The sequence below is a fragment of the Centroberyx affinis genome, unplaced genomic scaffold (assembly GCF_046629955.1).
Source record: "Centroberyx affinis isolate AG114_WGS23_722 - 3 ecotype Tasmania unplaced genomic scaffold, CSIRO-AGI_Caff_v1 ptg003101l_1, whole genome shotgun sequence".
Classification (NCBI taxonomy): Eukaryota; Metazoa; Chordata; class Actinopteri; order Beryciformes; family Berycidae; genus Centroberyx; species Centroberyx affinis.
Genome location: NW_027281172.1, coordinates 13,323 through 85,411, shown reverse-complemented (window position 1 = coordinate 85,411; position 72,089 = coordinate 13,323). Strand labels below are relative to the sequence as shown.

The window sequence follows — 72,089 nt, the reverse complement described above, 5'->3', positions numbered from 1 at the left end:
ACTGAATGGGAGGTACAGAGTCCGAGAATGATTTAGAAATATATTTAATTGTGGTGCATGCATGTAAACACAGTCGGAATCATAACATTAAAGGGATGGAAAACATTAAAAAAATTAGCAAAATACTCAAATGACACTGGAACCGTCTTTTAATGGTTCAGGAGATATGAAGCACTCTCCATGGCTAGGCCTTAGGGCTGTGCTGACATTGTGCTGACACACTCACACAACACTGAGCTAGCTGGGAAATCTGTTTGCGGTTAGATAAACAAACATTCCATCTGCTTTCATCAAAAATGCCTGTTTGACACAAGCAGAGTTAAAATAAAGACAATGCCAAACTTATTTCAGTTGGTGGGGACTGTTTTCTTTTTAGTGCACATGTACAAACATACATATTTTTTTGGCAACTATTTTAACAAATATTTGATTAATTTAATGCACCGAATTACCAAAAGATCCTTGTCTGGAGGCAAAAGTGGGTTGACTTTCAGAAGATAACGGGGTTCACAGCAGGACCTTAGGAAGTCACCAGCATACGTCATGAAGTACCGTGGCTGTGGCAGGTTCCTGCTGGTAGCACAGGTGCTCACATGCACACACACCTAAACACACTCTCTCCCACTCAGACACACACACACACACAAACACAGTGTGTGCATACTCTTAGGTATTCAAACATACCCGGATACACTGCAGGTGCCTGCATACCTCCTCCCACCCCCCACTTCCCATTCAAGGCATTTATACGCATATAGAAACACGCACATACAAACACACACACACACACACACGCACATAGAGTGCAGGTGCTCACGCTGCCCCACCAGCTGTCCCTTGGGATCCTGCTACAAGGTCTGATGGCCAAGACGGAGAGGACAAAAGAACAGAGAGACTACAGGAAAGAGGAGCGTGCAGACGCCAACACTGACAGGTGTGTGTGTGTGTGTGTGTGTGTGTGTGTCCACCCATGGCTCACTTCCAGCAAGCTGCACTGCCCTTAACCCAAATAAAGTCCAGTCATCTTTGTTTAACCTTGACTGCTGCTGCTGTGTGTATACGTGCATGTGTGTGTATGTCTGTACGTGCATACATTTGTGCGGGTGTGTGTGTGTATGTGTATGTGTGTGTGAGTGGGTGTGTGTGTGACAATATCATGCCCTTTGTGGCCTCTGTCAAAGTGTGAGCGTAACATACGGGCTCACTTAAAGCAGCACTTAACAGTGTGCACGATCATCAAAAAACAGGCCCTGGGAAAAGAGAAAACGCCAACTCCTTTTGAATTCTGAATGCAAGACTCCTCCATCTTAGAATGGAATGTGGCATTTAAGGTCAGCGGAGTTGGTTCTTGTGACTTTGGGTTACGTCACTGTCATGTTATGTCAGGGGCATGACACATCATAAAAAGTTGTTCCCTCTCGCTCCTACAAGGGACTGACAATCAGTTATGTAACCAAGGTTACGGGGTCAGAGCAGCGAACACAGAGCGGCCACACCCTGCCTGGCTGTTTGCATTCCATAGTAGGCAGCGCTGTCAATACTTGACAGGCTGGAGACGAACATCCATGCTGGCCTGGCTCCAGGGGCCTGGTCCAAACATGTCTAGTGTGACCTCTCCTTTCCCTGCAGGAACATACAAGGGGCCTAGAGAAAATGAAAAGAACCATATGCCTAGATAGTAATGAGTTAAACATCTAGTATAGTATAGTGTAGTTTAGCCTAGTAGAGTTACGTGAGTTTAGTTTGTGACTTTGTTACTATTAAACCATACAACAGCAAAACATATTCTAGATTAGGGCTGCAACTAACAATTATTTTCATTGTCGATTAATCTGTCGATTATTTTCTCGATTAATCGATTAGTTGTTTGGTCTATAAAATGTCAGAAAATGGTGAAAAATGTCGATCAGTGTTCCCCAAAGCCCAAGATGACGTCCTCAAATGTCTTGTTTTGTCCACAACCCAAAGATATTCAGTTTACTGTCATAGAGGAGTAAAGAAACCAGAAAATATTCACATTTAAGAAGCTGGAATCAGAGAATTTTGACTTATTTTTCTTAAAAAATTACTCAAACCGATTAATCGATTATCAAAATGGTTGGCGATTAATTTAATAGTTGACAACTAATCGGTTAATCGATTAATCGTTGCAGCTCTATTCTAGATGAGTAAGAACCAGATAGCAGCACACACAACATGCCATGTCCCAAGATGTGTTCTTGACCGATGAAATACTACTATTATATTATACTATACTATAGTAATACTAATACTAAGCCCTCATAGATTTGGATATACATTTTGTGTTGGTTTGGGCATGCACTTTGAGCAATGTAACACAACATAAAATAATGTAACATTGTCACTCAAACTGTATATCCAAGAATAGATAGAAATTGAAACATCATTTAGGTTAAATTAACAGGTATTTCAAAATACGCTCTGCATTCTTGTTAACCACTGCATGGATTAGAGAATACAGTATCCAATACATGTAGAGTACAGTAGTGCAGCTTGCTTAGCAGCATGTTTGGCTTGTTGTTAGTCACATGGGATGAGGGCTACGAGGCTGACAAGTGCTACAAGGTCATACTGTGACTCAGATGATGAGTATAGGCCCTATGAGCGGAGACTCTGGTGTTGGAGGGGCCAACGAATAACCCATGCACACACACATACACACACACACACACACACACACACACACACACACATACACACATTGTCCCTTGGTATTAGTTATGGATGGCCCCTACAAGTTTTAAAGGTAAAATACAGACTTTATTTGACTGCTAAATTTGCAAATCTACATGTGTATATCATCATATGTGCTTGAAGAGTTTGATTTTTAGGTTGAATTTAATTTTTGGGGGGCTTATTTGACCCATCAAATCTGAAAGCAGAGGTCTGTTTTACACCTGTGTTTATAGACATAAATAAATAAATATTATTATATCTTTTCCAGCCACATAATTCATATAGAACTAACATTCAGCAGTCAGATCCAGTCCTTGTATCAAAGCACAGTAAGCAAATTTCCGAGTGACAAAACATGTTCAATCCAATGACTCACTATGTCAACAAAGTTAGCCAATAGTGTTTCAACAGGGGACACTGATACTGCAGTGACAAATTTGGCCTTTGTAGAGAGGAAGACATATGCATTAGAGTGTACACACACACACACACACACACACACTCACACACACACACACACACACACACACACACACACACACAGGGCAGTCTCGGGTCAGGGAGTTCTAAGTGCGATCTCCTCTGACACACACTGTACCAAAACTCTCACACTCCAGTTAACACAGATACAGTGCGCACATGCACACACACACACACACACACACACACACACACACACACACACACACACACACAAACGCACACAGAGGAGTGCCTAGAGTGTCTATACATGATTAAAAGGCTGAAAGTGGGGCAGTCACACAGCTCTAGCTGTGTGAAATTACTGCAGTTCCTTTCAACCCACCTCAAACACACACACACATATCCAACCAGCCCTCTGTCCAGTACTCACGCACGTGTTACACACACACAGACACACACACACACACACACACACACACACACACAGCAGTGGTTCAATAATTGAAGTGATTCCCCCGGTGAAGCAGCAGGGGAGAGGAGAGCACAGTAGCCAACCAGTTATTGGAGCTGGCCAGACAAGAGATGAGAAGATGTAAGAAAATATCAGCCCCTCCCTTCCATTCATTCCCCCCCTCGGTGGACGTTTTTCTAGAGCTTTGTACTAGTCAGGACGGTAGATGTGATTCTTTTTAACAGCATTTTTTAACACCCCAAATGTTCAACATTTACTTTGTTACTTTGGGACTCAGGCTCATGAAAGCTTACTTGTACTCTCAGCATGTGGGGGCCCACAAGAAGCAAAGCCCTTGACCCACAGTTTAAGAAACTCTGCACTGCAGTGTGATCACATGAATATGTCATATCCCACTGTAAGCTATATTTGTTTTTGCATTAAAGTAGTTAGGTACTTGTTTATGGAATCTGCTTAGATTGCATGTTATTGCATATTACAAAAACTGATTACGCAAAGCTATTCAGCTGAACTAAAATCCAAGGAACTTAATTTGTAGGGGAAGAAAAATAGCCTGGGAAATTGAATGGGGTAATGAAAGTCAAATCAGTGGCCATGGTGCTTGTTTTGCTGTTAATCCACGATTGTAAAGTGCTGCCTATTGAGATATTGTTTGGTAATAGCCTAGTTATGACGTTATTTAAAAAACTATGCAGCAGTACTTACTACACTATTGTTTTCTATATAAGATCTGATTTTTTAAATCAATTAACCATTTTTCCCCCAAAGTAATTAAGTAATAAAACTGTGCTGCTTAGAAAGCTGCATGATGAGACCAGTTCATTGACCATCAGCTGTCAATGGATCATCTGGACTTTTGGTTTCTGAACTCTGAACTCTTCACAGAAAGCCACTTCTACAATCTTCCTAGACACTAAAAATAGCTCTCAGAGAATTTGGATGACAGTTTGCTTTCACAATATGCTGAACAGCAAACATAAGTTAACTGAACCTATTCATCAGTTAACCCCTGGTAGGGGTTCATACAGTTTTGAACTCCAACCAGACTAAAGCAAATGCTCATCACTGAAACGATTTCCATCACAGATCCAACATACTGGATGCAGAACTAACCTAAAGCGCCACCTGCACTATATGGAGTTGTGCAATGACAGGTATTTTCTGCATCAGTGTTGCCTTAACGATGTGTTTGAACCCAAACAAGGCTGTGGGCTTGTTTCTGGAGGCCTCCTGCACAACAATTGTATTAGTGTGTCTTAATGAGCCTGGGTCCCACTGTGTGACTAAATTTACTCAATTTATTTGTGTCCTGGGTTGAAAAGGTTTTAAAAGAACCATTGATGTAAAGCATAACGACACAGGCTGTAGTCAAAACCAAAGTAGAGAATTAAAATGGTGCTTTAATTAATTAAACTATATCTCATGATTTTTTATTTGGGAAAAAAACGAGCATTTTAAAAAGTTTACACCTACCCTTATAAAATTACTGCTGGCATGAGAGTTAAGCAGTTGGTTACTACTAAGGTTATCAGTCATCTTAAGACCTTCGCTCATAGTTTTATAATATATAGACCAATAGCATTTTGGTATAAAACCCTTCAATTAGCCACTCTAAAAGTTTGGACAGATGCTAACATATCTTAGCCAGATACAGTTCATATTGAGTCACACACAAATGTTAAGGATCAGGCTGAAAATTTTCCATGACTCACAGCATCCTGATCTGGAAGATTTGGCTTGGATGACTTCTTCAATGTTCAATTATAGGGATGCACAGATACTCTGATATAGTGTCGATACTGGGTTAAATAGGCTTTCGAATGATTTCCCCAGTACTAAAAATCCAACTCCATGAGGCACATGTACAGAAACCACAGGAAAACCCTGGATTTTGTGCATTTTTCTCACATAGAGGGATGTTAGATCTCTCTAATGGAGAAAATTGCCTTACAATGTAGTCATTTGTGTGCATATACCCCAAACTGATGGTTTAAATCTATAATTTTCAGCTGAAAGCAATGGATCTGATTGGTACTCAGAAAAAGTGACATTGGTGCTTTCCTATGAATGACAAATCTTTCAGTGTGCACCCAGCCTAAGGTTATTCTCACAGAAAAACTAGAGAGACAGTCTAAATTGAGGCACATCTGGTCAAAACCTTATTGTGTCTAGTTGGGCTTACAAACAGACACAAACATACTACTTTTACGAGTCTTAATGAAACCCTGCCTCAGTTTTAAAAGATTAGAAGTAAACAACAACAATATAAACCCCACAAATCCCTTCTCCAAAGCTGGAACGAAGGGGATTGAGCAATGTTACTATTGGTGGACCCTAATCATGTGTTGCGCTTGGCAAACGCACTTAGGACGGAGAAAACCCTTTGCAAGAAGTTCAAATAGAAACCTGCAAATCCAGCAGCTTCTTAGCAGCCTTGTGCAAGGTTTCCGAGAATTAGATCATAGGGTGTTTGTGGGAGAGGGGACCTGAGTCTGCATGTTGTGATTTGGGGATTGAAAGAGGACTTTTGCAATGTGAATCTTTGTACTTGCGGATTTGTCCAGTTTTCGATTGATCATTCTGTTGAAAATGGGCGCTTCTGTTTCGACATCGTGAACAGATAAACGGAGAAAGCAATTGTTCAATCACTTCCAAGAGGAGCTTGTATCAACGGTAGATAAGCTTTGGGTCATGTTGATAAAGTCTAGACTTGAACAAAAATATGTTGCAGGTCAACAGATAGGAAGTGAGACATACTCCTACTCATACTCTCTCTCTCTCTCTCTCTCTCACACACACACACACACACACACAGACACACACACAGGGCGTTCATCCACCTCTAGTCTAGACTTTGAAAAACACAACTAATGCAGATGGCATAATTGCAGAAGGCAAATAAAGAGTATGTATCTTTAAGGACTCAAGTTGGTAGCGGTGGCGTCGTGCTGGTGGGTGTGACTAGTCTAGTCGGCAGTGGGAAAACGGCATTTTCAGCGAGGCAGCTCCTTTAAGCCCCTTTGAGTCACACAGTCCTCTTCCAAATCCTTCGCCACTGGAAGTGATTTATCAGTAGAGATCCAAAGCGACATGGCAGCAGGAGAGGATAGCCATCCTGTACTCCTGTTCACTATCAACCTAGAGATAACTAAACAGTTCAAGGTTATGCTGCTATCAAACTAAACATATTTTTTAATTATTTGAAGACATTTCTGTTAAGTTATTTTTATTTAATAATTGGTTCATGTTAAAATGTTAAAATCTACAAAACTATTTTGTGTTTTGACAGAGATTAAACTTGGTCAGTTTTGAAGTAAAGCACAAGGGTTAATCTTTAACATTGCCTGCTGTTGTTTACCTCAGTATTTTTTTTATGATGGTATCGCTTTGGTATCGAATATCGTGATACTAAACCTGGTATCTGTATTGAAGCCCAGATTTGGTATCGTGACAACAGCAGCATGCACTTATACTGCAAACACCCTTTGGCCACACATCCCTCTGTGTGTGTGTGTGTGTGTGTGTGTGTGTGTGTGTGTGTGTGGTGTGGCCAGCTGTCAGCCACAGGGACAGTAAAACAGCTTTTGGGGCAATACAGTAGGTGTGGGATTTGAATGGTGTAGTTTGCTTGTTAGCGAAGCAATAGTACAAGAACGATTTCCCTTTTGGAATGTCTGTCTGCTACATTAGTGATGGCAGTTATGACAGCGGTATTTTGTTTTGTTTGTAGTCCTGAAACAACAACACTCTTGCATGCTCAAACTCACAGTGACCTCCACCCCCGCCCCCTACATCCACACACACACACACACACACACACAGATGCTCTTCTTCCACCCCACACGTCAACCCACTCACTCTAAGTGCAAATGGTATCCATGAAGTGCCTCTTAAAAGGGTTACACTACCTCTGTACTCTTCACCCCTCCCTCCATGTTAGTCTACAGTTAGGTACTGCGTCCTGTCAGGTTGCCAAAGCACTCAGCTCCCCATCTCGCGTAGCCGCGCTAGAGGTGGTGTGGGGGCAAACCGCTATCCGAGCTAATGGCACGTCATGTAGCATTAAACCAAGCTGACTGGGCGCTCGCCTCAAAAACCCAAGCACCGGACTGAAAGAGGAGGGGAAAAAAGCAGCTTTTCACTCCAAACACTGGCAGTTGTTGGGTTTTGAGGGTAATTGATGGTGAGACGTTTGATGGGGAGGCGGGGAGTGCAGCTGCTGTTTTTTTTTTTTGTAGGTTAGCGGTTAGCGCTGCACATCTGCGAGGCAGGCGTAGTACGAGGCCATTCAGAATCTGTCATGAAGTGTCTTTTGCGATCTTCAAGTGCTGTTGGAAATATCGTAATTACGCGTTGAGCACATGAATGACCGGACAAAGTGGTAAATATGACCTGGAAAGTACATTTATGGGGCGTTTCATCAGGGGAAAATAGTGGAGAACATAGAAGCCATATCAACAACTGATAAAAGTCAAGTCAAGGTTATTTGTATAGCCCTTAATCACTGTTACAGTCTCAATGGGCTTCACAACGCCCCACAATAATACATGAACATGACAGCCTCCAACCTTAGACCCTAAACTGAGAACAAGGTAAAACTCCCATGAAAACCTATTTAGGAAAAAAATAAAAGAAACCTTGGGTAGGGCTACTCAGAGAGGGAACCCTTGTCAGGACGGTCAGGCATGCAACCGGACAAAGATTAAATGTTGATGTGAAGCATAAACAAAAATACACAGAAAACACAGTAAGGTAACACCTGGATCTGGCGCAGGGCATCAGCGGCATCTGGGTCACCATAGTCATAAGAGTCTGGGACCACAAGGACGACAACACCGCCCAGTCGCAGCCACAGCCAGAAACAGATAACACACACAACAGACAAAATCATTTGTTCACTCCTTCCACAGAATCAACACAAATGAACAGGCACACACAGACCAGGACAACAGGACAAGCAAACTACAGTAAATCCCCTCAGCAGAAACCTGAGTTAACGCTAGCTAAATGGTCTAACCTTACTCTAAGAAGAAGAAACTGAGTCACTCCCAGTAATTGTGCAAAGCAATCTTGCAATCATATACGGTGCAATCTGCTAAATAAATCTGCTAAATAGGACAGTGCTAGCCCATGTAATATTTAGTTAGCAGAAGTACCTCGAAGTCACATCAGCAATTAACAGTTCATGCCAATTTTTACGGAAAAGTACACACGGTAAATAATTTAGGTGGAATTTTATTCTGTTGATGTTTTTTGTTGATACTGATTTTCTTTTACTACACCAGACAGTTTGTCTTTCCATGATGTTCGTAGCACAAAGAGACCACCATTGTTCAGTATGGAACAAAGCACCCATTTGAAGGGGAGTGGAGGGTGGGCATTCTGTGGTAAAATGGGTCAAGGTCCATACCATGTACTGGTGATAACGTCAGTTGAATCCATTTGAAGACTTCTATTTCAAAACAATATATATCATTTTCTAAAGAAAAAACTTTAAAAAAAAAATAATAATGGTGATTATCTTATTTATGAGGCTCATATAAGGTTCATACATTTATTCACAATGTTGTGAGTTTGAATCACACTCCCAGCCTATACTGTATACCATTTTGTCTGTCTTTCCTAATCTTTCCTGCCGCACTGTATACAACCATATAAACCAGAAACGCTATAAAAGTAATCTTTGAAAAATTCTACCTACCATTCCTCCTGGGTGAGACAAAGGCTCAGCAGAAATCTATCTATCATAACCTCTTGATTCCAAACCACGTCCACTATGGGCTTACTGTTCATCGGGGAAGTTCTTGAGAGTTGGAAGATGTTTAAAAGTTCCCGTAAGAGCCACTAGGGTTATGAAATGTCCAATAAAAACTTAATCCTGCAAGTTATTCCCGTCTGATGATGCCTAGTAATTCCCCATTAGGTCATCTTCATTCTTCTACCACAGGTATTTTCCCTGGGCAAGCCCCTGTGGATGGGTGTGTACGCTAACATAAGCACAGCTGCACCAACTGTTTGTGTGTGTGTCTGTGTGTGTGTCTGTGTGTGTGAGCACATGCTTGTCCATGCAAGTATCCCCTATGAATATTATATACAGTACATTGTGTATTCGAGTGCCTGTCTGTAGGTACTTCTGCAAAAGTTTTCAGTGTTTAAAATTCAAGTGTGTGTGTACGTGTGAGAGAGCATGGATGCATGTCTCTCTTGTCTGTCTGCTGTTTGTGCATGAGGTTTAAGCTTCAGGAATATGTGAATGTGAGTGTGTGTGTGTGTGTGTGTGTGTGTGTATGTGTGTGCGTGCATTGAACAATGTACAAATCCAGGACAGGCGAGACAGAAAGCCTTTTTGTTCCCTCTCCCAGCGTAGCAGATGACAGTGGGTGATGGTGTTAGAGGAGGGGACCTGGCCGGGCTACAGTGAAACCTCACATTAACCTCATTTATCTGTGTCACAGCTCATCACCTGGCCCTGCCACACACACACTCTCCAACAAACACACAGGCAAAGACACAGGCTCACGCTGAGACATGCATGAACGCACGCACGCACACACACTAACATGCCTAGGCAAAGGCACGCACAGGTACACACAGGCATGCACACAGGGAAACACACACACACAAGCAAAGGCACACATGCACACTGAGACACAGGGACACATAACACAGTCATACAGGCCAGTAGAGCATTCATACTCCTCACTACAAGGAATCATTGAACAGCATTTCCTCTCCACAGAGGGAGTTTATAACTCATGTAGCTGTGGGAACGTGTGTGGAATAGCATTACAGTACTCTTACCGTTTCTAAGGAATTCCCTTAAAGTTTTGACTCAACATGTCCATTTCACCCCAGCTACCCTGTATGGTCAAAATGATGCAGACACCAGAATGTTTCATGTTCAATTGTGATGATGTCTGGTTTTTGAGAAGGCCTTGGCATATACTGTAGCATAACAGCATTAACATGGTCTTCAATCTGTTGTGTGACCACTGATGTCTTGTGGACAGCAGCCCTGTCATCCTCAGACATGACTCAAATCAAATAGATAATAATGGGCTGAAATTGATCGCTCATCACAATCGTTATGCTGGAATGGAACAGAATAGAATACAATAGAATGAGATTTACTCCCTCTGTGGTGACTGGACCTAAAGTATGTCAGCATGTAAACCCCACCATAAAACAAACAGAACCCTTCAGTGTTGCACTGATGGTGACATTTCTTTTACTTAAGCCCTGTGGCTACTGCAAGCTTTTAAGAGTGAAAGAACAAGACAATATTGAATTTTCTTTATTTCATCATGCATTTACAGTGCATGATAAAATGCACAATACTATGCACAAAGGAGTCCCATCAGGTACTGCCATATTTGTCTTGCGCTGTGGTTTTGTCACCATAACCATAGCAGGAGCGATGCCATAGCATTTTGGAAAACGTCTGTGTAATTGATTGCTTCTATTCTCCTTGCCTCTCTTCAGCAACTAGGCATACATTCATCTCCACAGTCCTACCACTTCCAAGGGGTGTGGAGGGGTGGGGGGGCGCTCGTCAAACAGTAGCAGCAGGCCGCAAGAGAAACTTGCTGTGAAAATCTAGTCTAAATGCTGCTAGACAGAAAGCAAAAGGGAGAGAATGGGAGGGTGGGGCGGGGGATGAAGGAGGGGGAGAGAGAGAGTGAAGGAGAGAGTGAGAAAGAGAGGCACTCTCCAAAGAGGTCCTCATACTGTAATTGGTGACGGTCTCGGGGGGCACATGGGGAGGCAGGGAACATCCTTTTAGCTGGCTCACTTGGTCTTATCTCTGTCAGCAGTGTTTTAGCACACCTCCCTGGCTGTCATAGCCAAACATCCCTGTTCCAATGTCAAGAGCTTACCACGTAGCTAAAAGAAGGGCCAGAAATACAGCCAGTCAGTCAGGCAGCCAGCGAGCCAGTCGTGTATCCAGTAAGCTCGACAGATAGCTAGCCCGCAGCCAAGCATCCAGCCAAATGTCCGGCCAGATGAGGCCGAGCCACAGCCAGCCAGTCAGCCAGCCAGTCATTCAGTGAAACTGATAGTCTGCCAGCCAGTCAACCAGCCAGTTCTGGCCAAGCCGCAACCACTAGCCAGCCTGCCAGACAGACAGACAGAGAAAGCCAGCTCTCCAGCCATGCATCCAGCAACTTGCTCTATTCAAACCACACCACAGCCTCGTAGGAAAGGAAATGGTTTCAGACTTACGGATACTGTTTTAAATACTGCCTGTGGTTTAGTCCTATGGGCTCGTCTCAACCTGTCCCAGAGTGCCCCCCCCCCCTGCCTCCTTTTCAACTCACATAGGTTTGGAAGCTTACATGAACACAGAGGGATGACCCAAGAGTACTTTGCTTTAACATTCCCAACCGATGCATTTACAGAAAAAAGAAAGAAGTGAGTGGAGGAGAATGTAATGGAGTCATGGACGGACTTTTGAGAGGCTACCCATTGATCCAGCCTGTAGGATTCAATTGCACATAACACACCATGAGCAAATTCATCAAACAAGAGTAAAAAATTTTTTTTAAAAGTACTGTTTCTCCAGAACTTCACTGTCTTTCTATGAACTTACTGAACTTTCTATGTCCACTGGCCATCTATGAAATAAAGCTGCTCTTAAGTTGTTTTGGGGAAATGCTGTACTGAATCTACCCATGTTGCCATGCGCTGAGTCTTGACATCAGATCATAAAGAGTAAATAATAGCAGCGGAAAGCAAGCTTGTGCCAAGAACAACAGTGGCGAAGGGTGGGTTTCGGTATTCCATGGATTGTTTCTATCACTGGCCATTTTCCTGTTATTGAATTCCTCTCTCTCGATGCATATCCTCCTGGCTCAGACTTAAGTCATTGTTGATACCCACACACCCTTCAGTTGTCACACACCCGCCTTGCAGCAGGGGTTCTGGTCTGGGGACTTTGCTAACCACCCGACAGTTGAGGTGGCAGGCAGGTTATAGATGGCCCGGTCCTAGACCTTATCTATGAGGCCACAGCAACAAATACTGTCTTCGACTGACCAGGTTAACATTTCTGACTCCTAAGGCTGGATGCATGCAGGATTTTGAACACTGATGCTAATGCTAAATACCAATTAATGGTTTGTGTGATAAAGATAGACCATTTGCAACAGGGTAACAAAGCATTTCTTTGCTTTGCCAACTCAAAGTCAGCATTCAAACAGAGTGACAAGATACTCTGACAGCTAATATCTTTCCACTATCAGCGTCACATAAAGTTTGTATCAATCACCATCACAGCATCTCAATTTCTCTGAGCATTTAGCATAGTCTTTAGGCACAGACATTACCTGTGGATATGAACTGATGCCAATGTTAGGGTGATGCAAAAATATATGCAGATATCAGCACATAATATCAGTGCCCCAATATATGTGCATGACCCAAATTCCTATCATTCTTCTCCCCTCTCTCTTCCTCATCGCTCTCTATCTGGCTGTGTCCCAGGTTGTCAGCTTATCCTTGTCCCAGGCCTGGAGCTCTAGGGGGAAGAGAGGAGTATGCATTAGCTGTCTGACTGCCAGTCAGTGTCAACTCCTCCCTGTAATCCTCTACTGCCTCTGATAAGGATAAGGCACAGCTAGGCTATGGTGAGAGGAGAGGAGAGGAGAGGAGGAGGAGAGGAGAGGAGAGGAGAGGAGAGGAGAGGAGAGGAGAGGAGAGGAGAGATAAAACCAAGACAGAATGGAAGTGGACAAGAGTGGAGAACAACTGTGGAGGAGAGGCACATGAGACAACAAGAAGTTTAGAGGTAGAGAGATGAAGAGGAAAATTATGAAGAGAGGGGAGATGGAGAATTCCCATTTCAGTAACAAAGCCAAATTTCAATCCCACACAAAAGTGCAAGCAAGCCAGAGCAGAAAGAGCTTAGAGCCATTGTTCTATTATGCACTACATAATACCATTAAACATAGGAAAAATAACTCAAACCACTTTGATGTCCTTCCCCCACTGTCACGCTTAACTCAGAATATTATCAAATATAAATCAAGGCAGAGAGATCACAAGAGGAGAATACTGAATTACTATTGCATGATAACTTATATAAAGTATCAGATCCGATGCATAGCTCAGGCACAGAAAAGGTCTTTCTAGAAAGAGTTTGAGTCTTGAGTTCAGATTCACTCAGGAGCTAAGTCCAGTTTAGTCTTTTACAGCAGTATCCAGGCATATAGACAACTGTATATCATGTCAGCTTTGCTGGCAGCCATTACAGATCCAAAGCCAACACAAGGCTGAACTAAGTCCCAAAGCCAGCTTCCCTTTTTCACATGGTTATTGAGCCATGCAGCGGCTTATCGATCCAACAGTGTAACACAAGTTTGTAGAATGGCTTTAGTCCTCCCTCTCTCTATGTGTCTCTCTCATTCAAACACTGGGACTACCTTGGCCATTCAGAATATCAATATTGATTAGGTGCCACTTCAAAATAAACACAGCAAGAGACACACATGCATGGACACAGGATCACAAGGACACAGGATTGCGAGTTTCCGCATGCACCATCATGTGTGCCACCATCACACACACGAACACACACATATAAAGACACACAGACATCCACAAGAACTCTAAATGATCAGCAGAGATTCCCCTCTGAATGTTTTGTTGAATGTTTTAATTGAATTATACACAATTCAGTGAATGGGACCCATTCAATTTCAGATTCAGTGAGCACTACGGTATTTCAAGTGGCTACTATGGCAACTCTATTGAAATCTAGGCTTGACAGCAAGAGCATTTGTTTCAGTGTGTCCCATAAAGACATCAATGCTGGACCAAGAAGTGCACGTCTGTGCACTAAGCTTTGAAAGGCATGCACACACACACACATTCTCACACATATACACACACACACTGGAATGTTCTTTCAAAAAAACACTGATCACAATTAAAAACAGTGTGTGTATGTGTGTGTGTGTGTGTGTGTGTGTGTGTGTGTGCGCCCATGTGTACATGCGTGTGCATGTGCGTGCACGTGCAATCATGAATAGAGGCAGATGAAAGGGAAAGCTGAAAAGGTCTGAGCGCACTGCATGGTTCGACCAGACAACTCAATCGCTTGATCTGTTCCCCTGACCCCCACCCTTTCCTTTTCCAAAATCATTTTTCTCACACACACTCTTTTCTTCCCTCATCTTCCCTCATTGGCCTTTTTATCTTTTCATCCATTTTTCCAAACCTCTCCTTCATTCCCACACTTGCCACTGCTGCGTTTCTCCTTCTTCTTTCCTTCTTGCTTTCACATATACTGTATTCCTCACTCATTCCTTACGCTCCCATCTCCCTCATCTCCCTTATCCTTTCTATTTTAGAAGCCGGTCTGGCTTCCAGTGAGAGATGACAGTATTTCCTGTCTTCACTCAGCAGTTACACCACAGCAGGGCCACCACATAAAGATTACAGCCACTAGTGCTAAAGAATATATGACATTAAATATTATAATTATAAAGTATGCATCAAATTCTAAGAATCAACACTTTTTCGTAGTTTGGTATGAGTAAATATAATTTATACTTTTTCCATCTCTACTTGCACTGCTGCATGGCAATAAAAGGAACTTGACTTTAACCATGTGGAAATGTGATGATATGATGAAAACCAAACCACCACCCCCAAACCACAGTCGCAACAAACGTTTATGGTGGATACACGAGAGGATGAGTGTCCCAGCAGGTCCTGTGTGGCTGTCCCCCGACCGAGCGGTGAGCACTCTGTGAGCAGAGAGTGACTTCAGCAATGTAAGAAATCTGCCCCTTTGATTCCTAATTGATGGATGTGCTGCCTTTACTTTTCTATGGGGATCTTTTATGGACTTTGACCAAGCAGCTCTTCTTTTATCTGATCCCACTGAGACGGTGAGGAATACACCCAGTGAGAGACTCAAACTTAGACAGCGGAGCAGGGTGAGATTAGATGGCATGTGTGTGCATTTATTTCTCTCTTTCTCTGTGAGGGAGAGCAATTATGTGCGTGTGTGTACATTTACATTACGTATTATAACAAGTGTCGGTGTGTGTCGTCTGTCCTTGCACACATGCTTGCACATGTGTGTGCATGTCTGCATAAGAGCTTGCCATGTTCAGCCTATCAAAATTCTCCTCCTGTAAGCAAAGGTTGAAACTAAATAGTGTGGTCCCCACCCATTTCTGTACACACACACACCTGTTTCTCCTATTGGTCAATTCATTGGCCCCTCCTACCTGTCAATCACGCTGCCTGTACTTGCATGTAGGGGGTATGGCCCAATTTATGACACTTGTTCACTCAGCCGTAAAAGCCCCACCCAGTCATTACCTGGAAATCTCTCTCTCTCTCTCTCTCTCTCTCTCTCTCTCTCTCTCTCTCTCTCTGACACTTCCTCTTTTCCCCTATATAAGCGTCAAATTCCAGAGACAGAGAAAGCGTGTGCATGCAGATGTGTGTATCCATGTGTGCGTGTGTCCGTGTGCACATATGGCTCTGACAAATGAGCCAGGCTCAGTTAAATGGCTTGTGATTAGGACACATTGGCTCCTAATTGCCTCTCATTACCATTTGAAAGTGAGTGGCGGCTGGAATCAAAGGCTATGGTGGCGGTGGTTGTGTGTGTGTGTGTGTGTGTGTGTGTGTGTGTGTGTGTGTGTGTGTGTGTGTGTGCGTGTGTGCGTGTGTGCACAGCAGGCTTGATTCACAGTGCCATAACCACACTAACACACCACCGGTTGGTAGGCAACAGCATTATTATTGTACTATATATACAGTATATAGTATTACTATCACTGGCATTGTCGCTTTCTGACCAACTAAAGGACATGGAGGAGAAAATCTTCTCCTTCTTCTTCTTCTTAAATTTGGCTTAGTATTTTGCATCATGTTTTGTGCATCTGTGGATATATAGGCCATTCACAGATAACATTGAAACATGAAAGATTACTTCAGCTCAACTATTTGAAACAGATCATTACATTGAGATATTACAATATTCACAAAAATATTTCATTCTTTTGCTCAGCTCATGCAAAACACATACCCATTTAACTAATCATTAATCTGTTTGGCCAAGTGACTGACATGTAAATGGGGATTGGAGAAGAAAGAGCAGTGTTGTCTGTAGACTTAGCATGGTTTGACTTATGGCCAGCACATCTCAAATATGATTTCTGTTATTGTAGATCAGATCACTTCATTCGCAATCTAAACATGGACAGTCCAGATGAAATCTCACTTCCGCTGTTTAGACAAAAATGAAAATATCAGCTCTGTTCCAACTCTGGTTTGAGGGGGCAGTGCAGCCTACATCCAGTCTCAAGTTGACTAGCAGCTTGAGACTATCAGGTTCATAGTGAGAAAGAACAGCATGATCCCCAGCCAGTCAGCAGCGCTTGATGACTGTGGCAAACAGCCAATGCAAACTTCAGCCTAACTACAACCCCATCACCCACTGACGAGTGCACAGAAAACAATGCATGTCTCTACTCTAGGATATGTGAACATGTTACTGTCATGTCAACTTTCTGTTGAAGTGCCCCAGAAAACATAGTAGCGTATTTATATGACAAAAAGAGTGTGAAGAAAGGTCGACTTGCCCTATGACCCTAAATTACAATCAATTCAATATTCCTACAGGGACTTGTGTCTGTGGTAGCCTACTCAGTAGTGGGTTTATAGTGACCATAACATACTTGGTATTAGGTTTTTTTTTAATCATAATACCATTTTCTATCTCGTATGTGTTCACTACGATTCCTATCATATGTAACTACAGGGACTTTGCTGTGGTATTTGTATAGTATGCCTCTATAGGGTTACTATAGGCTAGTTTTTTCGTAGCCTAGAAGCATAGGGCATAGTTTCAGACATGCTTGTGGCATAATCAACAAGTAAAGCTGGCCGACTTACTTTGTGCAAATTGCATATTGCAATAATTACGACGCACGACGCTTCCAGAAAAGAAAATATCCTATCAGATAGCAGGGACGCTTAAAAATATGAATACACAGCTGATGGGGAGAATGAAGTCCTTCAACTTCAATAGGAACATTTGCCCATGCAATGGGTCAACACTTTGAGACATATAAGGATACAATATAAAATTCATGTTGTGAGTCGAAGCATACCACTTAGGACGCATAGCCTACTCTAAGTGCAACTCCGAGGTGTAAACAGAGTAAAAATAGCCTGCTATCACAGGCTTCCCTACAGTCCCGTTATATAATGGTCCAAGCTAGGATGAATGACATCACGGGTAGTCCAGCAATCACAAACCCTATGTCCTTTACAACCCGCTGGCAATGAAAACCCACTGTGTAGTAACATATTAGGTACACCAAATACCTACAATTAACCGCCGAAACATGCAGAAGAGTTGTAACTGCGTTTTAGCCAATATTGGACAAATTATGTGGACTGTGGTTAGTTGTTCTCCGTGTCTCTTTTCGTGTAGAGAAACACTTCCGCGATTGTGAAACGTAGATAAAAAATTGCAATGCCTTGCCTTTGACAGTCCGTGTCAATATGAAAAGAGTTCAAAAGAAGAGCTATACAGTTCGAAGCAGGGCGATTTCGAAGTAAACGGCACTGTTATGCGCTAAGAAACAGTCTGCGAAGAGCAAATGTTTGAGCCGAGGTCGGAGTGGCGCAGTTACTGGAAGTACCGCGCCTGCCCGACACAAGCTCGCCCAGCGGACGCGCTCCTCGCTCGGTCTGAATCCGGCCAAACCTCCGCTACCTTCTGTCCCACTTAAACACTACTTTGCATTTACGGTCCGAAATGACAAGTATATGCACCCAAACCCCGGACGCCCCAGTACGCTTTGGCCACTTAAAAAATAGGTCAGAGGGCGAAGTAAACATTTTCAAAGGCTTTGGAGTAAACCAGAGCGTCTGCGCCACCCTGCCTAGTTCTCCCAGCCATTTTCTCTACAACAGCTCCAAAAGGAGAAAAGTGGGATGGTAACAGCAATGACAGCTTGGTGAAATGAGCACTGAAGGAATAGTTTTATGTGACTTACTGTAGGGTGTAATGGGCTGCTGAGTGTGTGTCTCTCCTTGTTGCCAGGGCTCCCCTGCTCTGCTCCGGCGCTGACGGTGGAAGCGTCTCCCCTCCTAATGATGTCTGCAGCGCACAGCTAATAGCTCTCTGCCCCCACCTTCGGAAAGAGAGCTAGAGAGAGAGAGAGAGAGAGAGAGAGAGAGTGTGTGTGTGTGTGTGTGTGTGTGTGTGTGTGTGTGTGCAGTACAAATATGGAACAGTTTGCAGGCTACTCATGCAAAAATGTGTGTGTGTGTGTGTGTGTGTGTGTGTGTGTGTGTGTGTGTATGTGCAGTACAAATATGGAACAGTTTGTAGGCTACTCATGCAAAAAAACGAGAGGGCTAGGAGCAAAGTAAACAACTACAGAATTACAAGATCAAGTTCACCGACAGTACCGGAGCGTGAGAATGTACAGTAGAGCTACATATCCCATTATTAGTTCAAGTTGGCTATATTCAGAACAGCATAGGCTTGGTCCAACACATTCCTTACAGCAAGTTCCAGAAGTCTGCATGAGAGTGTGTGTGTGTGTGTGTGTGTGTGTGTGTGGGTGGGTGTGCGTGTGTCTGTGTGTATCAGAGAGAGAGACAGAGACAGAGAGGTGTGTGAGAGACAGACAGAAAAACTGTCTTTGTTCAATATAATAGGCCAACCCAGCCAGTTCTTAATGCCCTAATCCAGGCTTGTTGTTGAATTTGGTTTCAGTGTTTCAGATTGGTGAAGAGTTTTACTTGTGAATAGAAAATAAGATTTGGAACTTTCTTAACCCATCCTAACTCAAAAAAGTGGCATAACAAACCTCATACACCTTTAAAATACTTAAAAGAAATTAACATTTAACTGTTGCATATTGTTAGTCCCATGAGCTCATGTCCCACAAGTTAAAATAAATGCCTCCATCCCAGTTTTGATATTGCATGCTGAGGCTACCACACACTGTTTACATTTGGATTGCACATTAAGCCTTTGACTTTTTGGAGAGCTGTCAACATGCCAGAAAGTCATGGCATGCCTCTCAAGGTAAAGAGCTCGGGATCCGAGAGAGAGAGAGGCAGCTCAGCTGAAGGCACTGACTGACAGTCAGCTGACAGTGACAAGGTGGAGGATCTCAGCTGCTGATAGCGTCTGCTTTCACACACACACACACACACACACACACACAGAACAACACTAGTAAACATGCTTATGAAACAAGCTCATGTTATGACTCGGTTAACGCTAATTCAGTTTAAGCTCTTAAATTCAATTGGCTCTCTGAGTCAAAGTCACATAAGGGGACAATTTTAAAAAGCCACTGAGTATGTGGTGGAGAGTTTACTTGAAATGAGTTGTTATTACTCAGTCATCCATCACTCATAAAAAAATATAATGGATTTTGTCTTTTACGAGTACATAGGACCCGATGTAACTGACAAACTGCAGTGCGTGCTTATGTGGGAAAAAACTGGCTTGGATATCAGAAGGAAAGAAAGAAGGGTCGGTATTACCACCTTTCATGCCAATGTTCTGTTGATTTATATGCACAACACCTCCACAAGTTTCAGCCATAAATTCTGTCTTCCCAAAACTAAACCCGCACCTATACTATAGTCTACTGACACTGCACCTACACTTAGGCACAACTGTAGCAATGAATATTGAGAAAATGGAGAAACTCATTCAGTAATTGTCAATCACAGCACACTGGATAAATGACAGGACATCAAAATGTGACTATATACAGTATATAAAGACAAGCATAATTTTAAGCTTTTTTATTTGGCTGAGTGCTTTTGTCGGCTTCCATTGACCAGCAAATCATGATTATGATACTGTAGCTGTCAAAGTTCCTCATAGTCAACATTAAAAAGACACTTCACCAGATAACAGTCCACTCGATTATCTTGCCCCTGTGACCTCTCCCAGATTTCCAACATGGCGGCGCCCTCACACTCTGTCATAGGAGAGTGCAACCTGACTCTGAGCATGAGTCGCCGGGCGCACGAGGCTGCAGAGTGACAGAGGATCGGGGACACATCCCACTCCCTGCCAGTCACTCAATAAGTGGCCTATTGTCCCGCACTCTATTGTGCCCTTGTCACATGTATGCCAAACAAAGAGGCAGAGAGGTAGGCTACCCACCGTGCCAGGAGGCTAGCATTACATTCATGGCCTGGATGCATAGAAATGAAGTGGCACAGTCTGTTAGTGAATGGACTTTGATATATGAATGGAGACGGGAAGGAAGAGCTTCAGTTCACTGGTGCAGAATGTGCTGTAGAATGTTTATATGCTGTGTGATATGTATAGTCTAGTCTCCATAGTACTTCTTGTACTGTCACTTAAACTGTAAACCATGTGTGTCAGTACACACTTGGAAACTCCATAAGTTGACAATATGTTTCTGCACCAAGATAAATTCCAGTACATTCATTTTACTTAGTAATTCCCATAATTCTGACTCTGATTACAGTTGGCAAGTGTCTACTAGCTAACCTAGATTGCACATTTACATGCATACACACATTTGCATGTATACAAACATGTTTGTACCTGTATTTACTCTCTCTCTTGTGCATGCACTTGCAAGCATAAACATACACACACTCACATACTGTACATGGTGAGTAGGAAAGATGAACTCAGTAGCAGCACTCGCTGTCTAAACCTTCACTTGAATGACACACTATTCAGTCGGTGATAATACACAGTAGGGTTTGTGTGTGTATGTGTGTGACATGCATCATTTACATTATTTGCATCTCTGTGCATATGTGTCTACACTTCTCTCTGTGTTTGTGTGTGTGTGCACGTAGTGCAAGGCCATGGCGTGCTTCGGGAATAATAGAGAGCTGTTCCCAAAGGAGGAGCAGATTCCTGGAGGGTTGGGTTACTCCCTAGAGATGTGCCCGTGCTCTTTGTAGCAGGTGTGAATAGTATACGCTCAGGGAGAATAAAGTGTACCAGGTGTGGCCTACGGGAGGAGTCCTGACGAATGAAGAGCGGCTGTTTAAAGCTGCATACCTGTGTGCCCATTTCGAAAGAATAAATGACTCATCGATGTGATTTCCTACTCTCACCAATCCAAGGACGAAAACTTCTTTTGAATCAAAGTCAAGGAGATGGAAAACTAGACAGTGACTTTTTAGCTTCAAGAGATCCTCATAGGCTTCTTTATTTATTCCGTACTACAGATGAGAAAAACTTGTTTGACTGTTCAGAGGTTCAAATTGCCTTCCGACAGTGCAGCTTTAACCCTCCTGTGCCCTACATACTATACAGTATGTTCCTGACACAAAAGCTTTTGTGTCAAATTTTAACCTTTTCTAGGATAAAACCAAGAAAGAATCCCATTCAACTGAAGGCATCCTATTGAATAAGAAATATCCACTGACAAGTGGATGACAAGCATACACAAAGAAAGGAGTTAGACCCTTGACACAACTTGAGATATGAATAAATAATACACTGAACTTAAAACATACACTAAGGTAGATAAATAATTAATTGCCAGCCTTTGAAAGCAGCTCTTACGGGATTTTCAAGGATTTTAATGCTCATGGACATCTCTGCTTTATTGGACAGTATGGTAAAAGTGACAAAAAAGGCAGAGGAGGGAGGGGTGCATGCAACATTGGATATAGTGCCCTGAGTACAAGACACTTATCTTACTCCACTTAGTCATTGAGCACCTCAGATATTCAGGCATTTAGGAGCTTCCATTATTCTTCATTTGAATATGAATTTTTCCATTTGCATGTTCTGCCTAGGTGTGAAAATATAAGCTGGGGAAAGAATACTGCATAAATATGTCAGCCCTTCATATTCTCAACAAAATCTGATAAAGACTTTCTTAGTGGAAGAGGAATGCTCATCCTGTATGCTTTGTAAGCAGCCGTGACTTCAGATTCCAAGGCCACGGTGTCTGCTGAAGTTCTCTCAGTACACAGGGAGAGGTTTGTTTTACTGGTGCTCACTGCTCCCCCTTTTGCTCAAAGGTGGAAGTGTTACAACTTTTGGAGCCAGGTACAAGACAGCATATTCTGACACACATGATCTGCAGACATAGTGCATGAAATGTTTCACCAATCCAAAGGTTTCTGTCATATGGACACATCATGTATCCATAATGTTGCATTGCATTCTAAACTTTTTTTTTTTTTCACTGCATCTAAACATAGTCAAGTCAAGTTTATGTACAGTATATAGCCCTTCATCACAAAAGCATGTCTCAAAGGACTTTACAGAGAACGGGCTTACCTAGATCAAACCAAAACAAAATGATGCAATACAGTATGCAACAAAATAACATGAAAAACATAAAACAGCCACCACAACATTTGGATTCCTCTCTCCATGCCTCCATGCATTCCTCCCTCCCATCTTCCATCCAACTGTTTCCCATCCCTCTCCTCCATTCTTCCATACTGTATTGCACCGTTAATGATGCATCTTTAGCCCCATGTGACCTCTTTATTGAATTCTAAACATGAAAAACCCCTCAAATCCAGGTTCTGTGGAGTTAAAAGCCTTTAAAGCATTATGTAATAATCAAGCTTCCTCATATATAATTTTCACACCACCTCTCCAACGACCAAATTACTCCAGCTCAACTCAGGCTTAAAGCTGCCCTTGCTATCATAATCCTACAGTGAACGGCTGCTATCGGCTAACCTTTTCTCACACACCTTCCCCATTCTGCGACAAGGGAGAACGAAGCAGGGGGGATTAGGATGCAAAGAGAGTTCCCTAATCTGTGTATTAACAGCAGCCAATTGAATCAAGCTGTCCCGGGCAGACGGATTTTGGAGCTAATCTGGACTGCCTTAATGTGATCTGTAGAAAAAGTCCAGACCAGACCTAATTAGAGGAATGGAGAGACAGTTAGATCGCTCAGTCAGAGACATATCACACATAAACATACGCACAAAGTTATTAACAAGATGTGTGCTTTCAGTCATACATATTCTCTCTCTCGGTTTCTTTTTCTCCTCCCGCTCCAAACACACACGCACAAGCATGCACGCAGCACACACATCTGTGCACACACACACGCACATGCCTAGAGAGAAAGCCAACATCTGAATGTTGTTGTGAGTGTCGTAGCAGATCAGAGTCGGCTTTGCATTATGCCTCTGATAAGACACACGGAAAGAAGGAAAGAGAGAGACACAGAGTGGAGAAGAGTGTTGGGAGGATTAAAACCAGTTTCAGATATGCTACAAGCACGTAGAATGTGTGTGTGTGTGTGTGTGTGTGTGTGTGTGTGTGTGTGTGTCTGTCTGCGTATCTGTCTGTGTATGAAAAAATAATTGGCTCTTATTTCTGAACTGAGAACTTTCCTTTGTAGATGAGACTGCAATATTACAAGGACACAAGAATGTTTTTATACTTATTATACACACTTGGCACTGTTGTTTTACCCTTTGCACTCCCTATTATCAGCTGCTTATGATGTTGGTGGCAATAGAAATTTAAACTAATCCCACTGTTGCCCTCATTGAAAGTCGCCCTGGATAAAAAGTGTCAGCTGCATATTTTAAATGTAATGTGTGCGTTCATTCAACCCCCCACTCCGAAAATAAAAAATCCATCACCTCATGTATCATTAATAAGAATGTGTCCTTAGCTATCTTTTCTGGTTAAATAAGGGTTGAAAATGTTGGTTACGCCTGAGCCACTCTCCTCCCACTAAGCCGAGTGACTTTAATTATTGACCAGGTGAGGGTGACTCTCGAACACGCTTGTATGCACACACACACAGACACACACACACACACACACAAACAGTGGTGAGTGATATCAGGACAGGCCTCTACAGTAGGTTGTGTGTAGCGCGGGGGTCACCGAGGAGTCGACTGGATAATAGATGAGCTAGAAAGAGGCGACCTGCAAACACGCAGCACTCGCCTTACACCCTGCCTGTCTGTCTTCTCTGTGTATGACTGTGTGAGAAAAACACAGAGAGAGAAACTGCCAGTCTGAGGATTCACTTTTTACAACATGAGTGAGAGAGAGAGGGGAGGGAGGAAAGAAGAGAGAGGGAAGAGGGGAGATGTAGACTAGACTTGTAAACCAAAATGTTATCATTGTTCAGAACAGAACAATATATCCTTATGGTCTACTGACGATTGGAAGGCACAACAGAGACTCAATTTCATTGTCCACAGGCTCAGATAAGTACAAAGAATAAGCCATTTACTGAGTAATGTGTGGAGAATGGAGTGAGGCTGATTGTACTGTATGTTAATATTATGAGTTTGTCCCATTAATTTTACAATTGTTGTTAGAGGATGAGCAAGTAAGAGGGAGAGAAGTGGAAGAGGAGGAATGGCGTACTGGTGCAAATGCCCTGTCTTACCACATGCATTGATTGCAATGCGTCGCGGTCATTGATCGATACCACTTCTGTGGCTTCGCCCCCCCCCCCCCCCCCCCCCCCCGACCGCCATCATTAGCACCTTCCACCCTGTCCCACTTCTGACTTCCCTATCTCTCCCCTCTCTCTCTCTCACTCTTCCGCTGTCTTCCCCTCCCTCTTGCTCCCTGTCGTCCACTACCTCTCCATATTCCCTTGTTTTTTTGTAATAAGTTTTAAGTTTGCTTCTTCATGTATCCCTCAGAGACATACATACATGTACATATTACAGGGGCTAGAGTGCAAGTACAGCAGGTAGGGGTTCAGTGTCTTGGTGAAGGCCAATTTGAGCACTGAACCTGTGACATTCAGGTTAAAAGACAGTCTCCACCCCCCCACCCCCCACCCCCCAATATGCAATAGCAGTCTCTTCACTGATAAGACTTGACAATGTGCTTGATATTGTGGAATGCAGAATCTCAATGCAAACTTTTGGAAAGGCAACACATCTTCTTTATAATCTCACTCGTCCTTTCATTCTACCTCCAAAGCTATCTGGCTGCTGTGTTCTTCAAGTGCAATTGGACGTGAATGTCCGCCAGACCTTGTCTAGACACTCCATTTGAATGGCCTTTTAAAAACTTCAATCAATAAAGTTGCTGTCTCATCAACGCACTGCTTCCCGAGACTCCTGGCCACGTGAGGCCTGATAACATTATGCCTTTACAAACTCTGCAACACCATCAATTAATCTGATTCTGCTGGCATTGTGTCTCTCTGTATGCCCAGCCTTTGTCATGAGTGGAGAACGGTCTCTCAGTGAGCGGCAGTGTGCTGCATGAGGTTGCTGAGTACGTTCTATGTGTTTGCTTGCGCTGTATGTGTGTGTGTGAACCTCCATGAACTACTATGTATTTACTAGTAAATGCACACACTTACCGGCGGGGTGGTAAATGTTAGCATTTCCCAAGGTAAACCTGGTAAATGTGGGTACAACGTGGACAAAGTACCTCTTCGTCTCAGCTTCTAGTACTAAACTGAGACCTGTGAGGTGTGGGAGATTCATTTATGTCAAATTATAACATTGTAAGGTGAAGTTAGTGAGCTTTTCTAGTCAAAGTTATCAAAATTCAACAAGAGGGACATCTTCACAGAGAAATTTGACCTTCTCGCTCAAGACAAAAACAGAAATGCTGTCCCATTCAGACAGTCCCATTCGTGACTGATTGTCATTTTCCCACATTTATTGTAGCATGCTTAACTCTGCGTGTGTGTATATGCATGTTCATGTGTGTGTGTGTCTGTGTCTTCTTCTGTGTGTGTGTATTTATTTGTGGGTGAAGTCCTGGGCCTCCTCCCCTGTGTATCTCAACATCACATTCCCTGGTCAATCTCTCATTCCAGTCAAAATGGAATTAGAGGAGAATGGCATTTCCTTGGCAGTCATCCCTTGTGTCCCCTGATGTTCCCATCAGCTGATGGTCATCCTCAAATGGGCCAGTTTGTCCACACAGAGAAGGCATGTGATTGTGAGGATTTCTTCCCCGGGTGAATGGATTGGTGTCAACCATAAATGATGACTTCAGATGAAGAGTATGAGTAGATTAATACCTCCCCTCTTAGATTTGCAGACTAACACTGATAGAAAGAAAGGTGTTACGAAGACATTAGGTGACACTGAACTGTTTTAACTGACTGCTTCACAAATTAAAGAGGATTCAAATAACAGCTGCTTGTAATGTAAGGCATGCAGCGTTTTCTTCCTGCTCTCTCTCTCTCTCTCTCTCTCTCCCTCTCTCTCTCTCTCTCTCTCTCTATTCAGACAACTTTTAGTCTGTCTTTATTTATAGATCACTTCCTCTTTAATTTATGAGTTCTTCTGCCTTTCACTCATCCCGACTCCTTAAAGTATACCAGCTGGAAATCCATAACCCATCTAAAGTATGACCATGCATCATTAGTTGGATTCAGCATTCATAGCAGGCATCTTTACTTTATATAGTGTAAAACTGAAAGTAAGGGGCATACTTTGTGCCATACATGCCCCCCCCCCCACACACACAGACACAGGCTCATGCCTTCTAAACAGCATGTGCATGAGTCACGTATTTCAGCTGATTGTGTGTGTGTGTGTGTATGTGTGTGCTTGTGCCTGTTTAGGCATGCTACATGAGTCATTTACAGTGGAAAATAAGGCCCTTTCTGAATATCCTTGGCACTGTACTCTAAACCTGGCGGCTTACTTATGGCATTAACACCACACATACACTCATGGGACAATGTGAGGGGATTATGGTCAGGTTTAAGTTCATGATTATGTTCATGAGCATCGACACACCCAAGGTCCTGAACCTTGACTTCTGAAAACCCAGCTGCTCATGTGCTCTAACTGAAGGGGAATACCACTGAATTTCTGCCTTAAAATCCTGTCTTTACAGCTCTGGCTTCTTTTTCTCCTGTCAGTGGAAAAGATGGACTGCTGTGCATTCCTGACAGCACTGAGAGTTTTGGATGTTTTCAGTGCTCAAAGAGCAAAGGACACAAATATTTAAAAGGTCTAAAGGTAAAATAATATTCAACATTTTAACCAAAGAGCACTGCTCTTCATTAGTTTTTAAATAGTCACACGGGCATGAGCCACTAACATCTGTTCAGCACTGCCAGCTCTCTGGTCACTGGGCCAAGGTGATGTTCAGCTCCACAGGGAACAAGCTGGGAAAGAAGTAAAAGGTGAATGTGGCATTGAATGACTTTCTGCGGATCAGGGTTTCAGTTTCAGTTCAAACTAGCACTGTTATACAACAGAGTTCATTTGGATGTAAAAATTCAGACAAACACTGTTATCTTATAATTTTACTGAAACAGCTTGTCCATTAATGATGATACAAACAGTTGAAATATTCTTGAAAGATTGCATGCATACCTTTCAGTTTTTTATTATTATTATTGTTGGCAGCTTTAGGTTAATGTCATTACATCCTAATGAAGAGGAACAGACAACGGAATAATACAAAGGTTATTCTTTATAAGAGAAACTCTAATCTCGATCTGTGTCCTTGCATATGTGTGTGTATGCGCAGGCGTGTATGTGCTTGCTGCCAGTCTATTAATAGCAGACCTCCCAGTAGCCAGACCCTGCATTAACACATGTTGTCAGTCAGCAGGCCAGACTTATGACCCATCAGATTGTTATTCTGCCATCTGGGACTGGATCACATTTCTCATAGTCACACGCACACACTATACACACTAAACACACTAAACACAATTAATGTACATACCTTTATAGCATGCATAGGGAGGGGAGGGAATGGTATGTTCAGACCTGCTTGTTGCAGAGGCTTAGTAATAGGCAGGCTGTGGAGATAAAAGAGTGAAGTCAGTTACTCTGTCCTTTGCTGCAGCTGATGCTAATGTTGCTGGTATGAACAAAATGTCTTCTCTAATACTAGTTTTGATAATGACTAATCAGATTCAGATTAGTTGCAGGACCAGCAGCAAAGTTACATATCTCAGTAGTGTAATCAACTGTAGCTAAAAGCAATTCCTGCAAATTTAGGCTGACTTTGCAACCCAAAACATTTCCTCTTCTGCTAGAGGAAAACCCAAACAGGCACATTTCACCTGACAGAAAACTGTGTTCTCTTGCACCCAACACCACATGCACGCATATTTTAATTTCTGTTCTGTTCTGTCCTGTCCTGTCCTGTCCTGCCCTGTCCTGTCCTGTCCTGTCCTGTCTTGTCCTGTCCTGTCCTGTCCTGTCCTATCCTGTCCTGTCCTGGTTAGCAAATATTATTAGCTATGTAACTCCCTAACTTGAAGTTTGACATGGGTAACATTAATAGGTATGCATACATGCATGCGTGCATGTTGGGTACCATGTCAGCAAAATGATAAATGTCTATTTGAAACCAAATGAAGCTCTGATCTCCCCTTGATTCCATCTGACCCATTGACCCATTCCATATAGTTCTATGGTACCCGCCCCCCACAACCCAACCACTACACACACACACTCACATGCTATCTCTCCTGCTCAAATACACACCTATACATATGGACACATATGGACATACAATATGCCCGCACCAGCACCACTCAGGGATTATTTTAGATCCACGAGTCTGTGGGACTCCTGGCATACAGTACATACCTCTGCCAGGGGGAACCAGGTGGCGGGTCTGTAGAGGCCACAGTGAAGGGGCACTAATCCTGGGTCACTGTTGGCTGTCAGGGCCTGGGGCCTGGAACTACTGTGTCAAGCATGGATAACATCGACCCGCCGCATGCATCAACACAGACCCCACAGAGGACACAAATGCTCTGTACGAGCCGTCTGCTGAAGGATTAGATGCACGAAGTTCGGTATGGTGGTGTTAATCACACACACACACACACACACACACACACATTGTGGCCCTGTCATGAAGGTTTGTCTGGACATACGAGTGTTCAACCCTTCACTGAACTCTTACTGCATATATACATTTTGTGCTCCTACAACTTCATTTATTGCAGGGAGTACACTTTGAAACTGGGTCAGACTTTGGTTCAACAGGGGTTTGTGTTATCGTGCATATGCAGCGTCTATATGTGTGTGTGTGTGTGTGTGTGTGTGTGTGTGTGGGTGTGTGTGTGTGTGTGGGTGTGTGTGTGTGCACAAACGTGTGCGAGTGCGTACGTGTGTAAACGAGTGTGCTGTGTATATCTGTGTGTAAGTGCGCAAGGGGGAGAGGGTGGGACACATTTGTGGATGTTAGGCAGTGTAGAACAGCTGAGAGTACTGTTTTGAAAACACACACACACACACAAACACACACACACACACACACACACACACATACACTCACACACTCACACCGCTGCACAATAAGACTACTGCTCTGTCATTGAGTGCTTAACGCTCCCTCCTCCTTTCTGCTCTTGTCTCCTCCCTCCATCCGCATATAGTAGAGTACTACGTGCTCCAGTTGACAGCTCATGCCAAGCCAGCACATTCCACATTATTACTACTTCAGATGTTTGTGGCCCAGAAGTGCACCGATTGGCTGATCCGCCTCTGACACCGGGGCTATAGACAGCCAATGAGGAGCGTGCTCTGGGGAGCAAGGAGACAGATAGTGAATTCAATGGGAACTCCCTCTGCTGGGCAATGCAGAGAACGCCTGGGTTTGTCTAAACAGAACTTGGGGTGAAATCAAATGTTCTCTTCACAAGGGAGGTCTAGAGTCTTTTTGGCTGTTTACATTTACCCACAATCCAATAGCCCCATTTCAGTCATATCTCCCTCTCTCAGTTACTCACTCTATTTCCTTCCCCTGGCTCCCTCCATCCTCCTCTCTCTCTCTCTACTCAGACAGTTGCTTTCCACTCTCCTGTCATTCACTGTATTTCTGCCCCTCTCCCTCCCTCCTGTGCCTGCACGCACAGTTTTCATTCCTCTCCCTCCCCTGCTCCGTTCAGTCAGTCTCTCCATCCGTCCCTCATTTGCTCACTCTCCCTCGCTGTCCAATCTGTCTGGCGATCAGTCAGCCAACTGAGAGGGTGGTCTTCCAGCCCAGCCAGCTGCCACACACTAATGCCTGGGCAGACGGAGGAAGGAACACACACTGAAATAGGGTTTGCCTCTTGGACACATAGATTTTACACACTGAAATAGGTGTCTTCAGCGATACATACATCTTTACATAGGCCTCACACGCACTTGTACATATGGAAAAGCTTTTTATGTTCTCTCTACACACACACACACACACACACACATACCGAACTACTGGTCCAAACACAGAGACTTGTTGCTGTTGCTCCACAGCAGGCCAGGCTACTCACCCCTCTGCAGCCTTGGAGAGCATTCAAAAGGCCTGGAATGTCGGGGAAAGAGATTTCGTGAGTCATCTGAGGGTGGAGTGTCCCTCCATAAAAATTCCCTGGTAATATCAGTCATTTGACCAAGATGGAAAGTCTGCAGTTGTAAAAAAGTGAGTTGCGGAATGTGTGTACGTGTGTGCGTGTGTGTATAAGAAATGTTCACAATTGCTTTTAGTACTTCCCTCTTACATATGTGCATGTGCTTATATGTAAATGTGTGTTTTTGTGTCCCCTGGCTATCATGTGAAGTCCATATGTTCATGACTTGTGTTTTGCAGGTTGTTGGTATTGCCCAGTGTGTTAGTTTGCAAGTTGTATAACATGCCTGAAGGGTCTAGTCCTCCCAATCCCATGGTTTGTATATATGAGAATAACACCACACTCAGACCACACTCTGTTCAAGTGTGTTTTGGTCGAAGTTAACATCTCGCTACTCAGTACAATTGGATACAACTTCATGGGAAAGGTCAGATTGTTAATGCAAAAACAGTTGAGAACCATTACCTATTACATACACATGATGTGTGCCGAGATTAGGCCAAAAGTAACAAGTACACTGTAAAGTTGTAGTACAGATGTTAAACAATTTATTATATGCAGCAGTTTTTTCTGAAGTTAAAGTGAGTTTGAAAACTGATGAATATTAAATAAATTTCCCAATGTTTCGAAAGCAATTTCACTTATCAAGTATCTCTGTCATTGTCTTCCACTGAGGACAAGCGTGTGTGTGTGTGTGCGTGTGTGTGTGCGCGTGTGTGTGTATGTATGTGGATGGGTGAGTAAGAGAGTCTGTTTGTGTGTGTTTTTGTGCGTGCACATGTACCGTGTGTGTGTGTGTGTGTGTGTGTGTGTGTGTGTGTGTGTGTGTGTGTGTGTGTGAGGGAGAGCAAACAGAGAAAGCTGAGCTGTGCAGGGTGTCTCTTGTATAATAACTAAGAGCTTTAGTGAGGCTGGTTGAATTTTAATAGAGTTCTGCGGGGTATTCCATCGCCTCTGGTCCCATGGCTCAAAGATCAGAGAGAATTTTCAAGCATGGTGTCCCTCAGCCTCTCTCACTAACTCACGCTCTTTCTTTCCCTATTCCTCTCTTTTTTTCTCCCCCTTTCTTGCCCGTTTTGCACTCTCCCTCTTTTCTCATTTCGAGCTCCCTTTTCCAATCCCTTTCTTCCTCTTGGGCTTTTGTCTCTCTCTTAATCCCTTTCTCTGTCTCACACTTTCTTTCTCTCTCTCTCTCTCTCTCTCTCTCTCTCCCTCCCTCCCTTCTCTGTCTCCCTGTGAAATTTGTATTAGAGCCACTCGAGGCGTAATTATTGCTAAGCTTCTCTCAGTTCCTTGGCACAGAAAACAACTCATGACTCTCAGCACAAAAACTTGCTACTGAAGGACAAAATGCAGCGATGAACTTTTAAAATCGTGCACAGCGGCTGACAAAATGTTTGTATAGTTTTTGCCACGATGGTACCAGGGAGAGAGTTCATTTACTGATTGCCTCAAAGCCATGAAAGGAGTTTTGCACTCCTGCCCAAGTTTTATCAGATCTAAATTTATGGAAGATGTTACATATTTGTAATCCACACGCTTTGCATGTAGATGTGGCACATGTGTTCTATTGCTAGACACGTGTGTGTGCACATTACAGGGTGAAGCAGTGAAGGCCATGGTCTGGTAGGAATTACTGTAAGAGAGAAAGGAGAGAGACAGGAAATGTACAGATGAAGAGAGAAGAAAGAGAAACAGGGTGCACAAGCAGCTCAAGAGAAAGGAGTAGAAAGAGAGAGAGAGTGAGAGAAGGTCCTTGAATACTGGCAGTGATTTGTGTCTTTTGTTTCATTTGTGTGCATGTTGGAGTGATAAAGTTGGCGAGAGACTGGTGATTATTACTAATTCATAAGGATTAATGGATGCTATTTAAAAACCTACCATTCTGAAGAGAGCCGACCGAACATTGTGTCTTCCTGCTGGGACCATAAGACAAAATATGCCCCCGGCTAATCTCACATGAACATGGCTCATAAAAATTCAGCACTAAAGCAATTTGGCATTGGAAACCAAAAACAAGTGTGACTACAGTCATGCACCAGCTCACGTCGCTTAATTGAATTGTGTCTGTGATTGACACATCTTGCTTGTCAAGTGGATTACTTTATCTTCCAAATTCACAGAATATAAAGGTCAGGGAATTGTACCTTTAATCTTCCCATGGTTTCATCAGAGAAACTATCTCGTGACACGCAGGAGTTGTCATTGTATTCAGATGCCTTTGGGTTTTTTCAGTATGTTACGGAGGTGTGGAGTGAGGTGAGGCCTTTTATTTAACTTCACAACCTAACCTAACCTGAGTCACCTAGAACAGCCTGTTCTGGAGCACATCCTAATACTTCCAGATGAGTGCAAATTCCAGATGGCGGAGAGGAGACGAGGGCAGGAGAGGAAGACATGCAGAAACACCTGTTGTCTCACCATAGAAACGGCTCAGGGGGAACCCCGTCCTTGCCGTGTCCCCACACAAGCACACGCACGCACACACACACACACACACACACACACAAACACATAAAACCTCACAATGAACCACACAATCAGCTCAACATGTTATCACAAATTCAGCCTAAACACTATACACTAGCTGTCATGGCACATCTTTGGTCACAAGCTGAGTTATTCTCTATCCAAATAAAATGTTACCTTGCGTGGCCCGGGATCTAAAGATTTCACGCAAACACCAGTATTTCTGCTCATGCAGCCAGGTTTCAGATGTCAGCAACACAGACAATTCCTTATAGGCAAGGAGGAAAGCAAATATTGTCTGAGGATGAAGAGGAATGTCTGTCATCACTGACTGTACATTTACATTACTAGCTGCTCTGAGGTCATGTTTGAGAATCACCTTACATGACAGGTAAGGTGACGTGAACAGACAAGTGGATAGGCAGGAAAGTAGGTACTAAGTGCAAGACTGTTTTGCAAAGCAGTAACTGTTTTTGCATGATTAGGATAGTGCAAATTCTGCAGTTGTACAATGAGATATAATAAGTCACATACTAAAAACACATGCACACACAAAGATGCATATACACACACACACAGCACACAGTTTGAGGAAGAAAATATATTTCTTTGTCAAACTATTTTAGACATTAGACTGGGTCTGGTTATCAATTATGAAAACACAGACGTGCTGCATACCGTTCAACATGGAATATGCACCAAAAAAATCTTGCATCCAGTAACGACAGACCTGCATGTTAGTAGTTTACACAGGCAGGGACAAACCCCCAGTAATGTGCCTGGGATGCCTAAAACACTCATTTCCATGTGCAGCAGGTGGGCCGCCGTGTGTTCTGAGCTGTGTTGCCTAATGTCGCCCCCATGTGGCCACCAAGTAGCTCTCAACGATTATGAGGATCTCAACTTGGTCTAGTAGTGTAGCTGCCCTGGAGGAAGGTCATGCAAGAAATGTAACACTGCAAAATGAACAATTTTGCATTTAACCAATTCTTTGTTTGACATATTCAACTCCTCAACACCTTTTCAACATGGGGAAAACACAGGTGACACTTGTGAGAGTGGACTTTGGCTGATTTTAATGTCTTCTCATGCTTCTAAACTGGAGGCTGGAGCCACATACTAACATTAAGGTGCATACCAGTGCCTGTCGTACTCGAGTGTGCAATGTCCTTCACAGTCTTTAACTAAAAATGAATCCTTCTAATCCTGTATTTCTACTATACAGTAACCCTGTCTCCACCCATAACGAATCCAGTGCATCCATCTCAGGCCTGAGACAATAGAAATTGTTTTCTGAAAATCCTCTCAGGCTATAATGTCCACAGTATTTACAACAATATTTTTTAGCTATATTAATGCTCTTTGACCGTTTGACCTTCTCTCCACCTGTGTTCACTGCTTGATAGTAGGACCTTCCCTCTTCTGCTCTCATGTTTGAAACTGGAAATGGAAATTGAGATTTCAGTTAATCTTTATAGCATTTATCTTTAATCTTTATAATGCAGGATAAATTAACCTTTAATTAAGCATTAATCTTTATAACCCCTTTAGGGCTAATCAATGCATTTTGTAAATATCAGATCTCAACAGTTGATTGCATCAGATCCAGATAATTTCTGAGATAAAATGTGTTTATGTGCCTATTTTTTTCTGTCAAGAGTGTAGGTATGAATCATCATAATTTGGGACCATGACTGGGTCTTATCAAATAATTTGGGGCACATGCCTTCAGCCAAACTTACTTATCCCATGGGCTACACATTTTAGACTAGATCAAGATTGCAAACCATATGGCTAGCATTACAGCTTTAACATCTTGCAGATGCATCTTGCACCTTGACTCAATCAAAGAAGGAATCATCTGAGTTTTACAGTATTTTAGCATGGTGCAAAAAAAAGGGATCAAATTCAAATGAGTGCCATTCATTCATTTTATGTTTAATACTGTGGACCCAGGTATGACTCTGAATTGGATTGCGAAACCAAAATGATATGTCAATGAATCATGAATAATTGGCCCTACATTTAATACCAGGAGAGGGAGTTTTACATTGTGTATAAGTGAAAACCTGACGTGAGCAGTGACATTCAATCATGCATCTGAGACAAACAATGGCTCACTGAAGGTAAAGTGTTGCCCTGAGTCACAAGCTTTACAGGTCTGAGGAAAAAAACTGAAGAAAACTGACAATGTTACTGGTCACTGAACAGCTCACCATGGCAGAAAGATACCAAAACAACACGTTTTCATGACCATATCCAGAGGCACAAAGAATAGATACAAGTATGCCTAGCATTTGTTTTCTTCAGATAGAGTGCTTATGAATAATCAATATTTAAGACAAAAAAAAACAAAAAAAACAATTACCATTTGTTTCACCATAATTAGCTGAAGAGAAAAACAACATGGACATAAAATAAACTCTGCAAAGAATATGACTTTATATCTTTAACTTACATTAAGCTTTACATTAAGATAAAAGCTTTATTAAGATAACAATACATAATAAAGATTCACATCTTCAATGAAGCAGTCTTGGGATATCTCTTTAACAACAACCGGCACCCTTGTGAGCCAAACACACTTTTGGACTATCTCAAAAATTACAATACTTCAGAAGGTTTCCTGACACCTTGACAGGAGTTTGGAGTTTCATGGTAAATACCGTAAGAGCAAAAGATGTAAGGATAGATTCTTTTACTGTACTAGGCCTAAACCTGTTTCCATCCCATCTTGAAGTGCAATTTGAGTCTTGAGTGTTTTTGAGAGGTTTGATCCGTTACTCAACAAAGATCCGGTGCAGAAATGGGCTGACGCAATGCTCTCTTCAGTGCTAGTGCAGAAGTGATTGGTTTTAATTCAATTCAGGATATTCAGCACAAGTGAGCGTGTCACACTTTGTCAATACTCCTGCCAAGTATAAGAGTCTGCTGCAGGAGGAGAGGCTATCTGCCGCCCCTCCGCTGAACGACGATGGTTCCTGCTACAATGTCATAGACAGTCCTGTTGTGTTGGAAGAAGAGGAGGGTGATGAAGACTGGAAAGAGGAAGGCGATGGAGAAGTTCTTATTCAGCGCCCGTACTGTGGAGCTGTGGGAGTCAAGCAAAACAACATCTTAGAATGACAAGGTCCCCATCAGGTCCCATGCAGATGAACTACAGGTACTTGACTGGACTGGGCTGTTCACAGGAGAGATTTAGATTTTTAATTAAGATGCCACAACAAAATTTGAGATGATTTCAGAGGGTCAAACAGAAAATCTAAACCTACCAAGAGATTACAGCGAGAGTGCAATTATCTAAACACAGTGTACTGGTCAGTTTGTGTTTTTTTAATTAAAAATCAGTAAGTAATCAGAATTGTTTTATTACTTAACAACCCAACTATCACTTCATACAGCATGCGGTCACTTACGCAGAGAGGGACACATTGGATGCTGGGACCACCAGGACGCGGTTGGGTCGGACCAGAGTGGATGTGTCACATGTCACCACCCGCAGGCCCAGCAGGAACTTCCCCGGTGTGGCTCCTCCTGCCCCCCAGATACAGATTATCTGATGAGACAGGAGGGAAAAAGTCCAAGTCAAACATCCCATCACTGAATGCAATTTCCTGTTGGCCAATGTGTAATGCCCATTGCCAATAATAGGCCTATAAAGAAAGCTATTTCATATTGAATTTTAGGTTTCCATCCCTCTGTTTAGGACAGAAGTATTTATCCTGTGTGTATTTAAAATGCATTTAGGACTGTTAGATTTTTTTGCACACAATAGCAGCAAGTAGAGGAAAGCACAAAAGTGTGCAGGTGAGGCTGAAACTCAGTAAGGCTTATATTAAGGTTCTTAAACAAACCAATATAAGGCACAATACAAATTAATGAGGGAATTTATTACTGATACCACTCTCTGATAGCAGGTGTGTCTGCATGTCCCAGTGCTTGTTCCCACCTGGGCAAACAAGACACTGATGTGGAAGTCTAACAAGAAACCTGATGCTTGACTTCATCTCAGGCAACTATGATGGCAAGGTTGCATCACTGTCCTCTGTGGGAAACACTGTTGTTTCAGCAGAACTGTAACTCAGCCCTTCTCAATAAACAAGCGCATTGGGCAATTAAACAACACCTATTGCATGTGAATGGATAAAATGGGGAATATGTTGGATATTTGAATTGAGCAGTTTGAGTTGCTAAGCCACTGCTTTTATATCCTCAAGAGAGTTTAACCATAGTTGAGGGTAAATACCACTAAGACACTCACTAATAGGTATGAACGTTTCGTTTCATACCTTTCAGAATCTGTGAGTAGCTGCCTGAACAAGGCTATTGCTAATTTGTGAACAAGGTATTACAACTGCTCAATAATTCAATACTATCACTTTTCAATAGAATCATATTGTGGTTAAACAATGTTGATAAGTTATCCTGATAAACAATTCCGTTGTCTAACTTAATGATAAAAAGCAAATACTAATTAAAAAGTTTTTTTTATCATATTTTATATTACTGTGCATTTCAATGCAATGACTGTTAATTTGATTATGGAACATGTGATTTTGCATGTTATCAGACATTGTTAGAGATCGATATCAAAATAATTTATTAGGATTATGGTGATATTAATCCTGTCCATATCGCCCAGCCCTACCAGGTGTTCACTTGAGAGGCTGCAGTGTCAGGTGGTGTGAAATATGACCCACCTCATAGAAGCACACCAGCACCCTGTAGACCAGAGCTACAGCCATCATCTTCTGCAGGTCCTCCATGGACGTGTTCTCATCTATCTCCTCCACTATGAAGTGGGTGATGAATTTGGCAATGTCCCTTTAAAGAGCAGAGAGAGAGAGAGAGAGAGAGAGAGAGAGAGAGAGAGAGAGAGAGAGAGAGAGAGAGAGAGAGAGAGAGAGAGACTAAATGAAGATGAATCTGGGGAACGGTAGTATAACTTGACATTAAATTAATAATGCAAACTCTTTGGTCTTTGGTCATGCATGACCTTCTTGTGATATGCAAAACGCACATTTTGCATAACAGGCTCATTACAGCTAAAGCACCGCTGCCTGGAGAGTGCCAACAGGTAATGGCTCAGACTGAATACTCAGCTATTTCCTTAAATGTCACACATAATGTGGCGTGAAGAAATGTTCAAGACAACTGTGAACTAGGAATATTGCAATCTGAGAGGAAGACAGTGTCGTTATGAGAGACTGAACTGGTTGGTAGGACATATGTGAATTTTCAACTCCCTAGTTCAGGCTCTGGTGATGACTGTGTCTTCATTTACCCTTCAAGCTTGAAGGTGAGTAACTCGCCAGTCCTCAGCTTTCTTTAACACTATTAAGTAGCTTCACTCACTTCATCCCACTCAGATGCATGATCCACAGCACGATGGTGGCCTTCACGCAAAACAGGATAAAGAAGTCCACCGTCTCAGCTAGGAATCTGTGCAGGGGAGAGGGGATGGTGTACTCCCGTCCTGACAAGCAGATGAAAAGACAAGTGTATTCAGCCACTCATGCCATTCTCAAATGGGATATTTTAGCACATTATCCAGTCTAATTTACATACCCAAGTAAATTATCCTGGATCATAGACCAAAGGCCTGCAGTCTGGTGAGAATTCAAGCTATCAGACGTAAACAGTGTACTGAAAAGCCCTGGAAATGACACTAAGCATATAAGCTTGTTTCCCCAAGTCCATCATTAGGCCTGCTGCCCAGCAGACTCATGACCTGGTTTATGCATGAAGTGGCCCAAACATTACTAGGCTTGAGGCCATTTTGGATGTAGTAGGCCAAAACTACATGGCAGACTGTCTGCCAAGCTGCCTACCTGCCTGAGGTGGATTCCCATTCAGCTGCTGGGCTGGCCGGGCATCGTTAGGCGTCGGGGTGGCAGCTGAAGTCTGCTCCGTCTGGGCACCACCCGTATTAGGGGGCGCAGGGAAACTGAACGGATACGGGTAGTTGTACCAGTTGCGGGTATCAAAACCCTGCTGGCCAACGCCGGGGGCCGAAGCAGGTGCACCCGGTGTCTGAGTGCTTGTCCCCGGGGGAAGGAAACTGCACGGCGGGGGGAAAGGGAAAGCTGACAGAGACATCCAGCTCTGCCAGTTTGCATAGCCCCAGTAATACTGCCACATCCACTGCTGCAACTTAGCGCAGTATTCCGTGGTTGCGCTGGTTTGCGGTTGCTTTCCCTCGTTTTCAGTGGCATCACGCCGACCGTCACTCGTAGTAGTCGCAGCCATGTTTGACCCACTGCACAAGCTCACCTAATTTGAAAGGTAAATCTTTTTAACCGTCTTTACTCCTTCAGATAATCCTCCGATTCCTTCGTTCATGTTAGCTCCCTGCTGCGCTGCGGTGGGTCCAAGGAAAGTACTAAACGTGTATATATAAACAGGGGTGTCCGGAACCGCACAGCGTTACTTTCCACACTTGTATCTTTGAACAATGTTTTTGTTCTACCCATACGCTACTGTTTTATACTTTACACTACAACGTGTAAGCTATCTGCAGTGTAGATATCAGTGAAACACCACCATTTTACGGAAAAGTCTAAAGATAACCCCCCTGCTTCAATTAATGGTATGGTCCACTTAAAGGGACATTCTGTATTTCTTCTCTGTGTAATTTTAGTATCACAGTTTCATCATCAGACGCAAAATGCAGTTCCTCATAAGGCTTGAAGTAATAAAAGCTACTTATTGCACCATTGGTAAAGATTATTTATATATGTCACTTTTGACTTCATGGTTTTGGTGAAATGGATGTCAACATTTTCAGACTTTTAAATTACCTCTTCCTGTTTGTCCAGTCTTACATTGTCCACTGTTAATATGCACCTATTGTTCACTGTTATGTGTCCTCTGCCCTTGTTATCTAAAGTATTATGTATTTGTGTAAACTGTATGTAGGCCACTTAACACTGATGTCAAATTATTGGTTTTATGGTATCATATAATAGACTAAACACCCCAGCCACCACCCAACCCCCTCTGACCTCCCCATCCCCATCCACAACTTTCCATTTATATCCAGAAGTGCTGCCTCATCATTGCAATAATGCAGTAGTTGCAACCAGTATAGCAAAAAGGAAACACCTTATTTCATAATTTCCTAATTTGAATATTTACATAGCAGCCTATTTATTCTCCAGCTGTTTGTTTTTTTTAGTGGAAAGAGGAGTAACTATATTTCTTCTCAGTTCACTACATAAACTAAGGGACTTCATAAAATTAGGAAGATGCTTTCTATGCATATTCTTTAAATGTGTTAGTATATTCCTACATTTGATAACAAAAAAGAAATATAATAGCAACCAGGGACTATTGTCCAGTTCAGCTGCTTCCTATAATAAAAGTACACGTTAACAGACTTATGAAGGAGAATTTTATATTCTTGCTAGTGATGGTTTCCTTGCACAAATAAACAAAGGATATCCATTACCACCAATTTACATGCAGCAATCACTATGTAGAAGATAAATGATCATATTGGTCCAACTAGCATCAATTAACAGAACTCATCAGGTCAACTAATACTGGTAACTTTTCAGCGTAACTGGAGAAGCAGCCAGCTAACTTCCTTTTTGAAGTTGACGTGTCTTGTTTATTTATTACAGTGAATTATTCTCAGTATTCAGCCGTATTCAGCCGTAATTATAAGACAATCAAAGGTGAAAAGACAAATGTGCTGCAGCATGCTAATAATAAAGATAAATTTCCCCCCTCTCATTTTGGTCCTAACTCAAAGAACTCACCACCTGAAAAACAACTTTTCACTGCACCACAAGAGAGCAGCAGAGGCCCATTAATCCATATTAATACTATATCAACTACATCCATCAGAGTAAAGTATTTTGCATTAATGGTATATCATGTTGGACAATGATATGAGCTCAAGTACAGAAAAGAAAAAAATCTATCTGCTTCGCATTTTTTTTTTATCATGCCCTCATCTTTGCCTTTATTCAGGCACATAGTATATTTTCAGTGCACACTTTTGTTTTTGTTGTTTGTTTTGAGAATGATTTTAATTTCTGCCCAACATGATTGCAAATTTAGATTTAGATCCCAGCGGGAAAAGTAAGACATACAGGGATCTGTGAAAGGATGTTTCATTTGTTATAAACTGTGGATTTGGATCAGTCTCCATGGCTTGCTCCTAAACTTGCAGGCAGTTTCATGGACCCCAACTATCTAAGTTCAGTGTCAAATCAGTAGTCTGACACAGAGGCCACTGGGGTCAAAGACTCTTTATAAAAGCTGCTCCGGAAATGGCTTTGATTCAAAAGACCTGCTGGTCGGTCAGCTGATGAAAAGCTATGTTTTGCGCGCTTTCTCTCTCTCCCCCTCCCTCTCTCCCCCTTTCTCGCTCTCTCTCTCTCCCTCTTTCTTTCTCCCTCTCTCTCTCTCTCTCTCTCTTTCTCCCCATCTCTCCCTCTCTCTCCGCATATACACACCATGACCCCACTCTCCAGCAATCTTTCATATGTCTCCTGCTCTCCTCCTCCTTTCTCCCTCTGCTAGCCTGCCCCCCCTCCCCCTTCCCCCCTCTCCCTCTCTCCCTTTCTCTCTCTTTACTCCCCCTCCTCTTTGATTAAAGGGGGGGTTGTATTTGCTGACTGGGCTGGCCCGGCTCTGTGGGTTAGGTGTTAGGTCTGCCAGTTCTAAATGACTGTGCCGGGCCCGGTGAATGGAGCCAGTGAGGCGGACAGCAATCGGACCCCAATGAGCGTTATCCCTGTCGACAGAGGCCATACGATGACTGGGCCCAAAAGTAATCGGGCCCAAATAAAAGCTGCGTCCGGCAAACGCTGACCCCCGTAGAACCCATCACCCTAGGGGGATTACTGCTGTGGAGGTGTATGTATGTGTGTGTGTGTTGTGGAAAGAGGGGGGTGTGGACGGGGGGTATGGGTGAGCGGGTTACTGTGTGCGTCTGTCCGTATGCCGGTGTGAGTGATCAAGTGTTTGAGAGAGAGTGTGTGTGTGTGTGTGCGGATGGATAGTCCAGCCTTAATTGCCTATTAGTCTTACTGACCTTTATCACATAGCTAGCACCCACTGTCTGCTTCTACGGCTCAACAGAGAGCATCTCAATCCGCCAAACCCTGAACTGAAATCTGTCTCAGGTGAAGTTGGCTCAAGGTCAGGGGTTTCTTTGCCACTCGACCCGGCACATGAGCCCAAAGTGTTCACATTGGACTGATGTTGACTGAATAAGAGAGTCCCAAAACATCATTTCATTCCTCACCATTTCAGTCACAGCTGTGTATAGGTCGACTGCACGGCTGTCACAGTGGCGTCTGTCTATTGGTAGTTTTTATTTCAAATTGAAAATCAGATGTAATTGCCATAATTTTAGGTTGGTTGGGATTTTTTCATTGTTTTTTTATCATGAAATTTCCATTTTCATATCTGGAGTCCCTACCGAGGTCTTGACCTCCTATTCATGCTTACTGGACCATTTGATAAGCACATTACTATTCCACTTATTCCAATCTACAGCAGCTGACTCTTGTCGCCTTTTCAGTAAGTGTGTGTTGGCCAGGAATGAGGTCATGATATAGGAATGTGCAGGTTCACAATATATATCAGCAAAGAACAAAGGGAACACTGGGCAAATATAATATGCTAAATAAGCATACATTAGGTCATGAGATAGAGGCAACTTAAGCAAATATTGGGCACGCTGCCCAATATTTGTGTCAAACATGAAACAGGCCTCACAGTGTGTGCCTTAGAGGCTGAAATCATAACTAATCTAATCTATCTTTACTCTTTTTGCGTCAACAGAGGTAAATAGTACAGTGAACGTCATGAACATCCTTTAGGCTGTCATTGTAAATAAGAATTTGTTCTTAATTGACCTGCCTGGTTAAAAAAGGTTAAATACAGTTAAAAAAAATAAATAAAAAATTAGGGCAGTGGGAGACGGACAGAGCAGTGAGCGGTGCGTTCACTGACCTAAAAGGTTGACACAGTTCGTAGAATTCTTGTGAATAGGGTTGCTGTGTCTGTACAGGATGTGTACCATGCTCCCTAGACATACACTGAGGGGAACAAGGCCACCAAACAAAACTAACAAACTTACAAACTGTAATGACTCAGAAAGGCACCTTACGAACTTGCTTGACCGTATTTGGTCTCAGTGTGCATGTTCTTATCTAAGTTCCAGTCCCCATGTGAGCTTGAACGTGAGTCCTTGAATGACAAAAGTCACAGTTATCTTTCAGAGGGTCGTGTGGATGAATGTGATTAGTGAGCAGCGTCTCACAGACTTCTTATTTTTCCCCTCTTTTTTGTTGGGTTTGGTAGAAATGCTTTAATGTTGAAGCTTTTTACCAATTCAAGTTTTTACAACTTGCCGACATCACAAGTTGAAGTTCTCAGATTTCTGGTTTTGGAAGAGAGTTCTTTATGTTCACGAATACTGATTGGACTTTCCTTGACCATAGAAATAGCACACATTAAATTGACTGGTATTCCCCTTTTAGCTGGCTATCAGAAGCAACTACATACAGTGGTTAATGTGAATGACTCCCACAATCACATGGCCGTACTCTATCTTGGTGGAATTCAGCCACAGTTTACGTATATGATAACAATATATCACTGGTCTTAGCCAACAATTATTTGAAACCATTTACAAGAAGCGATGACCTTTAGGGAGGGATCTTCAAATGAATCATGCAGATAAGTTTGACAGAAAGTCCAGTGAGTAACGAACATGTCGCCTCTGTTTTTTCATTTTTTTTCATTTTGGGTCTCTGGCCTTATACTGTAGTCATGCAGTTTTGGTGCTGACCTGCTGCCTTGTACAACCACACACTAGTTTAATCTCTCAGTCCAGACAGAGGTTAAAGTGTCCTGATTTAGCCCAGTCAGAATGTGTCCAGTGGGTTGCAGGTTAAAGAAATGAACAAAGCATTTGTCAATCCTCCAGAGAATGTGGGGAAGGGGGTGCTGACCTCTTGCTTTGCAGGGGGAGATCATGTGATTTATGTATTATTACAAGTGAGACTATGGATGTCATGGTCCGAATCAAACTTCAGGCTCCTACTGTACTATCAGAGCATGAAAGTGACTTGGACATTTCATGCCTCAAGTAGTACTTCACAGTCTCAAGTAGGATTTGGCCTCTTTCGTTCATTCATGTCGTGCAGAGCTAGAAGAATCTGTGAAATACACACTACCAGTCAAACGTTTGGACACGCCTGATTGAATGTACTATGTTTTTCATTCTCTTAACGCCATTTTGATCACAGGCTTATGCTTAAATGCTTGAAATTCATTTTTTAGACAACTATAAATAGTGAAGTTGATGCCTATGTATGAATTTCTTTCCAAAGCCTTTGCCTTTCCATCAAGGCAAAGGGCGGCTACTTTTAAGAATCTGAAATATAAGATAGTTTTGATTTGTTAAACACTTTTTTGGTCACTGCATTATTCCATTTGTGTTATTTCATAGTTTTGATGTTTTTACTATTATTCTAAAATGTGAAAAATAGTAAAAATAAAGAAAAATGTGTGTGTCCAAACTTTTGACTGGTAGTGTAGTTTAAACAATCATTCCCTACTGTACTTTTTTGCTAATTGTTGTTTCAATAAATCAATTTCCTTTTGTCAGATCAACGCGGTTGTAGTAATAAATACTGCTCCATGCCAATAGATTGCAGCATGAAAAAGATTTGGCTGGAATAAAGCGATGAGAATTGAAAAGTATTTAATTTGCTGAGGCAGCGGAGAGAAGTCCTTGCTACCTTTGGCCCACAGAAGAGAAAAATCCCTCAGCGGTTTTGTTGCTCTGCCTTATACATTTCACAGTGAGAACCAATTAAGTGAATTATGTCTGCTTCCTTGGCGCCCTGACAGGAACACCCAAGGGGACAGTGAGTTACGAAAGCAGAACCGGCCCGTCTCTGCACTCCCACTGGCTCCCCTCATCTTCCTCCTCGTCTCCTTACCCCTCACCTCCTTCTCTGTATCTTCTGCACCCACCTCCTGTCCTCTTTTCTCCTGGTGTTGGCACATTGTGATGAGGAGGTGAGAGGTCTGGCCATGTGAGGCTGCCCACCACCCTCCTCCTTCAAAAGCCCCGTCCTGTTATTTTCCTCTCCCCTCCTCCCTTACTTTACTACCTTTTCCCTTTTCTCGCCTCACTCTAATCCCCCCTCTCCTCCCTCTTTCTTGTTCTTTTTCTCTTTCCTCCCTCATTTTCCCACACCATCCAACTCTCCCTCTGCTGCACAAGGGATGGAGAGAAATGAAGATTTACTCCAGTACAGTACTCAGGTACATGAGTACATTTTGGGTTACATGATCTATACTTGAGTACAACTATCCACTATAATTATCTGACATCTGCAGTTCCCAGTTACACTGAAGGAAAAGGTTTGACCCCAATCACAGAAAAACCTTGTAGAGAATGTGCACTTTTGGTACTCAGTGCACTGAATAAGAAATACTTTAAAACTTTTACTTGGGTAAAATATTGAATGGAGAAGATTCGAGCAGTTTTTGAATTTGCGCACAAATTCAAAAAGTGCTAAAGACTGTGAGGTATTTCCGCTTTTACTTAAGAAGTACACATATGTACTTCTTTCACCACATCTAATTCGTCTCTCTGTCTCCACTACCACCATCATCATCACCTTGTCTCCTCTTCCTCTAGGAGGAGTAAGTGTCGGACACTCAGCTCTGTGCAGAATCCTCCCTGCCTCTTAGTCACACGCTTCGCTCTCCCTTCTGCTTTTTCTGCATCAAAAGTGCCTGACAAGACAAAGAGCCAGCGAGCAGTTGACCCACCGAGGGTGCTTGCTTGTTTAACGTGCAGCTGTGCATCAGAGGAAAGGCAGCTGAGTAGTTTCCCAGTGAGTTTCACACGGGCGTCGACTCAAACAGCTGTAAACCCATAGACCTTAGATTTATGGTGGTGTCCTTTACACGGTTAGGCTTAATAGGTAAATACAGTCTTACAAGTACATTAGCAAATAGCTTTGGCTGCTTCTTAGCTTTTATCACAGTGCAGTTATAGTCTTACTTCACATTGACAAAGCGCTTAAAGTACATCCATTGTCACCTAGGCAGTGGAAGTTAAACCTATAAAATAAAAACTTTATCGACTCCATTCAGAGCAGATTGAGCTTTGCTGTGGTTTAATAAATCTCACTTGAAGGGGTTAAAAGGGTTAGCTGTTTGGCTTTATGCTGCTGAAAGGCCTGTTTACAAGGCACTTGGAGAAAGGTCAGCCTGTGACTGATGGCTTCCGTTTTCCTCCCGCCTATCACAGGCTCTGGTTATCTCTCCAGTGCATTGTGGGGAAGTGTGTGCTGCGTACAGCACGTCTTAAAGTGTCCATCAGGCCAGGTTTCCTGATGGCCCATTGTTTTTATAAGAGATGCAGTTTTCTAAGTCAAGGGCTATTTAGAGGATTCTCTGTTGTAACTGTCTGTGCTCAATCAGCGACTAAATGTAATGTCAGATAGGCTACTTACTGTATCTAGAAGCACTGGTGTACCAAGGAGTAATACACAGGTAAGGTGTGTATGATTTGATTATAGTTTTATTTTGTAGATTCACTTCACACTGAGCAAAATCATGTTTGTTTTGCTTTTTCTGTGGCTGTGGCTAGATGACACACTTGGCTCTGAATATGATATTCCTACAGAAATGACACACATCCTCTGCTCTCCAACAGTGCTTGGTTTAACCCCTTTGTAGACATTGCCTTTTGTAAGGAATCAAGCTTCTTTGAACCCTGCTACACACATACAGTATCCATCCATACTAAACACACTGTAGTGAAATTGCTGCACTTGTTAGCATCAACCAAAATATTGTGTTCAGTGGGGAAAAAAAGTAATACATTTATAGTAGTAGAAGTAGAAAACTATTGTGTTTGACAAAGTCCGAGCCACAGACTGTCACATTTTTCAACGTCATGTTCTCTGCTTCTCTCTACAGTTACGTGGCTTGATAAAAAATGTGTACTATTGAAACCAGGTTAGGCAAACAGCATGGTCTGACCTTTAGAACATCAACACCATTCAGCCATACCACCTGCATTAGAAGGTCAGTGTGTGTGGGTGTGTGAGTGTCTGTGTGTCTACATACTTATGGCGTAGAAACCACAACAAAGCATTAGTTCTCCACAACTTTATCCAAGCGAAATGCCTTGAATTCCCACTCTTTGCATTATCGTATGAGAGCGGGGGCAGCAGACAGGCTGCTGTATTGTCTGGCACAAGAGAGCGAGCCGTTCTTCCGGCGGCACAGTACAGTCAGACTCCAGGCAGTGTAAAGTCTGTGGCCCACTCTGAACTCCCCATTGGTGGGTCACTCACTTTCATTCAGCAGGGTCAGATTAGGACTGAATATCAGGGTTTTGAAATATCCCCAGATTTTCATGTGTAGTTTTGAAAAATTACCATTTCAAATATTTTTTAACAGACCTTATTTTAGTGCATAAGCGATATATTTCTTCAATTTGCAGATTTTTTATGCCGATTCTTTTCATTTTTATTTCTCTTCAACACCCTCAAACTGAGTTTACATACTCAGGACTGAGCATACCATACATTTGTAAAGGTTTCCATGAATTGAATATGTAATAGTTTAGTGATCGAAGATAGTTTTCCCTCACAGAAGTTCCATTCACTCTCAAAATGCTGAGGCCACAAATGAACTGCTGTGCATGTAATGTGTGTTACGGAGTCCTTTCACAGGGTTGAGAGAAGCACAAAGAATGCTTGATATGACCAAAGACAGAGCATCTGTGTTACCTCCCACCTGGCTTCTCACACACACACACACACACACACACACGCACTCTGATTTCATTGACGTAAAGATCACCCCATTCTCAGCTCTCCCTTCACCACCGTCACCCCCTCCAGATTACAGATCACATGTCCTGTCACACAGTAGCCATAGGAGAAGGAGTGTATCAGCCCAACACACTGAGAGTTTGTGGCGGACTCAGAGCAGAAAATACCAACACTTCCTTATCAGGCATTTCTTTAGGTCTGCACACACACACATACCATGAAGGGGGAACCCTATATCCCTTCAAAGCCATAGTTTGCCTACTATAGGGTTAGTGACTGTAGTGTTCCCCTGGGAAAGGCATTGTGTAGGATCTGTATTGTATAGCCTTACTTAAAAGACTTCCATCATCCTTCCTGTGAGCTGTACAATCACTCATGGGGTCTCTTGCTAAACTAAGGGATTGTGACAGGAAGGCAAAACTCCTGGTGGGGTGACTTGGAAAAAAAGTGATCCTTTGTATTCTGCTCAAAGGCAAAAATGTTTTTTTTTCATATACAGTGTCCTTTAGAAGTTATATTTTGAGGTTACTCTACCTCTGTTCTACTGAGAGTGAGAGTGCTTTGAGAACAATAGCTTTAATAAAAATGTATTTTAAGGGTGCTACATTTAGGAAGCTCTCATCACTGTGTTTACATGCACATAAATACTCTGTTTATATCTGGGATATTGAAATATTCTGTTTATGAGTCGGTGCGTGTAAATACAATATCCTGTTTACAATAATTGGGATAAGCCCATATCCCGAATATGAAGAACCCAAATTTGCCAGCTGGGATATGTCGATATTAACCGGTATATTCTGGCATGTAAACACCATATCCCACTTATCCTGCAAGCCCTGTTTCCATGGAGTCACAAGTGTTTCCATGGAGCATCAAAATAAAGTGCCACTAATGAACACAGCAGGAAGACTGTAGAGCATTAGACTATCTCCAGGCATACAGGCACATAAATATATGTGCCTGCAAAATAAATGGTTACTGATTGATCCATGTAAACGCCATATCCTGATCTTAACCGGTGTAAGGCTAAGGTCTTAGTCTTATAAGGAATATTAATGAGCATGTAAATGAACTAATTGTGAAATTAACTATGTTGGCTCATTCCAGGACCGATTCCAGTTTGAGCATTAGCTGTGCTCAGCCGCCTGGGTCATTAGGTTCTGAGAGGGGATTATGCAAAAGTTTTCAAAGTAAAACCACTACTCTTGTTTTTGAACAGTGAATACCACCACTCTTTGCCAATCAACTTATCTACCTATCTATTTATCTATTTATTTATACAATGGGGTAGTTTCAGCCAAGCTGACTGTGCTTTTCTGTAGCTGTTTTGTAAGTGACCCTGACCTCTGACCTCCCTGTGAAAGTGGGCAATAGAAAATTGAATACTGGACTGTTCCATGTACCTGCTTGTTGCCATAGACTCTAATCCGAGTGAAACAATGTGATGGTTTCTGTTACAAACAATGATCTTCTTTCTGCTATCATTTTGTGCCATTAGGGGCACAATTCACTCCAATAGAGGAGATATGCATCAAAAGAGGCAGGAATGGAAAGGATGAATTATGCCTATCAAACAACCGTTCATTTGTAATATATAAAGATATGTAAAGATATGATATATGAAGATCAAATCTCTGATTAGTCACTTTTAAATTACTTAAACCACAAACGTAATTGCTAGGTTTTTAAAGTTTGGTGGGACTGATCCAATCCAGCTGTTTACACTCTAATCCTTGATCCAAAACAGTATCTGTCCCTTCCTGGAAAGCCAGACGTGTCTCTCTAAGTGTTTTGGGGAGATGAGAGAACAGTCTGCCTCTGTGCGACTAGACAGGACTCATCTTGCATAACATCCAGAGAGCTGTTGATGATATCAGAGTTCACTCCCAAGTATAACTGGATTGTGAGGTTCAATGAAAAGAAAAGAAAGCTTGTTGCATGGCAACCGGCCTCCCCTACTGTTCCGTGGGGCCTCGGCTGACATAGTTCAGCCCAGCTGTTCGGTTGCCCTTGGAGACTGATCTAGGGTCAGCGTATAGGTGCTGTGGGACCCGTGGAGGGGACCGAGGTAAAACTGATCCACAGTCAGTGTTACAGAGCGGGGAATGCATGGGCATATAGTTCCCAGCAAGACTCCTACAGACTCGGTTAGATGTATCTAGGTGGGGGTTGATCCCGAGGTCGTCCCCACCCCTCCAGCCGAAACCTGAGTCGAAAAACACCAAGAGGGGCAGTGGTTTTTGTGCTGTAGGTATAGTAGGGCTAGTCTGCTCTTCTGTTTTGGCTTGAGCTTCCATTAAATCTGTGTGAAGTTGACACTAGAGTCAAGACTGGTGGCTGCGTCCATCATTTGAATCCTGACTGACAGTTTTCACTTACAGTCTAAACAATCAGTGGAGAGTTTGTGACCAGTAACATGAGTAACATAGTTTGTTATTTGGATTTCAAACGAATGCAATTTGGCAAGTCAATTATTAAGACAAAGTTAAATACTTAGCGGAATTACTCACAATAGAAAGTCTGCTCTTCTTCAATTACTGGAACAACATTTTAATTGATTTTGGCAGTGCCACATGAAGGATAGCAGAATTAACTTACTAATCATTACATATCACCAGCTGTATTAGAATTAAAGCTCTAATACAGTGTGCAGAGTGTGTCTGTGGCCCTGGCGATGCCTTCAAACGTGCAAGGTGTTTATTTGTGTGTGAGAGTGTATGTATACTAAAGGACAGGCAGAGGAAGGGTGTAAGTGCTGCACTGGAGTGGAGTTTTCCAGATGTTTTGCAAAGGATGTGAGTTCATTCTTGCAATGTCCAAGACAATCTTCCCTCGCACAAAACAACCCCAGTGTCAACAAGATATCCTCGTGTACCAGTCATGAGAACACACTTATACCTACACACACCCATGTGCACGCACACACACAGGGAGAGAAAGAGCAACAGTTCTGGCATTACATTGAGTGTGAGTAGTGCATGATTCACAGTTAGGTGGACATCTACATATACGTATATTTCACATTCTCTACATGAGTTTGCATGCATTTTCTTGTGCATGACGTAAATGAGGGTCACAAAAAGTGAGGCAGCCTAACTGGGGAACAACACTGAACTGACACATTTACAGTCAACACATCACACACACACACACACACACAGATCTTGGCCTGTGCTCCCGTTGTTTTTTGCCGTCTCGCTCTGCCAGCTAACTCTCACTGGGCTTCTCACTGTCTTGTCCCTTCCTGAGCAGTTTCCTACTGTACTCCACACTCTCTGGTCATTACGCCCTGCCGCCCTGAACTGTGGGCAGTGTAGGACGATGAGGGCCTTAATTTCCTCTCCAGCAGCATATCGCCCTTTTCATCCTGCTTGGCCTTAGGCGATGGAGTATTGTTTCAGATGGTCCGAGTGAATCTCTGCACTGTGTACACTGTTCATGCTCAAGAATTAAACTGTTAACTGTCTGAAAGATAAAATGCTTAAAGTCATTATTGTCAATCAATCGTTTTCCTCAGCTGTCTTTTTCAATTGTTTGTCTTTCTAAATTCTTTACTTCAAACAATTAAGAAACAGCATGGATCATCAACGCAAGCACTGGGATCTCTGACATAAAACGGGGAGGTGTAGCTCTTGCTCATTCCCCACAGTTACCCAAACAAAGTGACGGGGCTGCCTGTGGAACACAAGCACTGCACCTGTAAGTCAATCTGGAGCAGATGTGCTCTTTTCTCTCCGGCTGTGAGAGAAAATATCAGGTACCCAGTGCACTTTCATAATGTGCATGCAGAAAAGACAGCAGCAGGAAAACAGTTCATACAGAATAGACAACAGCAGGAGCTCTACAGATGAATTTGCTCAAGATTGGGTTTGGGTTTTTTTTGTTTTTTTTTACCATTTTTTTTCAGCACAAATCTCATCTTCTCATGTCTAAACAAGGAACAAATTGAATATTTTTAGAGAGTCAAGGGAAGATCATATCTGGGTCACACTGGGTTAAAGATTCGGATTTTCCGCTCCTGTGAAACCCAGCTGAAGTCCATTACTCCATGGCTGTATTTCCACTGCCAAGCATGCATCTCTTTTGTAACTGATGGGTTAAAGCTAGTGTGGTCCTCCACATGTTGCATCAGACAGGCTCAGAGTGCTGTGTCTTTGTCACAGAGGGTCAGGTACTTTACTACTCCTGTTGTTTTAATTAATACGTTAAGAATATAAATGGCTCCACAACAGTTGTAGTAAAATGTGTTTAAGAGGCAGTAAAACCACAGCCCATGACACACTAACACATCTCAACCATGGTGACCTTTGCTTCCACTCTGATGTCCTCATCCACTTGGCATCTCCCCCACAGTTCAAACTTTGTGCGTCCTCGACTAACTGCCAGTACCATTGTCCAGGCTGAAGGGAACAGAGTGCTGGCCAACAGTTTCACCTGTTTCAGCTGTTTTGGCCATTAGGTCCAATCAGTGCTATCGTCTCTCTTTCCTGCCATGGGAAAGTGGCTGTCGCCTCTGGAACAATCCCCCCCACCCCCCTACCCCAACACACACACACACACACACACACACACACAGACTTGACCAGTGGCCAAAGGGAGGGGACGTCTATGGGGAGGACCCACAATGCCACTGGTTTCTCCATGCACAGCTGCCACTACACGTGCAATGGGAAATGTTCGACCTCCCAAAAAAGGAAGAGGGAATACATTTCCTCGCTGACCCCTCTGCATGATGCTCTTAGTGCCTCTAAAAGGAATTCACATTCCTCCAGGAGCCCCTGCCAACTCACAGCATATATCACCAGTAAGGCTGAGGGTTTGCTTCTTGACCTGAGTGAGCTGTCCTGAGGAATATGTGTGGACATTTTTGCCTTTGTCTTCTGACCAAAATAAGGAAACATAAAAGCCCAATACAAGCCAAAATGTCTGAAAGCATTTTGATTGCTTCATTAGCACATTCCAAATGTAGAATGATTGATATATTCTCTAGACCACATACCAGTAGGAATAAACAGTACAAACTCAGTAAATCAGTCTCTCAGATTAGTTGGTATGTTTCCATTATGGCAAATTGTTTGAGAACAGCATTCTTCAGAAAGTGCACTCTGGGACCCCAATTTAATTTATCAATTTGGCATGCATTCAAGAATGTCTTCATTTGATTTGGACATTAACTAGACTATTCCCCAAAAAAGAAGAAAAAACTGACTTACTGACATAGCTGTAACTACTAACAACAGTCAAGCATTCAATAAGCTCACAGCGGCACCGTTTTCACAATTTATCCATCATTTTTATTCAAATCACCACAACAATGCTTTGAACCGAATGAATCATGTTGGAGTACAGAGGCATAGAAATTTGCTTTGGCAACACAGTGAAGATAAGAATAGGAAGAGCAGTAGACGCCGTCGCTTTAGTTTGCGCTCATTGAACTGAGCCTGTCATCCATCCACCGAGGGGTCGAAGGGGGTCTGATCACATCTCCTTCACGTACGTCCTCACCGCGATCACATCTCCCATCCTGCACTTCTGTGGGCAGAGGGATCAGGTGAGGTCAGGAGGAAGGGGGGGAGAAGAGGTGCAGGTGCAGAACAGGTGAAGACACATTCCAGCATGTGCTTTGAGTTTGACTGGGGTAGGATTTAGGTTGCAGCTATCATGCAGAGTCCACCCTAACATAAAATCATTGTAATATTCCTATAACATTCCTATAAGTGTGTCTGTGGTACTCAATAGTGAGTTTATACTGACTTTATCATACTTTAATATGGCACTTTTGTATCTCCAATTATATTCATATAGGGACTTACACTGGGTTTGTGGTACTCAATAGTGAGTTTATACTGACTTTATAGTAATTAATGGTGTTCTATTTTTCTATCTCCTTTGGTATTAGGATTTCCTACGGTACATTTTTTTCAACCTATAGTAGATGCATGACATTTTAAGGTTTTGCTGTGATATTTGTGTAGTATCCAAAGATATAGGCTATTATGGGACCACTATAGTTGTTTTTCAGAAGGGTGACGTGCACAATTTGTTCACATGTTGGGGTTTGGAAACACACAGATTGGAAGATTAATTGATCAGGAACAGGTCAAACAAATTTGTGAGTATTTATATCTGCTATTACAGTTTAATCATCAAATCAATTATGAATATAGCTTGCTATCAAAAAACTCAATGAAAAAGTAAGGCAATGCTGAATGATTAATAACAGCAAAATTGCAAAACATTGCACATATTAAGGCAAGTTTAAAGTTATGGAAAAAAAGGAAAAAAATCCTTACCGCTACCAGTTTTCCATCTGTGACCTCCCTCTCAATATTTGTTTCTTTGCCATCCCAGCACTGTTTCTGCACAAGTTTGCCGTTTTCAATGGTCACGACGGTCTGGAGGGTAGAGAACAGAGACAAGTCGTTAGTTCCAACACAGAAAACCCTCCGGCCAAAAGACTCACGCTGTTATTTTTCAGCCACACATACATACACACACGCACACACACACACACGCACACACACACCGTTGTCTTCCTGTCGTCTGCGGTCATCTCATCAAATGGCTCGTTGAGCTTGAATTTGATTTCAGTTGTCTTGAAAGTGCTTTGCGACTTCATGCAAATAGTCCCCTGCTCGTCCACGGTCACTATCAAATTGGGCTTGGTCCGATTCCCCACCTGCCGGGTTGCAAATCCCACACCTGCACAGCGGGAGGGCAAGGTCAGCAAAATGCATTAAATAATAAATTAAAGAGCGAAGTTTGATGATATAAAATGCGTTGATGGGCTACTCAAATGGTAGCAAATCCATATTCTGACATTTAGTTCTATTTTCTTATCCTGGGAATTCATGAGAACTTTTTTAGAGCTTCTCCAGAGCTAAAGATCTAAAGTAATCCTATAATAGGCTACATTTTAGAAGGATACTATGGACCTATGAATACAATTAAAAACACTACAAAACACAAAAAATACAGAATATTAGACCATAGGAGATAAAGGTCACTAAGCTCAGTATTGAGCACCACTGTCAGCCAATAAGAAAACTATAGGCAATACACTCTAGTGATTTTTCATCAGGCTAAACCACATACTCTCCTACCAATTGCCTTCATGTAGTCATCAAAGTTGTCGCTGGAAATCATCTTCCACGTCCCAACAAACTTCTCAACCATCTTTGCAGCTGATGTGATATCCTCAACAACCAGGGGAGTCGCTCCGGATTCAACTCTCTTCCAGTATGAACCGGTGCGAAGCGTTTTTAAGGTACCAGCCCGACACCCAGCGCCGCAGAACGGCCCAATCACGGCCCGCTACGTCACAGCATCCCGGTTCGGCAATTTCCGGGGGACTAAATTGGAGTGGGTGAAGGGGTTTTTCAGGGGAGCCGCATCTAAACTGTGTGCCAAACTACATTTAAGCCCACTGTGTCAGAGGTTGCAGCTTGTATAATGTTCTGTCAAACGCTAGAAAGGTCTGTGTTTTATCACTAAACAAAGACACTGTGCCACTGTGCTAATCATGACGCTTCTTTCAGCTAAAGCATTTTTCAATTCACATCTCATACAGAGTGAAATAGACGACTTGACAAGAACATAATCATAATTGATCATATCCACATGATTAGCATTTTCCCACAAGGAGAGCTCACCTTCAGCATTTTTATTCTTTATTTAGACAGTGGGAAAACTGCAACAGTGACAAGAGGAAGGGAAACAAGCTCAGGCAGGATTTGATCCTAGATCAGTGGGGGAAGTTGGAAGATATGTGATTGGAGAGACAAGGGGCTAAACCACTTGACTATCTTTGTATGCATATCCAAATGATTTGATTTGAGCCTTTGCCGTGTTGTGTCAGAAATAAAAATAGAAAACAATGCACACTAGCCTAAATGAAGCAACAGTCGACACAGCAGAACCAACACATTTCAATAAAGCGGTTTTATTATAAACATCCGAGCATATACACAGATAGATACACATAAATACATTAAACTTGAGGATTATTTTTTGGCTCCAGCTTTTGCCTGTGGGTCCTTGGCTATGCAGCGGGACTGGAACGCGCTCAGCATCTCGCTGCTGCTCAGCTTGGCGCCCTTCATCACCAGCCGCTCTCCGTCCGCTGCAGGACAGAAAAACATCAGAGATTTATTGTATGTTTTTAAATGATATAAAAAATAACTTCATGGCTGTTGGATGAACGTTGTGTCTCCAAAAATTCAATGTTTCGGGAATTAATAAAAGCAGCCATACTTTTTCAGCTGGATGACCATTAGTGCTGAAATTATTAGTCGATTAACTGATTAGCCAATTGACAGAAAATCAACGGATTATAATTTTGATAATTGATTAATCGTTTTAGTCATTTATCAAATAAAAATACCAAAGATTTGCTGGTTACAGCTTCGTGCTGTCAAATGCTATGGTTTGCTTGCTTTTCTCAACTTCATATAATTAAAAAAATAATACTTGTAAGTGATTTTAAGACATCACTTTGGGCTCTGGTAACTTGTGATGGGCACTTGTCATTATTTTTGACATTTTATAGACTAAGTGATTAACCATTTCATCAAAAAAGTAATATAACCAGGCATATTTTAGAATGATGATTTGATGACACAAATTTGTTTTGAATGGCTATATAAGCTTTCAATTCAATCAGATGAAAAAGATTGCTGTCAGATTTTCATCTTATTATTATTATTATTATTTTTTTTAAATTATTATTATTATCCACTTGGCAGCCTGACCAGGAGGTGAGATAGTGGTATGAACTGATAACACATTTTGATGACTCTTAACATGCAGCAGTGACTGATGATGAGCATGTGCTACGACTAAAAGAAGAGACAAACAACTGAACAGTCAACTGTGAGCAGAGGTAGAGTAGAATACAACAGGCTGCTACCATACAGTACACTGCTGACCTATGGCAGACATTTCTGCTTTTAGTGTGTTTGTGAGAGACATTTATTGTGTAATATCATGCATGAACAAAAGTGCCACCTCAGCATAAAATGCAAAGTCAAAGTCAGCCTATAGTTGAGACGGCCTGCAGTTGATAAATTAATTAAATGGGTCCATTATTCTATTGCTGTAACATTAAGATGGTAAATTTGAGAGAAAATAATAGAGGAAATGCAATTTTTATTCTTCAAAAGTCTCTAACTGTCTTGCTATTCTTTCTGTAGTGGAAAAACACTTAAGTACCATCTTCAGAAGATAATAATTAGCTCACAGCAATTTCTAGGACCTGATAAATACAAATTATAAAATACACATGATGTAATTAAAATGTTTTCCAGATATATAATTGCCCATCTCTTGCTGTCGCTCTCCGCATCTCCAACCCCTTCCGCCCCCTCACTGCTCGCTCGCTCACTCTCTCTCTCACACACACACATACACACACGCGCCAGACCAGCACCATCTTGGGGACTTATAGATGCCAAATTCAACAGCCTCTTTTTGATAATTACTAAGACTAGGAAATGTAATTGATTTCTAGTGTATGACAGATTTGTGCTCTGTCCAGTCCAATAACTGCTACACCAGCCTGAAAAATGACTCCATTTCCATTTTTGATTTAACAACCTGTTAAAAACACACAAGTTCCCTTGATGGTGGTGAAGAACTGTGAGAACTGGGGTGCTTGCTGCTTATCTTCAGTACATTAAGAAGATGCCAACAAACTTCATCTCCATCCACCATTACACTGTCTCTAGAGTGAGACTGTCATCTTCTTACACCTATTTGAGTGTGGTCATGTGGTTCTTACTGTATGTAATGTCCACAACAGGTTCAGACTTGTCGTGTTTCACCATGGTCTTCACCTCACAGTTCATGTTGGTGGCCCTGGACTTCTCTGACCCCACCATGACCAGAAACTCCCTGGGGGCAAAAGGAGAAAATGTTTAGAAAACATTAGAGATGGTAAACACCATGGATGGTCAGACACAGGGCTAACAGTGGGTATCAGTATCAGATTTTTTTCACCAATACCTAGGCTAAATCCTATACCAAGTGACGCATGTAACACATTAGAACTCAACTCCATTTTCTGCTTTATCACACATAGAAGAATATGAGATATCTTTAATTGTGGAAGAATTGATTTTACTAATTTCTGTGCAATGATTCAAGCTAATGGACTAAAGACAAAGTGTTCGGCAGAAGCAATGGACTGGATCTTTACTCTATCAGCTAATTATCAGCTAATACTAAGTTTACTCCTGTATCTCTCATAGACAGACACAATCCCTAACAGTATAGGACTTTAAACATGTTTCTGTTTAAGCAATGCTCACATTACAAGAGGTTGTAAGGATGTCTAAGCATCTCACAGACATGAAAATATGAATATACAAGAGCTTGTCCAGACTTGAATCCAACTGGACTGTCCCACACAGACTGAACCAGTCTGGCTGATAAACCCATTTCACAGTGTTGCCAGGCTTCTTTAGAGCTCTTTGACTGTGAACATTTAGCTAGAAAGGCTAGGAAGTTAATACAACTATATTGTATGCTCGCCTAATGCATTGCGATAATTTGATGTTTTAGTGAACCTGGCAAGATAATGGTTAAGTTAATAGAACAAAGTATGTGTAATATACTGTAATTACATAGTAGTAGGACAGCACATTTGACAAATTCCTAGCTACTCTTGACAAATTACTCAAATATATGGGACCAAAACCATCTGGGTAACATGTAGTCATTCTGCATCAGACAGTACAAATAGACACACTAGAGTAAAATATAAACTAATAAAGGAGTAAAATCGCCACTAAATATCTTTCATTGCTCGAATCTGTGGAAACCGACTGGTGGTGACTGCTGTTTGGAAACGTCAGTCACGGTCGCTTCATTGACAAATTCCCGCTTTAATCCACAGTAAAAGTCACACAACACAACGCTTCCACACACTAAGACAAACACACACACTTCCTACCGTGTGGACCGGACATTGGACTCAAACGGACAGAACTGAACCACGATTTTCTTCACAGCTTTCAATATCACGGACGGTTTAGTGGAAGCCGCCATGTTTTCTGAATGACCTTTCACCTCGACACTGAACTACATTTCCCATATGAGCCACTAGAGAGCGCCAGTGGATAGGATAAATAAACCAAGGTGCTTTCAGTTGTTAGTCGACTGCCCAAATGCCATAAAAAAGTTACAAAATAGTACAAAGGCAAAAAGTATACTAATAGCCACTTATGGAGGTAATAATGACTGAACAGTGGATTTTATCTGAGCCATGCAGGCCTAATCAATGTACAAATCAATGATGATGATGAAGTTTAAGTTCATCTGCCCAGTGATAAAAGAGGAGCAGAGTGAAAAACATTGTGACAAAGCATGATAATAAACATGCATGGAAAGATTAGATGCAATCAATAATCTGCAGATGTGATTAAAAAACTGCAGATGTGATGCAATAAAATCAAGGTACAAATCGTGGTGGTGATGATAATGATGATGATGATGATGATGATGATGATGATCCAAGCCTATTTTCTGCAGACACTCACCTAAGTTTTAGTAGTTTTAGTAGTTTAATAGGAGTTTAATTGTGACATAATTTGCTTTATATAAGTAATATTTCAATGCAATGCAATTAGCATTCTGTAAACAGCACCACCTCTTCCACAGTGACATGACACAGCTTATTGAGGCTAACTGGAGGGGAAACTGAGAGTGGCACCTTCCTGTAATCATGTGACAAACGATGTCAAAGAGGAGAATTAAGTTAGGACAGGATGAGTGGGGGGTCTGTCAGGCACTAAGTCAATAAGGGAGGTGCTCCTCTCCAAATAGACAATCAAACAGACACATCTCATAATCAAATAGACAAGGAAGAAGGGAAATGGTCACTAGCTGCTGCTGTTTCCTGCACTCAGCAGATGAAAAAGGTCAGAAGCCTGTCAGTGTACAAGAATAGAGCCAAAATGGAAATGCATTCAGATTTTGTCTGTGTTGGCACTTAAGTCAAATTTGATTAGTGCATGAATTGTTTCTGTGAAGTAAGTGTCTGCATATAATGGAGAACTTTGCATCATCTAATCAAAACAGCCATTTTGTCATTTTTGCTAGAGAATGTTGTCACAGTTGATTTTCACACTGGAGAGAGAACTTTTCATGTGGGGGTATAGCTCAGTGGTAGAGCATTTGACTGCAGATCAAGAGGTCTCTGGATCAAATCCGGATGCCCCCTACTGTATGTATTAGGAGAGAGACCAGGGTTCAAGTCCTTATCTTGCAAACAATTGTCCTTCTGAAACAAGACACTGAATCCGTACCAGCTCCTGTAGTGCTGTTCTGTATCTGACCCTGACCCCTGACCTCTGACCTCCCTAGGCAGACGGAAAGAGAATTCCCCTACAGGAACCAATAATCACATTACTGTTAAGAAAAAAAACATCAATAATGAGAACCAATAGTGCATTATCCCACTACACTGTTATGCTGTACTTTGCGAATGTTAAGCTGGCTGATGTTTAGTTTTGCAGAAAGAACAACCAGAAAACAGTGGAAGAGCAGTGGTGTGTTAGTGCTTTCATTCAATTATTTATATGGAGAAAACACTAGATATGTCAGCCTAACTTTATGCTTTTTCCCTCATTCCCTCGCACAGCAAGTACAGCACACTAAGAGAGGGTGAAAAAGCACTGCATGCAATATAATCACCAATTCATCAACCCGTGCTGTACACAACTTTCAAACTTTTTTCACACCTCCGTGACCTCTGTTCAGTATAGCTGGATATTTTTAGCCGTGCTGTATTCAGGAGGTGTGAAGAACAAATGTGTTTTTCTCACATCAGCACACCCTGGCTCCTACAGTCTATCCTAACTTCAACACACTGCAAGTCTCTTTCCTGAGCAGGCGACAGTACGGCCCAGCCTGCGATACTGGTGATACAGTGGAGGCACGGGCTTCTATATTTAGACATAAGACTACTGAGAGGCAGAAGCATTTCCTATACTCCCCCTAACCCCACCCCACTACACACACACACACACACAGAAACACACACACACACACACACACACACACGTTTAAGTAAGTGTAGGACCTGTACGGTATTGTCCAGAATCAAGAAAGCGGAGGAGAGGGCGCTCTGAAACAATGAATGCTCAAGGGGACGGTTGACCCCAAAGAAAAAGAGGTCAAGGGGAGCGTTTGTGTTTTTCCATTTGTTTTTGAACACCCAGAGGGCTAAAAATAAGAGCAGTGTTGCTGAATCACCCATTGAATCGGCCTATAGGAGGAGAGGCAGGAAAGAGCAGAGAGGGGACAGGCTTTGTTGGCTCCATTTATTAACCCGAGACTATTCTCTCTGAGGTCCCATTTAGTTTACTGAAGACTCCAGCTATTGTCTTAGTGCAGGATTTTCTTTCCTTGCTCATCTATCAAGGTCTCCTCCTGAGCAAAATAATGAGTTATGAAATGGAACAATCCCCCAGGGAGGCGTCGGTGTTTAGGATGTTGTGCTTGTTGTGGGCTGTGTCAACCTTCAGTGCTATTAGGCCGTGTCATTGTGATTTCTTCTGCTTGGTGCAAGGAGCATCACAAGGCCTTTTTTGGACTACTGTTATGTGTTTTTCATCAGAGTGCAAGTTTGTCTTGTTTCATTGTTACTGATGTACGACAAACAATACATACTACTACGCCATTGTAGTGAAACATATGCTATTCACATGGTCCACGACATCCAAATTAATATATGAATATAGAATGTGGAACTTGTGCTACTATAAACATTTTAAATGTGGAGCTGCTCCACAGAGAATGAATTGGGAAAGATCAGAAAGATGAGTGTGTGAGCACCCAGGAGGGTTTTCTGGAAATACACTGGTACATTTTCTGGTTGAGAAAAGGTATTCCCCTGTAGGGACTAATGCACCGCATGCAATCTTCATTAGTAGTCCTTTATCCATTAAACCAATCATTCTTAAAGTTGGGTCTGGGGAACTCCCAGGGGCCCTTGGGGGCGTCCCAGGGGCCCCCAGGAAAATGAAGAGCATAAATTCACAATATCATTTTCACAATATCATCAATTTATTATGACGGAAAGAACGAAAACGGCTATGCGCTCTGAATTATTTTCACTCTCTCTATGTTCCCCGTTTGAAATATAACTATGAAGCTCTTCAGTGAAAATAAAAATCTCTCTCTGATGGGCTCCCCGGGGCAAACTCTCAGCAGATGAGGGTCCTGGGGCTGATTTGTGTCTGTTTGGAGCTGCTGCAGGAACGTTTTGAGGATAACAGGTGCATTAGCAAACCTATTTCAGTTTAGTCTGGGGAGCTTTTAATTGTTAATCCTTTGGTCATTAGTGATACAGACTATATTAAGTGTGAACAGCCATTACCAAATACAGCCAATGATTTATGTTATTATATCACCTAGATATGTATCAGATATCATTCTTTGGAACAAAACTCAATGGGCAATGTTGTTATAACTATATGTGTTTTGGCATAAATTACTTTGGCCTTAGATTTGGAATCCATTTAGGCAACTTGGGTCACTACATGTCAAAGTATGCCTACATGCATTCTATTGCAACCAAACGAGGAAATGAGAATTTCAACTGCACACGGATATTTCTGTTGAGAATCAGTTCACTAGACTGTGGTATGGCAAAGTCCATGACAAAGTGGAACAATGACTTATGACTGACAAGATATTGGTCAATGTGGTACATTAGTACACACGGCTCACAGGAACATTGATCCTGAATGCTCTCCTGATGTGAGCATTTTTAGACTTGGCTTCCAAATACATTTCTGGCATTTTTTGCTTGATCTTTGCTCTGCATTATAATGATAAAAACTACAATATCAAATTTGGACTCACTAATAGTCAACCGACGCCCATGTATTTCTGAATAGCCTACCAGTCAGCACAAAAAGTCGCCTAGGGTGGACTACATGTCCCATGAAGCTTAGCGCGGCTGCTCTCTGCCGCTCCTCCTCCCAGTAGCGTCCTGCCTGCCGGAGCGGAGCGCAGAGCGGAGCGGAGCAGACTGAACAGCTCCGTGTCTCCCATGCCCAGAAATGTGCGCAGGGTGAAGAAGCAGTCGCATTGCTTGCTGTAGCTGTAGTGTAGCTCTATAGACTACATATCAGTTTTATGTTTTTAATGTAGCGCTGGTAGGTTCAGGTTAAGGATAAACGCGCACTGAACAAATCCAACGACTTTCAGTTTACCAGCCACTGAATGCTGATTTTTGGGTAGTGCTTTCTGGTGAGTGCTCGTTTCATATCTTCACATCATGTGTATGTAAAAGTTGTATTTTCCCACGGATGTTTTATGTTTCCCTGTCAGTGCGCCACTGGAGTGAGCATCTGTGTGTATGGATGGGCGCATTGGGAAACTTCATTGATAGAGTGTAGTTTTGAATGCGGCAGCCCCGGACTAATGGTCGCAGTGAAACCAAATTGGGGATGTGGTGACAGACCCTGATGCTGGAAGGACTTGTTGCCTTCCAGTGAAACATTTCGTGTTTCATCAGCCATGTTAGTATTAAAGACGGGACCAGTGCCAGGCTGTAGATTTCGCAGGTTGTACTTGATAGGTAACATGATCAGTGTGAAGATTTTGGCAGAAGTCGAGTTTGATGCAGTTGCATCTGTCTGACTCTCTCTCCTCTGCCTTCTCTATTTGAAGAAATCATCCTGCTGAAACTGGCTTATCTTTTTTAGTCTGCTGCCCTTTTGCCATTTATTAGGCTACTGCATTAGGTCTTAGAAAAACCTAAAGAAAAAAATAATCCTGGCGTTTTACTGTATATAAAATAATTATAACTGCAAAATACCTGCAACCTTGGTGTTACCTTCAAGCAAGACCGCCCTTTTCTACCAAAAACACTATAATATACCTATGATATAGGGGACTAAGCTATAGTGTGTCTGGGGTTACTCAATAGTGAGGTTATATTGACTATATGGTAGTCTGCTTTTTTAAAATCTTCTATCTCAAATATTTCTAGAATATTCCTATAAGATATTAGATGGTTTACAGTTTTGCTGTGATACTTGTATCCTTCTACATGTTATCATCGGATTGTGGCAGTTATTTTATGTAATTGTTACTAGAGCATTTGTGGTCAACTATTTGATCTTTATAACCGAGAGATAAGCCTGCACTTGTTTTTGAAATGCAAATCAACTTCCCCCATAGTGACAGAGAGACTGTTTTTAGTCACATGTGCTTGGTCTCTCTCTCTCTCTCTCTCTCTCTCTCTCTCTCTCTCACACACACACACACACACCTCCATACCATTACATATGGATGGTCCCTCTCCATAAGCAGTGCAGATTGGGGTCAGATGGCTGTCTGTGTGGATGTTTCTAAGCCCTCTGGATATTCTCAGATATACATAAACAGCATTTTCCTCATAGACACTGACAAGTACGAGTGCCTCTCTTCCCCATAGCCTACAGCCGGCATGCATGCACGGACAAACACACACACACATGCATACATGATGCGAGCGCATACATGCACAAGTGCTCAAACAGACAGCGGCACACACACATTCCACAACCACGTTTTCCCTACTTCTCCTCCTCTCTCCATGTCTTTCTCTTGCCTTTTTCCCAGGCCATAATTGTAAATAAGAATTTGCTCTTTGTCGACCTGCCCAGTAAATAAACACACTCTCTCACACTTTCTCACTCCTCCTCATTTTTCCCTCTTTTTTTCCCCCACTCCCACTCTGTCCTCCTTCTTTCCCTCCTATCCACTCCTCTCTCTTTTTCACTCCCTCTGTCTGTGTCTCTCTGTCACACACACACAGTGCCAAATACCACCAACAGAAACCCCCTCCCTTGGTCTATGTTGATGCATTCAGCCCTTGAATAGGAACTGTTGGCAAACCATCTTCCCTGCAGCCGCCTGGCTTTCACAGAAGTTGACTTTTGCTTCAACAAACACAAACAATTTGCACTTTGTTATAGCTACATTGGTTTTTTTGTGAGTGAGCTTCCGTCTGTGGTCACTGTAGTTCCCTGTGCGTTATGTGCAGTTCCTTTATGCTCTTAATGGGAACATGCCCAACAAATAATAACTGATTTAATTTCCTCATACTTTATGTAATGCCACAGGCTGAACATTAACATCGCAATTGATAGTACAGGACATCTACAACAAATTCCGACATTGAAACTGTGAATGATTAGCCTGGTTCCAGACTCCTGCATCGCGACCCACCCACGCTTCAGATTTGGTCGAGCAATTCAGGGTCTGGTGTTGCTCTATTCAAAGAAGATTTCTCGATCGGAAAAACGATCTGGCCAGTCAGCGCCTTTGTGGGCGGGACTAAAGTTTGAACCGTCCGTGCAACGGTTTTTCATTGACGTTTCAGCAGAATAATAATTGTTGAAATCATTCCTTAGTCAATATATTGTCTTTGCAAAGACGATATTTTTGTCAAAAACGACCAACATTTTTGGTAAAGTTAGTAAATATGCCCAGCCCTGAATAATGGAGTGGAAATGAAATGGCCATTCAGTCTGAATATCAGGCTAGTGAATGATCTGAATGATGTTCCTTTAACTGAAGATATGTATGTTAATATGCTGATGCTTCTTTGTTTTCTGACTGTTTTGATGTCATTGTGTTGTGTTTGTAAGAAGGTCGCTGCTGGGCTTACTGCAGCTTATAGCACCTACATGTCAAAGGGTCAGAGTTGGATGCCTCTGTATTGCTAAATCTCTGTGTCTCCATAAGGAATTGACTGCTCGGTGCTGCCGAATGCAGCGGGACAACAGCGTGGCAAATGCCTGCGATAATTTTAACTCCACAACATTTGCAGCATGCTACTGCTGCTCTTTGCATTGAGACGAGGAGGACGGCCGCTTGCAGCTGTTGTACGATGGGAGGAGAGAGAGAGAGGAGGGAGAGAGAGAGCGAATATTGGAAAAAGAGAGCGTTTGGGAGAGAGGAACAAAAGGGCTGAGTCAAAGAGAAGAAACAAATTGCACCAACATGTGTCCCAGAAGAGGTTGTTTTGAGTTGATATGGATAGCCTTTTGTTCATGCATCCTTTGATTGACAGGAGCATACGCTTAGTTGAGCTGTCCAAATATTTTCCTCTTCAGCTGAGGTGGGAGGGTCCGGCCTGGTAATTCAGGTGTCTGGCTCTTCTCTCAAGGGCCCTATTCACACACATACTTAAAACGGTTCTGAAATATCTATTACCAACAAGTAATAGCTTTACCTCTGGCTCCCTGGCAGAGCTAATACATCATATAGCTTAACAGTTAAACCCACAGTGGCACTTAGCAGCTGAACCCTGAAGAAGCTCGAGCAGGGTTTCATTCCAAAATGCCATTTTACCTGAAATTCATGACTCAGCATTTAAAAGACTATCCTATACTTAAATATATTTTGATTCAAAGTTAAAGTTTTCTGTATTTTGTAGACAAACATCTTAATTTATATGGTATTCCATAGTGAGTTTTACTTTCCTGTTAGAAATGAATTTTTTACAGTATCTGTCAGTTTCTTTCAGAAGGTGGAGAAGCCATTTTGGAACAAAGTTCTTCAAATGGAAAAGGCTTTTTACCCTCGGCGACCCCGTTCAACTCTTGTACTTCTAGGATCTGGAGTCATAGCACCATGTGGTAATGTGACTTTGTATAAAGTCATTTGCATTAGCGGAACTGTTCCGTATTCAGGAAGGGCTGGGCTCAACAGCTGCCTGTAATTTCGGGGTCATTAAAAAGTGTTAATAATTTTGTCTGGGCTGATGGAGAATACAGTGATGTTGCTGTAGTGGGCCTAAAGGTCCTGCTGCTGCACAGATAAGGTATGGATGTGCTCTATGGCTGACTGCCGTGAAAATAGAGTTTCATCATAGGCTGTCAAGATGTCGTTTAGCAGACTACACCCATTTCACACTCACTTAGACCTTAACAAGCAAGAACCCTATTTCCATCATTGGTAGGCAAACAGTGAAGTGTTTGGCTCTGCACCCCAGGGTTCGCAATTACCCTGCACGCCCGGCTTGACACCCCTGTCCATTTGAGACAGACACCTCAGGGAATTAGACCGAGGATTGAATCTGGAGGAAGTGTGTGTTGCTCTGAATACCTAAGCACTCAATGTTTGTTAAATGTCAGACTTGCTTTGGATTGAGCAGGATTCTATTCTGAAGATGCAAAGCACACTGATGTGCTGTTGTAAGGAATATTTGTTCTTTTATTGATCTGAAACGGAGCAGAGCAGAAGAGCTAAATGTGATTATTTTCCCTTTATGTGGCATTTCTGCTTTGTTGGTTGGTATACAGTCAGGGTGGTGAACGTGTGACCAAGACACATCTGAACCTTGTGTCAGCCGCACTGATCCACTAAAACCCTAAATATCCAACCAATTTGGCGGCCTAAACTTAAAATTGGCTTCTACTTTGTTTTCATGTTGTTACCCATAAAAACGTTTTCAACTTAAGGATGATGTGGGTTTTCGACTAAGATGTGGGTTTTTGATGAAGAAACGGGAAGTGTTTTGGAGCCTCAACCTCAATTAGCTGTCTGTAAACTGTGGTTAAGGGCTTGGTTGACACTTCATCAGGGTGATATTTGTTTACTCCCAATTGTCGCACGAAAGCCCATTTGTGCTTCTGCTTCCATTTGTGCTTCTATGTAGTACATACATGTAGCTCTAACTCTACCATTACCAGGGTTGGGGGTTCCAATCCCTACCAAGCTTAAAAGAATTTGTCATTATCTACTCACCCTCATGTCACTTGAAAGCTGAAGTTTGTATGTCAGTATAACACACAGCAAGTTTCAGCTTTCTCTAAAACAACACAAGTGGCTGGAGAGCGTTTCTTCCAAATAGTACAAAAAATGACCATAGCATTACTCCAAACAGCATAATCTCAGTCCTCTGAAGCCAAATGTTTGCACTGTGGGTCCAAAAGTACAATATTTACCTTAATGAACACTTGGAACACTTGGATTATGCTATTTGGAGTAATTTTATGGTAATTTTTAGCACTTTTTGGAACTCTAAAGAAACAGTCTCCAGTCACTTGTGTTGTTTTGGAGAAAGCTGAAATGTCGCTGTTTTTTCATTTTCATTTTCACTATCCCTTTAATGGGTTGAGCAAGGCACACTTCCAGGTTTGGGGGTTCCATTCCCACTGGGGCCACTTGTACAAAAAAGCCAACGTTGCTGGAAAGAACTTTTAATTAAAGCCTATACACCAAACAGCAACTAAAATGAGCCTGTGGTCCTTATTGTAGCGTGACTATGATTTAAGGTTTTATCATCATCATCAGGGTAATTTGGCATGTGTTTTAGATTCAGTCATTTCAGTGTGACTGTGTGCGGTGATGCTCATTTATCTGCAATCTTTAATCTGTAATGTTGCTGTATGAAGTCTGTCATTTGAGCAGGCAAGGGAACTAGCTGGTGGTGGAGAAATCATCATTAACTTGATCTCGGCCAAGTAAGAGTCGGTTGTTGGAAATATCTTGTCAGCTCGTAAACCTCTTATTAAGATTACAGGGCAGGCAGAGTGAGAAATGAGAGCGAGAAACAGAGATTCTATCAGCAAGATTAAAGTAGGGATCAAGCAAGAACAAAGATTTTCTATTAGATGGCGAGAATGACAAATGGGGAGAATAAAAAATGAGAGAGAAATGCTAATAATAAAAAAGAGGGTATTGATCTACAGTACGGTGACTGGGTCATCGCTGGTTCTCTTGTTCTCCTCCATACTACTGACCCTCAGCAAATTGATCTTTCATTTGTTCTGTGAAATGCAAAGGGTGATTGTTAAGCCTTTTGAAATCCCATTTGTGGTCATTATTTGAGCCTCCTCTTTTTAAGGGACAAGTACACAGTCTTCAGTGGATGCACTTCAGGGAGCGTATGAATCTTCCAGGGGTTTAGAGCTGCATTTGTGTCACTTTGTGGCTCAGAAATGCAAATACCCGAAACCTCTGGAAGTCTAAACTTAGACAGCCAGTGTTCATTTTGAAACTGCTTTGCCGCACCACAGTCAGGTAAGGAAATGTACCTAGCATTCAAAGCAGGGACTCCACCTAATGTTCTAGTTAGCTAAAATATGTTTGTTAATGATTTATAGCATCACTGCTCCATGACAAATCTCTTTAGAGCGAGATGCGGAGTCAGTGCCAAAAGTATCACAAAATATGTTTCAGATTAGTGAAACATTTATCATACAGTAGGAGAATCTGTAGTAGCTCGACACACTTTGGTCCAGCTTCATCACTTTGATTCTGTTGATCCAGGTAGTGAAAGTGGTTATATCCTGTGTGTTATGAACTTCCTTCCGTTCTCTAGGTGTTAATGAGGTCAATAAGAGATAGATAGAGGATAAACCACCGTTTCAAAACTCATGGTACATCATCATGCAGTGTGTGTGTGTGTGTGTGTGTGTGTATACATGCCTGAGTCTAATAGCAAGTGGGAACACCTTTGAGATGAGAAGCAGCTGAACTTATTATGTAAGCATACCAAGCTTTGGAATGCCAAATCGTGTGTGTGTGTGTGTGTGTGTGTGTATGCATTTGTTATGCAGTTTGCGGGCAACGTCACACATTGTTACAGCCAGACTTGTTTGTCCAGACGTAGAGCTGGAATCATGCCTGATCCTGCCCAGAAACACACACTCACCAGCCAAACCACATGCTAACCTGAAAACACACACACACCCACTCACACACACACACACACACACACACACACACACACACATAAATGCCTACATACATACAGTGCACATATACACACCGAAGGAAAGCCACATACACACACAAAGAAAGGTGGACCCACACGCACACACATGCACACCTTCACTACAATCTCTACAATATTGAACGTCCACACTTACATAGAAATTCAAACACACTGCTTACACACCGACTTCCACTTATACACCTACTACACATTGTTTATCCGATACACACATACACTCACACACACACTGTTATCAACTCAAGGTGGCCCTTAGCAATTTTCTTGAGGATAACAGGGTGTTTCGCCTTGTGTTCGACTATTTCGCAGCTGTATGTGTTCATGTTGTGCACCGCCTCTATCTCTCTATCTGTCTCTCTCTCTCTCTCTCTCTCTCTCTCTCTCTCTCTCTGCTACGGTGCTGAAACAGACGTTACCTCTTTGCTATTGTGTGAGAGTGCAAGAGAGAGAGAGCGAGGGAGCGAGAGAGAGAGCGTGGCATGTTCAAGGCAAGTAAACACTGCGGATGTGATTAACTGAGATTGCCTTTGGGAAGAGCTAATGGGAAATCAGAGTCCCTCTTCCCGAGGATTGTGGGTAACACCCGTCGTTATGCATTCCCCTCCTGTTGTTAGAACTCGCGTAGAGAGAGGACAGGGTTGAGGAGGTTTAAAATGAGTTGCTTTCGGCTGCACGATTGTTGCTGTCGTGAGGCAGAGCAGTAGTGATGTCAGTATGGGTGTCAGCCTCTTAGAGAATGAGATTGAGAATGAGATGAAGGTTTATTTCCTTCAAAAGCCCAATCATCTTGATAATCTCAAACATTTCCAGTTAAAAGAAACTACATATTGGGCCTTAAGTCTTTGCATTTTGAGCTTGGAGGAATTAAGAATCACTTATGTTAGCATATGTTTCTCTATGTTTCTCTTAAAGGTGCTACATGTAGCATGTTAGCATCAATAAATCATTAATGATCATGAATCATCAGTAAACCAACAAGACCATCGCTGAGCAGACTGGCATTCTCTACACTGCATTCTATATTGTGTGCCACCAGGTCGGGTTTTATGAGAAATGTGGTTTTCTTTACGGCACAAAACAGGAACCGTGTTACTTCGTAAAACAGAACAGAAGTAATACAGAACTTTATTCCAGTTCCACTATTCCAACTAGTTTCAAGTTCACGTTAGCTCGTCTTGTTGGAATGCATATGGGTTGTTATCAAGGGCTGTCGTGCTCTTATCCTTCCTCTTGCTCTTCAAAACAAATGCACATGGAACAACACCAGAAAGAGGGAGGGGGAACAAGCAGCAACATCCTCTTTGTGACAGGAGGCAATGGGGTTTATGGGAAATGTAGTCTTAATTTTGAGAAACACAAAATGCTACTCTTAGCACCTTTAAGTGCCTAAAGTGTGTAATGTATTTGACCCATCCCACTATGGCTAATGATGTCGAACCAGTAGCTTTGTATCCAATGAAAAGCATTCCAGTGTCACCCACATGGTCATTACCAGGTCAGGGTGTGTTGAGGTGTGAGGAGAGTTGAATTGAGGCATGGCACGACATTGTTGTCTCCCTGACTAGAGAAGAGGATAGGGGAAGACAGGCCATAGGACTGAGTGTGTACCTTGTCCCCTCTCCCTGGTGTAAAGTACTGCTGATGCAGCACACACACACACACACACACTCAGACACACACACATACACTCTGCAGGGGTGGGATGCTACGGGATAATGTCGCCCAAGGGGAGGAACCTCATCTCACACTCTGCTGGCTAAAGCACTGCAGGGAGAGCGTGCGCACACACACACACACACACGCGCACACACACACACACACACACGCACATCTACACACAAATCTGTATGCACACTTATGCACATACTGATCCATATCTGTATTCTGCACAGCTTATTGCTACAGCTTTACCCATGTTCTATCTTTGTGTGAACAAAGTCTCTTTTTCTGTGAGTCTTTCTGTCAGACCGACCCCTCTGTCCGCCTGCCTGTCTCTCTGTCTGCTTGTCTCGTCTGTGTATTTCTCTCTCTGTTTGGGCATCTTTCTCTTTGCCCATAAACGGTAACATTTCCATGGTTAAACTAATCGTTGGTTATTGAAGATAGCAAGCAACTCAAGCGTTTCAGGTACCATTTTGTAGAGTGTG

General features: G+C 42.4%; 3 protein-coding genes and 1 non-coding gene across 4 annotated transcripts; 1 reads left to right on the top strand and 3 right to left on the bottom strand.

Annotated features, from left to right (window-relative positions):
* Window positions 1-34,969: 34,969 nt before the first annotated feature.
* Window positions 34,970-39,706, bottom strand: fam8a1a (family with sequence similarity 8 member A1a). The gene is made up of 5 exons (XM_071537670.1): window positions 39,192-39,706; window positions 38,716-38,836; window positions 38,061-38,184; window positions 36,777-36,916; window positions 34,970-36,451 (listed from the first exon to the last, which is right to left on the bottom strand). Exons 1-5 carry the CDS (start codon window positions 39,607-39,609, stop codon window positions 36,307-36,309), a joined length of 948 nt encoding a protein of 315 aa, XP_071393771.1. The 5' UTR covers window positions 39,610-39,706; the 3' UTR covers window positions 34,970-36,306.
* Window positions 39,707-53,487: 13,781 nt separating this feature from the next.
* On the bottom strand, window positions 53,488-55,425 carry fabp4a (fatty acid binding protein 4a). Its single transcript, XM_071537668.1, has 4 exons — window positions 55,301-55,425; window positions 54,724-54,899; window positions 54,491-54,592; window positions 53,488-53,729 (listed from the first exon to the last, which is right to left on the bottom strand). The coding sequence occupies exons 1-4, from the start codon at window positions 55,371-55,373 to the stop codon at window positions 53,676-53,678; spliced, it is 405 nt and encodes a 134-aa protein (XP_071393769.1). The 5' UTR covers window positions 55,374-55,425; the 3' UTR covers window positions 53,488-53,675.
* A 704-nt stretch (window positions 55,426-56,129) lies between these two features.
* mrpl53 (mitochondrial ribosomal protein L53) lies at window positions 56,130-59,256 on the bottom strand. The gene is made up of 3 exons (XM_071537671.1): window positions 59,149-59,256; window positions 57,976-58,088; window positions 56,130-56,319 (listed from the first exon to the last, which is right to left on the bottom strand). The coding sequence occupies exons 1-3, from the start codon at window positions 59,241-59,243 to the stop codon at window positions 56,201-56,203; spliced, it is 327 nt and encodes a 108-aa protein (XP_071393772.1). The 5' UTR covers window positions 59,244-59,256; the 3' UTR covers window positions 56,130-56,200.
* A 1,089-nt stretch (window positions 59,257-60,345) lies between these two features.
* Window positions 60,346-60,417, top strand: trnac-gca (transfer RNA cysteine (anticodon GCA)). Its single transcript has one exon. It is a non-coding gene; the product is annotated as a tRNA-Cys (tRNA).
* The last annotated feature ends 11,672 nt before the right edge of the window (window positions 60,418-72,089 follow it).

Coding starts and splice junctions, on each gene's coding strand:
- fabp4a (XM_071537668.1), bottom strand. CDS start 55,373: ATGGTTGAGAAGTTTGTTGGGACGTGGAAGATGATTTCCAGCGACAAC. Junction 54,593..54,723: donor CAGACGACAGGAAGACAACG/GTGTGTGTGTGC, acceptor TCTACCCTCCAG/ACCGTCGTGACCATTGAAAA. Junction 53,730..54,490: donor CAGATGGAAAACTGGTAGCG/GTAAGGATTTTT, acceptor CTCTGCCCACAG/AAGTGCAGGATGGGAGATGT.
- mrpl53 (XM_071537671.1), bottom strand. CDS start 59,243: ATGGCGGCTTCCACTAAACCGTCCGTGATATTGAAAGCTGTGAAGAAA. Junction 58,089..59,148: donor TCCAATGTCCGGTCCACACG/GTAGGAAGTGTG, acceptor TTTTGCCCCCAG/GGAGTTTCTGGTCATGGTGG. Junction 56,320..57,975: donor TGTTGTGGACATTACATACA/GTAAGAACCACA, acceptor TCTGTCCTGCAG/CGGACGGAGAGCGGCTGGTG.
- fam8a1a (XM_071537670.1), bottom strand. CDS start 39,609: ATGGCTGCGACTACTACGAGTGACGGTCGGCGTGATGCCACTGAAAAC. Junction 38,185..38,715: donor ATGCATCTGAGTGGGATGAA/GTGAGTGAAGCT, acceptor TGCTCTTTAAAG/GGACATTGCCAAATTCATCA. Junction 36,917..38,060: donor TGCTGGTGTGCTTCTATGAG/GTGGGTCATATT, acceptor CTGTCTCATCAG/ATAATCTGTATCTGGGGGGC.